Source organism: Megalobrama amblycephala, unplaced genomic scaffold (genome assembly GCF_018812025.1).
Source record: "Megalobrama amblycephala isolate DHTTF-2021 unplaced genomic scaffold, ASM1881202v1 scaffold306, whole genome shotgun sequence".
Classification (NCBI taxonomy): Eukaryota; Metazoa; Chordata; class Actinopteri; order Cypriniformes; family Xenocyprididae; genus Megalobrama; species Megalobrama amblycephala.
In genome coordinates, this window is record NW_025953342.1 from 342,786 (window position 1) to 414,874 (window position 72,089).

At 38.0% G+C, this 72,089-nt stretch overlaps 1 protein-coding gene across 2 annotated transcripts; it reads right to left on the bottom strand.

Annotated features, from left to right (window-relative positions):
• Positions 1–9,300: 9,300 nt before the first annotated feature.
• sugt1 (SGT1 homolog, MIS12 kinetochore complex assembly cochaperone) lies at positions 9,301–59,869 on the bottom strand. Of its 2 annotated transcripts, XM_048179665.1 has the most exons (9): positions 59,728–59,868; positions 58,810–58,863; positions 58,654–58,682; positions 58,400–58,422; positions 58,173–58,269; positions 26,586–26,693; positions 20,233–20,323; positions 19,949–20,121; positions 9,301–9,948 (listed from the first exon to the last, which is right to left on the bottom strand). In XM_048179665.1, the coding sequence occupies exons 5-9, from the start codon at positions 58,224–58,226 to the stop codon at positions 9,847–9,849; spliced, it is 528 nt and encodes a 175-aa protein (XP_048035622.1). In that variant the 5' UTR covers positions 58,227–58,269; positions 58,400–58,422; positions 58,654–58,682; positions 58,810–58,863; positions 59,728–59,868; the 3' UTR covers positions 9,301–9,846. The 2 variants fall into 2 exon arrangements, with proteins under 2 accessions (XP_048035622.1, XP_048035623.1); XM_048179666.1 differs by lacking the exon at positions 26,586–26,693 and having other exon boundaries at positions 59,728–59,869.
• Positions 59,870–72,089: the final 12,220 nt, after the last annotated feature.

Consider the following 72,089-nt stretch of genomic DNA (forward strand, 5'->3'; position numbering starts at 1 on the left):
GAGAGCTTTTCTGTATTATGTTTACATTATAGCTAATTGTATCTTATACTGTATGTCGTACACACATGGTAAATTATATAATACCTGTATAATGATTGTTTGAATTTCTTCTTTACGAGGGTATGCAATGCTATAGTTCTCAAATGAGCTTGCATTACAACAGCGTGGCATAGACTCTAACACAACTCTGTACTATAATATGTACACGCATTCTTTAACGTCATGCTGGGATGTTGAAAGAAATGATTTGTTAAACACTTTAAACAGAATTGGTTTTGTCAAAAGTTCAGTCATACATCTAAAAGATGCTTAAATGAATGGCCTGTGTTCATCACACATGTGATGAATTGCAAAAACATATTTAAATATATTTATATATTAAACATATTTAAACATATTTAACAGCAAAGATATTTTCAAGATATTTTCAAGCACCGAGTCTGATGTGGACGCGGTCATGTAGGGGATTTGGCCTGATCTTTGGTTTTTAAGCACAATTAAATATTCTCATGAGACCCACTGATCTTGATGGCTCTGAAAGACCTCAGATGTGTAGATTCACTCGATTCAAAAATGCTGTTTTGAAATTAACACAGTTGAAATAAATGACTACCAGTAGGGTGTTTAACACCCATGCAAAATTGTTGGGGGACAAAGGGGCATGTATCCTGCTAGTGTCATCTCCCCCCCCAAAGGATGCTCAAGGGGCAACAGACAGACTCAGCACAGAGAAGTGACTGATCTGTAAATGACCTCATCAGCCTATATCCTGAGGCCATCATTAATGATTGTTGAGGGTCCCTCTCTGAAAATGCATAGTGATTTTCTTAAAGTCAAGTCAAGTCAAATTTATTTATATAGCGCTTTTACAATTGGTAATTGTTTCAAAGCAGCTTTACATATTAGAAGCACAGAAAAAAGGGAAGTGGTTAAAAATAAGCTGTACAAACAAGCGTGGTAATATGTAACATATACAAGATGGTGCTACATTAAGCCAATGTCGGCTGACTCCCAGGGGTGGAAAAAACCCCCTAGGAGAAAAACCCAGCGTGTTAACACTGGGAAAAAAGTCCTAGGAGGGAAAAAACCCCTTGGAAGATATATATAATATATGTAAATGGATATGGAGATCAAAATCTGAATTATACATTTTTATTCTAGAGATTAAAAATAGATTATATATAAATATATGTAAGCGGATACGGGGATTAAAAATCTGAATTATAGATGCAGCCAGAACTGGATCTGTAGGCCCATTGTCTCCTGGGCTACGTTGTAGTCAGGTCCAGACACAGGTTCTCCATCTGATCTGGATACGGCCTGGATCCAGCACCCGGCAAACCTCAGGATAAGCAGAGAGACAGATATTAGCGTAGATGCCATTCTTATTCTGATGTACAGGTATATCTAGTGTTATAGGAAATGTTCTCGGTTCCGGCCGACCTAATTATTGCAGCGTAACAATCCTTTAACGGATTTGAAAAATGTTAATGTATTGATAATGTGTTATGTGTATGCAAGAGCAAAGAGATGTGTTTTTAGTCTAGATTTAAACTGACAGAGTGTGTCTGCTTCCCGAACAATGCTAGGAAGATTGTTCCAGAGTTTAGGTGCTAAATAGGAAAAGGATCTGCCGCCTTCAGTTGATTTTGATATTCTGGGTATTATCAACTGGCCTGAATTCTGAGATCGCAATAAACGTGAAGGACTATAATGCATTAAGAGCTCACTTAGGTACTGGGGAGCTAAACCATTTAGAGCTTTATAAGTAAGTAGCAAGATTTAAAAATCTATACGATGTTTAATAGGGAGCCAATGTAATGTTGACAGAACTGGACTAATATGGTCATACTTTCTGGTTCTAGTAAGAACTCTAGCTGCCGCATTTTGGACCAACTGTAGTCTGTTTAAAAGCCGAGCAGAACAACCACCCAGTAGAGCGGAGCAGCAGAGAATCTAGTCTTGAGGTCATGAATGCATGAACCAACTGTTCCGCATTTGTCATTGAGAGCATATGTCGTAATTTAGATATATTTTTTAGATGGAAGAAGGCGGTTTTACAGATACTAGAAACATGACTTTCAAATGAAAGATTGGTATCGAAGAGCACACCCAGGTTCCTAACTGAGGACGAAGGTTTAATGGAGCACCCGTCAAGTGTTAGAGAGTATTCAAGGTTTTTTCGTGAGGAAGTTTTTGGTCCAAAGATTAGGATATCAGTTTTTTCTGAATTTAATAATAAGAAATTTCTTGTCATCCAGTTTTTAATGTCAGCTATGCATTCTGTTAGTTTTGTGAATTTGTAGGTTTCGTCAGGGCGCGAGGAAATATAGAGCTGAGTATCGTCAGCGTAGCAGTGAAAACTAACACCATGCTTCCTAATTATCTCTCCTAAGGGCAGCATGTACAGAGTGAAAAGCAACGGTCCTAGTACTGAGCCTTGTGGTACTCCATATTGAACTTGTGATCGATACGACATCTCTTCATTAACTACTACAGACTGATAACGGTCAGATAAGTACGATTTGAACCATGCCAAAGCAATTCCACTAATGCCAATATAGTTTTTTATAGTTCAAGTCTTTTTAAAAGAATGTTGTGATCGATAGTGTCAAAAGCAGCACTGAGATCTAATAACACTAATAGAGAAATACAGCCACGATCGGATGATAAGAGTAGATCGTTTGTAACTCTAACGAGAGCAGTCTCAGTACTATGGTATGGTCTAAATCCTGACTGGAAATCCTCACAGATTCCATTTCTTTCTAAAAAGGAGCACAGTTGTGTTGAAACTGCCTTTTCTAGTATCTTTGACAGAAAAGGTAGATTCGAGATTGGCCTGTAATTTACTAAATCTCTCGGATCTAGTTGAGGTTTTTTAATAAGAGGTTTAATAATAGCCTGCTTAAAGGTTTTTGGCACGTATCCTAGTGTTAAGGATGAATTAATTATATCAAGAAGTGGACCTACGACCTCTGGAAGCATTTCTTTCAGTAGTTTAGTCGGCATTGGGTCTAACATACATGTCGTGGATTTTGATGATTTGATAAGTTTAGATAATTCTTCCTCTCCTATAGCGGCGAATGATTCTAGTTTTACCTCAGGGACACTACAGTGCACTGTCTGAAGCGAAACTGTGGACGGTTGCATGTTTTTAATTTTCTCTCTAATATTATCAATCTTGCAAGTAAAGAAGTTCATAAAGTCATTACTACTGTGCTGCTTTTTAATCAAAGCAAATTAAATATTTCTAGTTAACATAGTGTTTTTAACATGCTGTTTTCTCAAAAACTTAACCCTAACCCTTCTGCTTGAATCTTTGAGAAATAAGATCTAAGATGACTATGTACAGGTTTTTGAACAGATGTTGTTTAATAAAAAGTATACTTTAGGTTAAATTTAAGCAAAATCATTTCTACCATTGGCATCAGATGTTATCCTGATACTGTAGAAAAAGAATATTTGATTTTTTTTATTTATTTTTTTTATTAAATCTTTAAAGATTTAATTTAAACAATATTTTAATTTTAAAAGACTATTTTTAAACTTTTAAGATTGTGCTTTGAAATAAATTTAGCACATAAACATTCACTCTGGAATGAGTTAGCTGTCTTAACACACACTGTGACAGAGCCTCATCTGTCTGACTCCACCCTCCCATCTCTCATTCACACTGGAGTTTGTTCCTGGGAGGATCTGGGGCTGTTTAATGAATGATTTTATTTTATTAATGCTTTTTGTTTTATTTTTACTTTTTTGTCATTGCAAAATTAACTTCTTGTGAACTACTAAAAAGTGAACTACTTCTTCAGCTCTCTGAAAATGTAAGTTTTTTAAAAAATATATATTTATTTTTAATTTATATTTTCATTTAGCCTATATTTCAATTGTTTAAATCAGGGCTTAAAAACGAAAAAAAAATTCAATCGTTCCACTCCGAGCAGAATCGGTATTTTAACGTTTCTGTTCCAGCGTTCCTTCCTATTATAAACGTTCCGAAACCGGTTTGATAAGAAAAAATAACGGTTAATAACGTTATTTTTATTTATTTTATTTTTTTCTGCGTGTAGCCTACTTAATAATAATAATACGTACTGCATTTTATTTATTAAAAAACAAAGATAGTGTATTTGCCGTCGTAGGCCTACAATTATCTTTTATAACAAGATTCTGTCCAAATGTAAACCTATTAAACGAAAGGAAAAACAATGGTTTATAAATTAAAGTATTTTTTCAAGATGTTTTAATGTTTAAAATGTTGCTGGTTTAATGTTTAATGTTGCTGGTTATAAATACCGACGCTATTCCTGAGAGGAAAAAAGTTGCATAGGCCGCATTTTATTATATTACATTATTAGCCAACACCTTTGTTTATAATGTTTGTAAACATAAATTATGAACAAAACTGCCCTATATTATTTATGTAGCTACTCCACAACAAAACCTCTAAAATTAACAGTTGGACTATTCAGGCTAGGCTATATAAACGTCAAGCAAAAACAAATTAACAACAAAAAAATTATATTTACTTTTTTAACGCCATTCCAGCTTCTATTGCTATATTCAAGGCGAGAAACAGGTTTATTTATTGGAAATAAAACTAAATATGATGCAAAACGAATTAATTTAAAGTGAATGTAGCCTACCTTTCTCATTCGGCATGAATCCAACTGTTTTCATTTTCGAGACGAATGCTAAACTATTATTTATTAGATGAGCTTTGTACTTCACTCACATTATCGATGTAAAACATCATTCTTCACATATAACAGCACAGTCAGGCGGTGGTCACGGGTGCTAAACGGCAGATTATATTACAGAATTGAATTGAGCAGTGTAACGTTTGGTTGATTATTTTATTTTAATATTCAACAGCTGCGATATCAAGTAAGCAATGCAAAAATTAGTGTGCGCGCGCGAGGCGCCGGCGCGAGCACTGGATTTGTTTTCCTTCTATAAGACAGTAAACTGTAGGTCTACTGCGTAATTAATGGTCATACAGGTAAAAGCAAGACATAATTCATACATTTACAAAAGACACAAATAACGAAAACAAGCAGAATGTCTGTTTCCTTTTCTAGATCTTTGGAGTGCGCCACAAATAACCACTTTCGCTTTGTTAATCTGTAGACCTAATTATTTAAGTGAAATATTTCACGTAGCCTATAGGCTTAAATATTCCCTTTTATTTTATGTGTGTTATATAGGTAGGCCTATAGTTTTCTCCGTTCACAGAAGCGCTGCGGATCGTGATGTGACGTTGAAATTGTACTCGCTGGTACAACAAGCTGCATATTCCTTGACATTAATTTTTACTTAATGTAGGCCTAATACTTGACGGTTGGTGACATATATCATTGGAAAAACTAATGCCAGCATTGCCATTGTGACTTACCTAACCTATGATGACTTGACAGCTGAGCCTGAGCGCGTCAGCGCGGGTATCTCACTGTAGAGCATGAGCGCAGGCATTTCACACGTTTGCACAGGCTGTACTATTTGAATTCGTGATTGGTTGACTGCCAAATCAAAATATTAAACGGAACGATAAAATAACGTTATTAACCGGTTAATGGGCATTTCAAATTACCGTTTCTGTTCAGAACGATTACATTTGATTTCGTTTCCGTTTCTGGTTACGTTCCGGTCAAAATTTCGTTCGTTTCCGGTTTTCGTTTTCGTTCCTTAAACCGGTTCAGAGCCCTGGTTTAAATATTTTTAGCAGCAACATATTTGATATTATTTATATTTAGAATAATTTTAAAATAGAGACAAGTTCCTTTTATAGAACTAACCCCAGGCATCACAGGGTCTGAATGAAAACATTGTTTCTCTCTGAAAATGCTTGGTGATTTTCATATTGAATTATTGAAAATGTTACACAATGTGAGAGATGGCTTGTGAGACCCATACATTTTTACACATACACTGATAATAAAATGTCAAATGTTTGATTTATTAAGACTTCAAAAATATAATTTAAAAACTAAAAAGATTTAATTTGAACAATTGTTTCATTTTAAATGATGTAATTTAAACTTTTACATTTATGCTTTAAAAATAAAAGTTAGCTTGAACAAAATATTGTTTCATCTACCCCCACTGACCAGTGCTCTCCCCCCTCTGTCTCTGACACTATCATGCATTGTTGCAAGTCACTTGGAGAGACAATGAGAAAACCATTTAGTGTTAAGGACATCAAGAAGGAACACTTTACCCTACTCACTGAAAACTGTAAGATATTTTTATTTGAATTTATTTGAATTTTCATTTAATTTTATTTTATTATAAACTAAGTCTCAGTAAATTTAGTAAGTGTTTTTATTATTCAGTCTGCTAGAAACTTTTGGAGATACAAATGTTTTTCACTTTTGAGTCTTATGCAAGGCTCTGTGTGTCTGTGCGTGTGTGTGTGCGTGTGTGTGTCTGTGTGCGTGTGCGTGTGTGTGTGTGTGAGAGAGAGAGAGAGAGAGAGAGAGAGATTTCAGTATAAACTAAAAGCAATTTTTTTTCTTTTAGATTTTTTTAATTAACTACCAAAATGCACCCCCCATTTGCAAAACACCTTTTGAAATTATACTAAATGATATTTTTGAAAATATAAAGAAGAAAACGTTTACTACGGTACATGGGGACAGATTATACAGAAAACTAAAAAAGTCTATGTAAACCCTACATAAACCATGGAAACCCCAACATGTCTGGACATGTCTACACATAAAATTCCTTTTGCGATGGCGTTGTTAAAATGAATATACCTTTACTTATATGTCCACATTTTGGGTGTTTTATATTTCAAGCTAAAAGCAATTGTTAACCCATTCTGACATCTTTGAAGTTTTTATATAAATAATAATCAGTTTCAGTAAATTTAGTAAAAATAAATTTTGTTTTTTATTATTCGGCGTGTTATAATCTTTTGGAGATATGAATGTTTTTCACTTTTTGAAATGCGTGTATGTGTGTGTGTGTGTGTGTGTGTGTGTATTCTATTTTATAAAATGTACCATGTTTATTCTTTTGTTATTTTGATCTGGCTGTTTCTTCATTAAAATCTTATTTTTGTCACATACGCAGAGATGAGCCAGAATGCAGATATCTGCTCAATAAATCTGCTCAACACATGTGACCCTCAACCCCCGGAAATCATCCCTAAGGATGTACAATTTGCACGGTCAAAGTTCAAAAATTATCAATTTGTTCCACATCATTAATGACCTGCAGGTCAACATCTGAGGTATTTCAAAAATCCCGGGAATCAATGGACACATTCACAACCCATGTCAAAGGTCAACCTTGGAGGGAGGGGTAATATCCCGAGGGCTAATATCATAATTCATAAGGTCATAAGGTCAGATCATAGGTCACGTCAGAGGTCAGAGGTCACGATCCATCAAATATTTTGTCATTTGGTGTAGTATATTTACTACTGTCAGCTTCAGTGCAGTTTCAGCCTCTTTAGGGCTTTTTACACTTGAAATAGTTTACCCTGGGTCATTCTATACCCTGGGTAAATTGAATCCTGGGTTATCTTTTTTAATGTTTCACACTGCTGATAATTTTCCCAGGGTTAACAATTAATCCTGTGTATTCATAAGCTGATGTTTTGCATATTTGCGGTTTCAGTGTAATTGATTGGATAAACGCAGCATGCGACCTATTTACATAGCTCTAGCACTGCAGCATCCTTGTATTGACAACTGTACTATCACGTTTATACTGAATGGACATTTCAGACTATAAAAGGTAATAATTAAATGTCTCTTCACTCAAATGGTTATGTTTTCTGTCAGCATTTGACATTTTTCCTCTCAATCGCTGAATTTACTGTTTATGCGCAGTGTTTCTGTGACTGTCAAAAGCAGGCAAATGTGAGTATGTGATTGGTTGTCTGTTGCCAAACATCTAAAGGCATCTTTACACAGCCGATTTATGGCTGTTCTGAAGCGGGTCTGTACCTGCTCAGAATTCAGTGTAAAGACGCAATGCCGTGTTAAAGAAGATCTAAAATACGCCGGGTCTGACCCACCTCAGCCCCTAGTATCAAAGGCGAGTCTGATACTGTTCTGGTTCAGTGTAAATGAACGCGGAATATAGCCGCTCTAAACTACGTCATTGTCATGACAACCAAAAGCATTCCAGTCAGCTCAGGCGGCGCGAGATTCAAGAAGCAGGAGACGAAACATATAACTTAGGGCAAATAATAAAAATAATGTCTTCCAACAAGGGGCATTGAAGTAAAAGAGTCCTGTACTCACATCGTGAAGCAAACCACCAAAATAACAGCAGAGAATCGTCGTGTGTCATCAATTGGCTTTCGCCGTTTGTAATCTTCCTATTAAGAGACTGTCAGATCAACGATCAATGCTACATTTCTCTCAGATAAGGTAAATGCTTAACACAATCGGCATCACTTTGATTATGTACTGTTATATTATATTCCAAAAATCATCTCCTTGAGAGGACGATATTTCACCCACACACGACGGTCTGTCTGGTGATCTGCTGCTGCCTGATACTAGCATCATTTGTTGTTTCTGTCTCTTTGGAAAAAAAAAAAAAAAAATGTTCGACCTCTTTTAATCCTGTTGTGAACTACCCGGTGTAATAATTAATAATTTTTTGTTGCATCCTTCAATTTTTATTATGACAAACGTCAAAGCGTGAGATATAGCACGCAGTTTACTACTTTAAATGTTCGTATATTTTTTTTTTATTTCGAGTTATATTTCATTGTTTATTATTTTATTATTTTTAAATTAATTTTGTTAAAACTGTTAGTTTTGAAATACTTATGTTCAAAGCATTGTTTCCCGCGATTTTAATTCCTGTGTAAATGCATTTATGCCGCTTCAGAGGAGCATTAAACAGTCTGTGTAAATGCACATTTTTGTGATTTTATGCCGCTTCAGAGTTGGTTTCTGTGTTCAGAGTTCTTTTTCTGTGTAAAGATGCCTTAACTGTAACATTCTAACACTGCATCATTTCACACTGTACAAGTTTGGCACTGCAATGTGGGGTTAACACTGCAAAAGTGGTGCTAACCCTGCTCTGGAGCAGGGTTTCATAACCGCGGGTAAAAAGCGGTGCTAACCCCACTTCTAAGTTACAAGTGTGAAACGTTCCTTTACCCAGAGTTAAAAGTGGTGTTTAGAACGGCAGTAACCCGGGGTTAAGCGCAGTGTGAAAAGCTCTTTTGTGTAGACGGAAAATTAATTACATATTCAATTTCTTTAAAATATGCAAGAGTACATTTGAGGATGGACAAACATTGATATAGAAGAGACCAAGGGCACCTAATCAGAGAACAAAAAAATTTATTTACAGCATGTTGAAATCATATTTAGGAAACCATGAAATACATTAAAACAGAAATCAACATTAATTGAGGCACATATGTTTCACAGATGGAGACCTAACATAGCCTAAGATATTCAGTGTGGCTAAAGAGCTTTTTATTAAAGCTACTCAACGGTTGCTTTAAATGTGTGATTTTTAAAACATGCGTGATGCTTTAAAAATGTAATGGGCTAGTTTGGTTCCAGACTAAAGCTAATTTTTGACTGAGAAGTTTTATTTTAAAGAAGAATCATTTTAAATTACATTTTAGTCCAGGACTGCATTTCTCAAAAGCACTGTGAGCCAAGTTGATCGTAGAGACCATTGTTGGCAATGGTTCTATGATCTACTTAGACTTACAATGCTTTTGTAGCCCAGGACTATTCTGGGTCTGACAAAGGAGAAAGCAGTGTGAAAGTGTGAAAGCAAAAAGAACCAAATGAAAAAACAGCATAAGGACATTAGGACAACTGGTGATGTTAGTGTGCAAGATGTCATCCACTCCTTTTAATACTTCTTCCACTCTACATCATCAGGTGGGTTCATCTCTACTTTCCGTTTACCGACATCTATCCAATTGGTGCTGAGGACTGTGCCTCCTGATTCCATCTGTGGGAGAATATTGAAAATTTACAACTTTACTAAATGTGTCATGTTTGTTGCATGAAAGACAGCAGCTCAGATTCCAGTAGACTACCACTCTTTGAAGTGGTAGTCACAAAGAGTTATTAAACTGCAGAGCCACAGAGACTAAAAAGTGCTCGTCATTTTCTACGTTTATCAAATCTTAATTTGGTCTTTTTTTTTTTTTTTCTTTTCTTTACAGTTTACTATGGAAGCCCGTTTCCACCACAGTTGAGTAAAAAAAAATATAATTCTAAAAGTCATAATAATGAGAAACGTTCTCATAATTATGACTTCGTATCTCATTATATTGAGAAAGTTTCTCATAATAATGACTTAGTATGTCAGAATAATGAGAAACTTTCTCGTAATAATGACTTAACATCTTATAATAACGAGAAAGTTTCTCGTAATAATGAGAAACGTTCTCGTAATGAGAAACTTTCTCGTAATTATGACTTAGTATCTCATAATAATGAGAAACTTTCTCGTAATAATGAGAAACTTCTACGCATGCGCAGAGCAGCGGAGAAGTGACACGCTAGCGACATCCTCTGGTCAAATGCGAGAACTCCGCAACCATGGCACGTTCTGCAAAAGTGTAATCTATAAAATCATTAAATAAATAACATTATTGATAAATTATCAGTAGCCTATATGAGACGTGATATAGTCTTCATTTGTAACATTCGTTTGTATTTTTGTGTATGAACAAGCAGAAACACAGAGTGGTGATCCATGGATTTCAAACAGGCTAACAACACACACCTACATATCCAACTCTGTTAACGAACGCTTCACCTGGAAAGCTGTCTTTTGCATACATTCTAATAAGTTATAAACATCTTAAAAGGTGTTTTCTGTAGGAATATCACTGGAATGAAGGTTTATGACTGGCCAAGTGCTTTAGGACCCGGTTTATATTAGAAAAGCTTTCCAGCGCCTATGTCTAGGCAAACCAGCACATCAAATAGCCTAGATTCATCTGCAAAATACATGTTAAAGGTGCCATCGAACGTTTTTTTACAAGATGTAATATAAGTCTAAGGTGTCCCCTGAATGTGTCTGTTAAGTTTTAGCTCAAAATACCCCATAGATTTTTTTTTTATTAATTTTTTTAACTGCCTATTTTGGGGCATCAATAAATATGATCCGATTCATGCTGCGGCCCCTTTAAATCTGGCGCTCCCCCGCCCACGGAGCTCGCGCTTGCCTTTAACAGCATAAACAAAGTTCACACAGCTAATATAACCCTCAAAATGGATCTTTACAAAGTGTTCGTCATGCATGCTGCATGCATACATCGGATTATGTGAGTATTGTATTTATTTGGATGTTTACACGTGATTCTGAATGAGTTTGAGGCTATGCTCCGTGGCTAATGCTACTGTTGGAGAGATTTATAAGTTGTTTATGAATTATACAGACTGCAAGTGTTTAATAATGAAAATAACTACGGCTCTTGTCTCCGTGAATACAGTAAGAAACAATGGTAACTTGAACCACATTTAACAGTACATTAGCAACATGCTAACAAAACATTTAGAAAGACAGTTTACAAATATCACTAAAAATATCATGTTCCCTTTCGAAAGGGAACTCTACTCTGCGTTGAACAGAACGCATTGGGGAACCGTCACGTGACCCAGGTGTCGAAAGCACTATCCAACAACTCCAATTGCTATTGGCCGGCGACAGCCTATGACGTCATACGGCGCGACCCGGATGTATAAAGGGAGCGCCTGGAGAGACAGTCACTATCTTTTTCGTCTTTCGGGACTGTTTGTGTCGTTGCACTGTCGTTTTCTCCAAGGGAGTATTTCCTGTCTAGCTATGTCTGAGGACAAAGTGAAACGTTTTAGGAAGTGTGCGGATCCTTGCCTGACGTTTTTGACTCCGGAGGATCCTCACACCCTATGTGTTATCTGTTTGGGAGAGGAGCATGCACGGGCAGCGTTTGAGGACGCTGGCTGTGAGAATTGTGAACGTTTTCCTATGAAAACGCTCCGTTCCCGCCTGGCTCTCTTCTCGAGGGGAGAGACGTCAACACCTGTGCCCGGTGGATCTGGTCCCGCTCGCGCTGAGGCAGAGCGGCGACTGCATTCATGGAGCTCACAGGTGGAGCTCGCCGCCAAGTTTGAGAGAGGTGTTACGGTCTCTCAACCTCAGGCGGTGGCTGGTGGGGATGAGCTCCTGGATGACGATGATGTCCTTTCTTTGACATCATCGGATCCAGGAGCGAGTGCTCTTCTGGCTGAAAGCCCCTGAGAGCAGGAGGTGGCTATGGAAGAGGAAGAAGGGACTGAGGTCGCTTCTGTTTCGTCCAAGCCCCCCTGTCCAGCATATGTCGAATTACTGGAGGTTGTGGAGCGCGCCGCCGGCAGGCTGCAGCTGCCGTGTGAGCGCGTGAGGAGAGAGCCCGCTCGCGGCAGGCTGGACGAACGGTTTCTCTCCGATCACAACCCCGTAATTCCAGTGAGCCTTCCATTCCTTCCGGACATGCATTCTGAGGTTAAGGCGGCATGGAAGAACCCGTATTCGGCCAGGATTCATCTGCATCAGCGGGGGAATTTCGCTGATGTGGAGGGATTGGGCCAGTACGGGTATGTGTCGATGCCTCCCATTGACGAGACGTTCGCAAACTATCTCGCCACGGGCAGTGCACCGACACTTAACCCTCTGGAGTCTGAGGCTGATTTGGGGCCTGGAGAAGTTTTGACATGCCCTGACATTTGTGCTTTTTTCAGTTGTTCATAAACATATAAATGACAAAAGTGTCATTACACTGTATTCAGCACAAACTAGGCTACAATAATATGTGAGGAACATGTATGTACATGTTTGTGTTTTTGAAGGAATAATGTTTATGCGTGGTTACTGAAAAAACAAAAAACTTAAGTCACTGAAATAAGGCCAAAATAAGTATATTAAATCTGTGTTCACAAGACTTTTGGGTATTGGAGGTTGTAGACTAGAGTTTTTGCTTCAAAATTATGTAAAAATTATGCTGCCTACTCCTTCATATAAAACAATATATTGATTTAGTTTTTGTAAGACTTTTTGCCAAGAAACACAGTATGCATGGAGGCGTGAATCACCACTGAAAAATGGGCCATTCTCACCTGAGAAGACAAAAGAATTGGATAGTAATGAGCTGAAATGACTTGCATATTAATGAGGCATTTCAGTCAGGTAGGCTGTGAAAAAAACCTTCTGTGATGTCTCAAGCTCATCATGATATATGAAACATACAGAAAAATATTATTACAATATAAAGTAATGGTTTTATATTATACTTTAAAATATAATGTATTTCTGTGATGCAAAGAGTCTGAATATAGGCTTTTAGTTTAAAAGCATGCACATTTGGAGAAATATTGGAATCTCATATGCTTATGTCAATTTTCTATACAGAGAAGTTATATTTATTTAATATTCATTGTCATTACTATGAGCGCTGGTGTTTTCAATTCATCCTTGAAGTTGGAGGGCGCTCTCTGTGCATTTTTAGTCCACGAATTCATCTAAAAGAAGAAGAGGCTATTCCATGAATGGAGTTTCCAATTCATACTGCAGCCGGAGGGCGCTAAAGAAACAAAAACTCATCTAAAATTCATAAATAGAAGAAAAGAAAACAGGAACTAACTGCATGTCTTCTAGAGTTCCCTAACCATGACTTTTACATTCAGATAAACACTTTTCAAGACAATAAATACACGATTGAGACGATGAATGCACGTATTGCCTCTGAATTTGCGTCTGAATAGCGCTGGCTCCGTGGGCGTGGCCGCATTAGCAGATAATGAGCTGAATCTTCTGACATGGCTCTCTTTTCATACAGATTACATAAACACAGAAGGTTTGTTTTCGATTTGACTTACATGATTTAAAACCTGACATCTTAACGTTTTTTTAGACATAAGTTTAATTTTTCTGTGATTAGTATTCACTAAGTTACAGTTCATTTTCTGAGAACTATCAGATTGGACTTCGTTCAGAGGGAGAGGAGAAATCACGCATCATGTTAGTTTTCTTTATTTTACAAAAAGCACAACATTGTGTTTTTACTCTGAGTGTATACAAATAAAAGAACATATTCTATAGTTTCAATTGATATATTACTTATGTCTCTATGACAAAAAATGACGGAGTATTTTAAGTCTGTTTTGCTGCAATGTGAAAAAAAACCTGCAAAACGCGCCGGCACGTTTTTAGACCTCAGAGTGTTAAAGCTCCGGTTCTGCCGTCCAGACCCCTTAGAATGACATCTCGTCTGAACGGCAGAGCATATGCTGCTGCAGGTCAGGCTGGTGCTGCTTTACACACTATGGCGGTGTTACAAGCATACCAGGCTGACCTGCTGAAGGACCTGGATCAGGGGCAGGGTTTGTCCCCTGAAGCGGTGGCTGAGCTGCGCCACACCACAGATCTCGCTCCCCGGGCCACCAAGCAGACGGCCGCCTCGATTGGTAGATTGATGGCGGCTATGGTGGCCACGGAGAGGCATCTGTGGTTGAACATGGCGGACATCGGGGAGAGAGAAAAGGGCTCTCTCCTCGATGCCCCGGTCTCGCCATCTGAGCTTTTCGGTGGCTCCGTTGAGGCGGTAGTCGGAAAGTTCAGGGAAGCGAGGGTGCGCTCAGCAGCATTTAAGAAGTGCATTCTGCTCAGGTCCGATTTTGGGCCCAGAAAGCCGGGAGGCTCTGGCCCGCCTCGAGCCGAGGCTCAGAGTCAGGGTCAGAGATCCAGTGTCGCCGCTCGAGCGCCCCCTCCACCACGGAGTAAGTCGCAAAAGCAACGGGATGCGAAGAGAAGGAGAGGTGATCTGAGAGAGGTGATCAATCGCCGGCGCGATCAACGTCGCTGATCGATCCCCTTTCTTGGCGAGGGGAATTTTTTAGTTAAAATTTCCTTCGCCCCTTCTCTTTGTCCTCCCGGGATACATTTTTAACTGTGCACGTTCAGGATAACACCTTTGAACAGTCAGGCCAGTGGCTGGCCGATGATGAATTTTCTTTCTGAAGGCCCGCCTTCTGGCTTGATAGTGAAAAGGTTCGGTGATATACGGAACCAGGGATATCGTTCTTCCCCTTTGGTAAGGAATGAAAACGGATTCTTTGGTCTGCGAGCCACGGTAAGGTAAGACAGGGTCTGGTTTAAAATTTGACCTTGTTTTTATTCCTGTTTCATTTCCTGAATGTGTAACAGTAAATGTGTTAGGGGTTCTTTGGGCAGAACTGGAGTGTGAGATTGACTGAGCAAGCCACAAAATGGCTGCTGTTCAGTTTTTCTCTGTATGTTCAGCCGTTCGGCTATCTTCAGTATAGTTTGAGCTGGCACTCATCACTTCAGTTGATTTGGGCTAGGACTATGGTTGCGTATGGTGTATGTGAAGTTAAGTTCCCATATGTATTGTAGTTCTGGCCTCCTCCTGAGGGAGTGGCCTGTTTCTGTTTGCCCAAATTGTCCCCTTGCTAATAATATGTAGGTGCAATCATGAGTTTAACAGCTAGGTTGTAGACTGTTTTGTTAAAAAACCTGATGCTGTTTTCTCAGGTGGTAGGCCCTTATCTTCGAGCAGATAGTGTTGGCAATATATGTTTGCTAGGCCCCACTCTCTAGAACTTTCATGCTGTGAGAAAAAATGTTCTCTTCCAAGCTACTTGATTTCCTTGAGTTGACGATGCAATTAGCTCCGTCCTCTAGGCTTGGAACAGATTTGAGAATCTGTGGTTGGGATACGTTTTTCTCCTTTTCTTAACACTCTGAGGTCTGAAAACGCGCCGGCGCGTTTTGCATGTTTTTTTTCACATTGCAGCAAAACAAACTTAAAATACTCTGTCATTTTTTGTCATAGAGACATAAGTAATACATCAATTGAAACTATAGAATATCTCCTTTTATTTGTATACACTCAGAGTAAAAACAAAATGTTGTGCTTTTTGTAAAATAAAGAAAAATAACATGATGCGTGATCTCTCATCTCCCTCTGAACGAAGTCCAATCTGATAGTTCTCAGAAAATGAAGTGTAACTTAGTGAATACTAATCACAAAAAATTCATACTTATGTCTAACAAAACGTTGAAATGTCAGGTTTTAAATCGTGCAAGTCAAATCGAAAACAAACATTCTGTGTTTATGTAATCTGTATGAAAAGAGAGCCATGTCAGAAGTCCGTGATTCAGCTCATTACCCACTAATGCGGCCACACCCACGGAGCCAGCGCTATTCACAGGCAAATTCAGAGACAACACATGCATTCATCATTTCAATCGTGTATTTATTGCCTTGAAAAGTGTTTATCTGGATGAAAAAGCCATGGTTAGCGATCTCTGGAAGACATGCAGTAAATTCCTGTTTGTTTTCTTCTATTGATAAGTTTTAGGTGAGTTTTTGTTTCTTTAGCGCCCTCCGGCTGTAGTATGAATTGGTAAACACCATTCATGGAATATCGTCTTCTTCTTAGGTGAATTTGTGGACTAAAAATGCACAGAGCGCCCTCCGGCTGCAGTATGAATTGCAAACACCAGCGCTCATAGAGATAACAATGAATATTAAATAAAAAATAACTCCTCTGTATAGAAAATTGACATAAACATATGAGAATCCTATATTTCTCCAAATGTGCATGCTTTTAAACTAAAAGCCTATATTCAGACTCTTTGCATCACAGAAATACATTATATTTTAAAGTATAATATAAAACCATTATTTTATATTGTAATAAAATTCTGTATGTTTCATATACCATGATGAGCTTGAGACATCACAAGGTTTTTTTCACAGCCTACCTGACTGAAATGCCTCATTAATATGCAAGTCTTTTCAGGTCATTACTATTCAATTCTTTTGTCTTCACAGGTGAGAATGAGCCATTATTCATGGAGATTCACGCCTCCTCGCATACCGTGTTTCCTGGCAAAAAGTGTCTTACAAAAACTAAATCAATATATTGTTATAAATGAAAGAGTAGTCAGCATAAATTTTACATAATTTTGAAGCAAAAACTCTAGTCTACAACCTTCAATACCCAAAAGTCTTGTGAACACAGATACTATACTTTTATTGGCCTTATATCAGTGACTTAAGTTTTTTGTTTTTTCAGTAACCACGCATAAACGTTATTCCTTCAAAAACACAAACATGTACACACATGTTCCTCACATATTATGGTAGCCTAGTTTGTGCTGAATACAGTGTAATGACACTTGTGTCATTAATATGTTTATGAACAACTGAAAAAAGCACAAATGTCAGGGTATGTCAAAACTTCTCCAGGCCCCAAATCAGCCTCAGACTCCAGAGGGTTAAAGCATGCATATCAAAGTTCCTTTGAAGTTCTAGACATTTGCCCTACATTTGTATGTGAGCTTAATATGCTGCCACAGGTTGACACCTGCTTTTGTATAGTAGGCCCTTTTTGAGAAAAGCCTGGCCTCTATCTAAGTGTTTGGTGACCCCTTTAAGCCCCAGCTAGGAGAGTTTTTTGTTGTCACTGAGTGCTTCACCTGTTGGTTTGCACACTCAGGGTGGATAGATCACTTTCTGTTTAAAGTGTGTATCTGTCAGCTTCCTTTCAGTTATCCGTTTATCAGCTATATTGCATATACAGTGATTGTAGGCTAGATTGTTAAGCCTCTTTCTAGTTAGCAATAGTGTTGTATTGGCTGTTTCATGGATATCAGTGCTCACATACTGTTTTATACACTGCTTCAGGCCCTGCAGCATGTTTGTTTGAGGTGGTAGGCTTAATTAGCCTCCCTTAGACCATGTTGATTGTTTTGGTTCCCTTTTAGTCTCAGAACTTAGGGTACTTTGCCTGTTTGGAAAGTGTAGCCTAGTACAGGTTGTAGTTAGCTTCCCATAGCTAGTGGGTTAGAGCTGGTTCCCTGTAGCTTGGTCCCCTAGAAACTCACGAGCTGAAGCCATGTGTCATTGAATCGGTAGGCCTCTTCTGGCCTCCGTTTTAGTTTACATGTTGGCACAGTTTGTGTTTTCTGTGCGGCTCAGGATGAAATGTCAGTAGTGAAACCTTACTGAGGTTTGGTTTAACCTATTGTTGCCTCTTTGAGTCGATGATTCTAGTTGAGCCAAGAGCCACCTAGAGATTAGGTTGGACCTTGTGCTCCTGGAAACGGCCACGAGACTTTCGCCTTGTGTCCTGAGGGAGGCTAAGCCTACGGGCCGCCTTTTGGATACACTGGCGTTTGTTTAGGTGTATTTCTCTCTGAGAACTATTTCTTTACACCTTGTTGGCCAGGGGCCCAAGTGGTAGATTCAACCCCCTCTTTTGCGGGTTGTTTACCAGGCTTGGGACCTAAAACACTGCCACGAGCTGATGCCACGTGTTTGTTGAGGTTATAGGCCTTCCAGGCCTTCCTTAATACGTGTTGGCGTACGTTGTACTCCTCTTGCTTAAAGAGTAGAAGGTGCTTTTACTGAGTACACTGCTCGTCGGATTGTGTTGGGTATAGTCTACCTGTTAGGTGAGCTCTGCACTTCCCCTTGGGGTTTGTAATAGTGCTTAGCTCCCTAAGCTGATTATGATGGTTTGGCCTTGATCAGGCCCCGTCTTTAGGGTCAGCCCCAGGCTGGTTTGTGCTCCCCTTTTCAGGGCTTTCAGCGCACAGCCTCCTCAGTGCGTTAATTAAGCACTGGGTAGATCCTAGGTTGAGCGGATTACCTCCCCTCGATATGAGGGTTCATAGCACTCAGCTGAGTTCTGCTCTCCAGGATGCCCATCTCTACGCGTGGGGCTGAGCTGGTGTCTGCCTTTCTGCAGTCACTCTTACCTACTATCTTCCTGAAGAATGCGTTTTAGAGGCTCTGTATTCAGACAGGGTTGGCCGGAACTGAGTCTGTTCCCTGATAAGACCAGGTCGGCCTCCCTGGTGGCAATGAGGGTGACCTCGCTCCCCTCATGAGTGACTGGCCGAGGTTCCCTTTGGTTCCTTGGCCACATTCCCTTAAAGGAACCACTTTTCTCACAAGAAAATTGGGTTCTAGACACCTTAGCATTTCTCTAGGCTCTATTTGTTAAAAGAGAAAGGTAGAAGCCTGTGGGAAGGTCAGCTTGGGCTGTTGGCCAAAGGGAATGCTGTCACTGACAGCCTGGTGTGACCCGAGGGGGAGTTGCTGGGCAGTTTGAGAACTGCCTTGAGGCCTTTGCCTCAGCCATATTTTTTGGCAGGCACTCCCCTCCAGCATGGCGGCGTGGGTATATTGTTCCCCAATGCGTTCTGTTCAACGCAGAGTAGAGTTCCCTTTCGAAAGGGAACGTCTCAGGTTACGTATGTAACCATGGTTCCCTAAGAACAGGGAACGAGACTCTGCGTTCCTTTGCCATGCTTCAGGTTGCCTGCCTTCAGAACAGTCTCTCAAGACGATAAGATAGTGACCGTCTCTCCAGGCGCTCCCTTTATACATCCGGGTCGCGCCGTATGACGTCATAGGCTGTCGCCGGCCAATAGCAATTGGAGTTGTTGGATAGTGCTTTCGACACCTGGGTCACGTGACGGTTCCCCAATGCGTTCTGTTCAACGCAGAGTCTCGTTCCCTGTTCTCAGGGAAAAGCAGAATGTGCCATGTTTGCTGTTCTCGCATTTACGAGACTTTGACCAGCGGATGTCGCTAGCATGCCACGCCCTTCTGCTCTGCTGCCCTGCGCATGTGTAGAGGTTTCTTATTATTATGAGAAACTAAGTCATTATTACGAGAAAGTTTCTCATTATTATGAGATACTAAGTCATAATTACGAGAAAGTTTCTCATTATTATGAGATGTTAAGTCATTATTACGAGAATGTTTCTCATTATTATGACTTACAGAATTAGATTTTTTTACTCAACTGTGGCAGAAACGGGCTTCCATAGTTTACTGTACTGCACACAAATCATACCATTTAAAAAATGTGAACAGATGACGTGAGAACATCAAAAGAGAGATCAAAATTTATGCATACATGGGCAGCCTAGCAATACTTACAAAGGATTTGTTCATTGCCCGCTTGACATCGTCAGAGCCGTCTGAGTAGATCTGCTGGAACAGCTTATTGAGAGCAGCATCCCCCTCCAGGTTCTCGTTCTTTTCCTCCTCTTTTATTTCACCCACCAACTTGTCCCAGTTGCGTGTGTAGTGGGAGGATGATGGATACTGGTCTAATAAATATAGATGGAAATAACAGGGAAAATAACAATAACCTGGTTTAACCCACTTTGGCAAAATCAAAGGAAATGTTGGCTTTATTCTGTGTGCTTTTCAATACTAACTGGGAGTAAAGTGCTTCACGTTAGAAAGTGTGCCTTCTCCTTGCAGTTTCTCCCAATGTATGGCTGCAGTCTTCTTCATCTTAATCTCTATCTGAGGAAAGACAAGGGGAAGAAAATAGGAAGATCACAAAATTAGAGATCAAGTGCCTTTGCACAGAATGCATGCTTCAGAAGAGCAGCAGGAAATGCAAGATCCACGGCAATCAATTAGGGTTTGTTAAATGGAAATGACTAATCATAGCTTAATTACAAAACGTTTCTGGCTTCCTGATAAAGAGACAATACCAACAAGAGCTCACACAATACAAACAAAATGCTGACATTTGTAGGAATGTGACGGGCAAAAGAATGTAATGGTTTTTGCTCCTCGATTCCAGTTTTTGTGGATCTTCAATTAACAATTTAGTACTTGTAATAAACATTTGGAAAAAAAGAATTGCAATTTCATTACCAATAATTACTAATCAATTTATTTCATATATTTCAAAGAGCCTTATAGCTATGGCATTATTTTACTGACAAATGTAGAGAGCGCATTATTGTGACGCAAAAGCACATCCATGTAATGCATGAGCGTGAATCTCTCTGCTCATGCGCGATTTCCTTTGCTCCCGCACAAAACTGGACGCGCGCTCTCAAATATACAGTGCTCTCTTATGAACTGTCTTTCCTCTCGCTGAGATATTGTGTGTGCGCGATAAAACTGTTCCCTGTGCACTCGCAAATCTCTCCGTGCTCTTGCACTAGAAATTAATTCGCTTCTGGATTTAATGCTGTCAAAGGTTATCAACCAATCAGAATAGACAACTGATCGATGAAAATGCTACATGGAATCTTATTGGCTGAGAGTGAACTGCACCTGGAATTATTTCTACAAAGATGGATATTTAATTTCTTTACAATTTAATATTATTAATCAAATGTGACTTTAGAAATGACTCTGAATTGGGGTGCTTGGATGGTTTGTACATTTAAATAACCTAGTCTAACTGCATCACATTACAGGTCAAACCCCTCTAAGCAATTTATTTAAACAAACTACAAAAAAGGTTCTTAAAGTTAATGTGGTCATATATGTTGTGTACTTGTGTTGAAATACATATATATATATATATATATATATATATATATATATATATATATATATATATATATATATATATATATATACTAAGCTAATGTTAATAGATACAACTTGATTTTAATAATGTATTAGATGTTGAAATGTTGAATTTAAATGTTGAAATTAACATCAACAAAGATCAATAGGGTAAATGCTTTATATGTTGAAATTAACATTAACAAATATTAATAGGCTAAATGCTGTAGAAGTGCAGTTCATTATTGGTTAATGCTAACTAATGCAGTTAACAAATGTTAACTAATGAAACCTTGTTGTAAAGTGTTACCAAAAATATCTTCTGATTTAAGACAGAACTATTTAGATCAGGGTCAGATCATCATTCCCTAAATACTTAAAATGTGGAGATCAAATATACCACCAAGTGGATTTCTTTTGAGGAACTTTTGATGTTTGGAACCCAATAAGCCCATACAGGTATGCATGATTAATCATTAAGAGAATGTGATCTTACTCCTAAATGACAACGATTTGGCTATGTCTATTAAATCTTGTTTTATGATCATACCGGAATATTTAAACATGCTTTTGCACTGCCACTGAAACCAGTGATCATGTAAGCTATGTTTTAAACAACTTGACAAAGTGTTTTCAACAGCACACTATTGCTACTTCTGTGTTGCAAACATTAAATCAGAGGTCTTCAACCCTGCTCCTGGGGACCCACTGTCCTGCAGAGTTTAGCTCCATCCCTAATAAAACACACCTGATTTTCTGAAATGTGACACCACATTTCTAAATAGACCGACTTACAACATTAAATTAGTTGTTCAATCTTTTCTTTTAAATTAAAATTTAAATTAATGTTTTGGTCCATGATATTGTGTAATATGTTGGTTTTGGATAAATTGTTTAGAGTGGATTGACCTGCAATGTGATTCAGTTAGACATACAATTAACTTAATACATAAACCATCCAAGCGGCTCATTCTGAGCCATTTCTAAGATAGGCCTAGGCTACATTTGATTACAATTATAATATTTAATAATATTAAAGAAATTAAATATCCATCTTTGTCAAAATAATTCCACATGCAGTTCACTCTCAGCCAATAGTGGATTCCATGTAGCATTTTCATCTATCAGTCATCTATTCTGATTGGTTGATAAACTTTGAAAGCATTTAATCCAGAAGCGAATTAATTTCTAGTGCAAGAGCAACTAGAGATTCGCGAGTGCACAGGACACAGTTTGAGCGCGCACACATAATATCTAGCGAGAGGAGCGGCAGTTCATAACAGTACTGTATATTTGAGAGTGCGCGTCCAGTTTTGTGCGAGAACAAAGGAAATCACGTGCGAACGGAGAGATTTGTGCTCACGCATTACATGGATGTGCTCTTGCGTCACAATCACATGCTCTCGACATTTATCAGTAAAATAACACCATAATATCCAACTAAGCAAAAAGGACCAAACACCATAAAGACACTGACCATATGACAAACAATAGGATAAGAATGACAATTTTCATATATATATATATATATATATATATATATATATATATATATATATATATATATATATATATATATATATATACACACACACAGTAGGTACGGAAAGTATTCAGACCCCCTTAAATTTTTCACCCTTTGTTATATTACAGCCATTTGCTAAAATCATTTAAGTTCATTTTTTTCCTCATTAATGTACACACAGCACCCCATATTGACAGAAATTATTCTGACATTATTCTGACAATCCATATTGACATTTTTGCAGATTTATTAAAAAAGAAAAACTGAAATATCACATGGTCCTAAGTATTCAGACCCTTTGCTCAGTATTTAGTAGAAGCACCCTTTTGATCTAATACAGCCATGAGTCTTTTTGGGAAAAATGCAACAAGCTTTTCACACCTGGATTTGGGGATCCTCTGCCATTCCTCCTTGCAGATCCTCTCCAGTTCTGTCAGGTTGGATGGTAAACGTTGGTGGACAGCCATTTTTAGGTCTCTCCAGAGATGCTCAATTTGGTTTAAGTCAGGGCTCTGGCTTGGCCATTCAAGAACCGTCACAGAGTTGTTGTGAAGCCACTCCTTTGTTATTTTAGCTGTGTGCTTAGGATCATTGTCTTGTTGGAAGGTAAACCTTCGGCCCAGTCTGAGGTCCTGAGCACTCTGGGGAAGGTTTTCGTCCAGAATATCCCTGTACTTGGCCGCATTCATCTTTCCCTCAATTGCAACCAGTCGTCCTGTCCCTACAGCTGAAAAACACCCCCACAGCATGATGCTGCCACCACCATGCTTCACTGTTTGGACTGTATTGGACAGGTGATGAGCAGTGCATGGTTTTCTCCACACATACCACCTAGAATTAAGGCCAAAAAGTTCTATCTTGGTCTCATCAGACCAGAGAATCTTATTTCTCACCATCTTAGAGTCCTTCAGGTGTTTTTTAGCAAACTCCATGGGGGCTTTCATGTGTCTTGCACTGAGGAGAGGCTTCTGTCGGGCCACTCTGCCATAAAGCCCCAACTGGTGGAGGGCTGCAGTGATGGTTAACTTTCTACAACTTTCTCCCATCTCCCAACTGCATCTCTGGAGCTCAGCCACAGTGATCTTTGGGTTCTTCTTTACCTCTCTCACCAAGGCTCTTCTCCCCCGATAGCCCAGTTTGGCCGGACGGCCAGCTCTAGGAAGGGTTCTGGTCATCCCAAACGTCTTCAATTTAAGGATTATGGAGGCAACTGTGCTCTTAGGAACCTTAAGTGCAGCAGAATTTTTTTGTAACCTTGGCCAGATCTGTGCCTTGCCACAATTCTGTCTCTGAGCTCTTCAGGCAGTTCCTTTGACCTCATGATTCTCATTTGCTCTGACATGCACTGTGAGCTGTAAGGTCTTATAGACAGGTGTGTGGCTTTCCTAATCAAGTCCAATCAGTATAATCAAACACAGCTGGACTCAAATGAAGGTGTAGAACCATCTCAAGGATGATCAGAAGAAATGGACAGCACCTGAGTTAATATATGAGTGTCACAGCAAAGGGTCTGAATACTTAGGACCATGTGATATTTCAGTTTTTCTTTTTTTAATAAATCTGCAAAAATGTCAACAAGTCTGTGTTTTTCTGTCAATATGGGGTGCTGTGTGTACATTAATGAGAAAAAAATGAACTTAAATGATTTTAGCAAATGGCTAAAATGCAATAGGGATGCACCATTATCGGTATTGGGCCCGATATCAAGCTTGTGTACTTGTACTCGTAAAAATACCCCCGATACCAAAGACCAATACCTCGCGAGACGTAACTGACAGAATTTTCCATGCACAGAGACACCGGCAGCAGAAATAATGTCAGCCTCAGGGGTGTGGAAATACTTCAAAATTAATGATGACAACCAGGGGTGCCTGCAGGATTTTATCTCAGGGTATGCACAGAACACTTATTTTTGGCTATAGGCTATGCAAAATGCGATTAAATCAATTATTGCATTGTTGGGAACTATCTAATTCTCGGCTGATCGACTCTTTGATGCACGTAACATATTTCTCTCATATATATATATATATATATATATATATATATATATATATATATATATATATATATATATATATATATAGTCGTGCTCAAAATTATTCATACCCTTGGTAAATATGACCAAAGAAGGCTGTGAAAATAAATCTGCATCGTTAATACTTTTGATCTTTGGATCATAGTCCTGATGGAAGATCCAATCACAACCCATTATATGACTTCTAACAGGGACAGTCAGGTTTTATCTGTTGGCATTTGATAGAATCCATGATGCCATGTATCTGAACAAAATGTGCAGGACCTCCAGCAGAAAAATAAGCTCACAACATTAAAGATCCAGCAGTATATTTCATTGTACACATGGGGTACTTTTTACCCCTGTGTGCACCAAACCCATCTTAAGTGTTTGCTGCTAAAAAAAGCTAATTTTTTGCTTCATCTGACCATAGAACATTTGAAAAGTAACTGACACTACTGGAACTTCAAACAGGATGGTTTCTATGGTCAGATGAAACAAAAAATTAGCTTTTTTTAGCAGCAAACACTCAAGATGTTGTGGGCTTATTTTTCTGCTGGAGGTCCTGCACATCTTGTTCAGATACATGGCATCATGGATTCTATCAAAAACGAACATAAAAAAAATCAAAACCTGACTGTCCCTGTTAGAAGTCTTATAATGGGTCATGATTGGATGTTCCATCAGGACAATGATCCAAAACAAACATCAAAACCAACACAAAAATGGGTCACCGAGCACAAAATGAAGCTTCTGCCCTGGACATCCCAGTCCTCTGACCTGAACCCTAAAGAAAATGAGTGGAGTGAACTGAAGAGAAGCACCACCAACATGGAGCTGGAATCTGAAGGACCTGGAGAGATTCTGTATGAAGGAATGGTCTCTGATCTCTTGTCAGGTGTTCTCCAAACTCATCAGGCATTTTAGGTGAAGAGTCAGAGCTGTTATCTTGGGAAAAGGAGGTTGTAAAAAGTATTGAATAAAAAGGTATGAATAATTTTGAGCATGACTATATATATATATATATATATATATATATATATATATATATATATATATATATATATATATATATATATATACACACATACATATATATATACACACATACATATATATATATATATACACATACATATATATATACACATACATACATATATATATATATATATATATATATATATATATATATATATATATATAAAATCTTGGAAGCAAGTAGTTTAACTTTTTCACAATTACTAGAGAGAATTCGGTAATTCACACCTGCTTAATCTCTCTCCCTCAAAAAAAGGGTTATGGTTAGCACTTTGTCTATTGAGCTTTGCAATTAGCAACTGAGGCTTGGGATGTTTAGAAGAAACAAGTATAGAAAAGTAATTCTACACACAAAAATGTTTTAGGACAAATCTTCAAAAATGCTTAATAAAACACCTCAAAATATCTTTGTGTAGTAACCATGGAATAGGAAAAATAATTAACTCTAGACCATTGAATTACTGAAAAATAATGCTCACCAGAAGTGCATTACCACCACAGTGTTCATTATTTTTAAATCATTCAGTGGCCTGTAGTCAATTATTTCTTATGTCAATAACTTAACTTAGATCGGGCCACTATTAATGACATACAAATGAATAACAGTATGAAAAAAGTTAGTTTAAAAATAAAGAACCTTCAGCTAGACAAGCATATACATTAAGGCTAACCTTGGTTGAAAGGATCCTGTATGTACTCTGTTGTGTGACAACAGGATGCAGAAGATGGACCTTTAGGCTGTAATTTTCTCCTGATGGAAGCTTTATCACAGCTGTCAGCTATGACTCAGAAAAGAGAACAGACTCATTAGATTTTAATTTTGGTAGATAGAATTCAGGCTAGTTTGATATTTCATTATTTTTTGGAACAGAACTAGCATAAGGGCATGGGAGTAGCAGACTGAATGGAATGGCATAAGGTAACAGTCACAGCTACAATAAAGGATTGCATTTATGTAACTAGCCTTACTGTTACCACTCTAAACAGGATTCACACAAGCATTAAGTAACATACATCAACAGTCTCTAGCACACTAGAGCATGCCTCTAGTGCACCAGGGGAGTGAGGTTTATCTCCACAGCTCTTACCAGCTATTAGACTCACCCTCCTAAACTCCCATCTGGGTCATGGCTTTTACAACCCTCACAACTTTACTAATCAAGGTTTACATATACCGAGTTCTGTCATGAAACTCTAGATGGAGCAGGCTGATGGGCCCTTAATGCATCTTGACGATATTTACATCACTAACTACATGCCACAAGCTGATTGGATCATGTCGCATGTGCAGCCAATGAGTTTGTTTTTTAACATTTAAATAACTGGTCAGCATTCACTATAGCAGTTTGCTGCACGCTTTCAGAGTTCCCCTGAAATCCTCCACCTTCCCTAGGTGCATGTTATTGGCAGTAGCAAGTTCCTGTACTCACTCTGCAGCAGCAGCAATCTACAACAGCAGCAATAATCAACAGCAGCAGCGTAGCAGATCTATTCTGCCAAAACCAAAAACATTAACATTGTCATATCCATTACCATGCTAAAAATCAGAGAGTTGTCATGATAGAAATATATTTATCATTACTGTACATGGTCAAATAGAAGTAATCACTTAAGCCTGCCTCATAGAGAGGCAAGGCTCTCCTTCAGAAGATTTAAAATCTTTAAGTATAGCAAGTATCCACAATATTCATACATCTTAAGACAAGATGATAATTTTATCCTTCACACTCTCGATGGTTTGAAGGTGAAAATGTCTTATTTTAATATTTTCAAAATTGATGTAATGCATTTTTTGAGTTAGGAACAAAGTGTTTAAAGTTTCAATCATTAAATAACATTTCAAAGTGTTTAAATTATTATTATTATTATTATTTATTTTCACCTTTGTCAGGTGGTAAAACCAAATATTTGTAGATATATACTCCTAATTTTATTGTGAAATTGTGAAGTAACCCTTACAGTGTCTAACACATTATTCTGTGGTTGTGTACTTTATTCATATTAATTTATAATTATTGCATTCTGTTGGCCAGTTATGTAGTATCTTTAGCATCCGATTTTACTTAAAAAAAATAATCATACAACTATACCAGTAAATGCATTCAATACATTGATTACTCACAATCTAATATCCAGCCATTTGTTCACTTTAAGCTATTTGTTGTTTTAAATAAAGAATTTACATAGTTGCACCACCTAATGAACATCAGTTGTGCCACCTGAAAACATTATCAATGATAGGCAATATGCTGGAAACTATTTTTCCCCCCTTTCAATTACATATAAAAAATAAAATACAAATACAAGTGTTTTAGTCGACAGTCTTGAAGTAGTAAACTGATTAAAAACAAAATACTGCATGACCACATTTGGAATGTAGGAACTGGAAGAGTCTAAAGTGCAATAGATTGGTTAGATACACTGTAATCGATTGTGATTAAATAATAAACAAATGTTTTATATTGATATAAAAAGAATCATCAGTTTAAGTCTGTTGAGAAATTTAAATTAAAATATCAAAACCAAATTGGAAAGTGTATCAAAATATAAAAAATATGGAAAGTTTATCAACCTACCCATACTTGAAAGTAACTATTTTTATCAGTAATTGAGAGATCTACAAACTGATTCACTGCCACAACGATCACTTGGGGTCCTCTGGATGCTACATTAGCATGCTTAACTGTTATTACCTTGTCAATTCATACTAAAAGACTCATGCTTGCAGTTGTGCGACCCTGACATTTGAGAATTATACAAATTCACAGACAAAAGTTTTCAATAATCTCAACAGCTTTAAAACTACTGATATATTTATACAATGTGTTTATATCAAAGGTTTGAAACATAAAATTATGCCACAGTATTTTATTTAGAATTTCTTCTTATTAAAACCATTTTAAAAAGTTTTCTTAGTCTGTTCATTTGTGTGGACACTTGCCCCACCTGACATTTTGGGAGTTTAAGATACCAAAACAAAAAATAATATTCATTATTTGAATGTACTGAAAATGAATTCAAAATAAGTAGGTTTAGATTAAAGTGATTCATGTCATGAATTTATCAAATTATTTTAAAAGGAAATAATGCACTTGGACATACACACAAAAAAAAAAAAACTTTCTCCAAATAAACTAATGGTCCGCAAGATTTAACAAATGCATTAATTTAGCAGACACTTTTCAAAGTGACTTAAAATTGTAAAGTAGTGCAGCAATAAAACCTAAATTTTTTTCTTTAAATTGATGCTGTAAAAAAAAGAAAAAAAATTCATAAGACCCCCTTCAAAATTCTGTGGATAGCTCAGTTAATTAAATTTAGTTTGTACAGTAGATCAGATTGCATGTTTGTTTCGTAGGATAAGGAACAGTTGAGAAAAGGAGGTCTTGATAATGTACCCAAACACAAATTAACGCAAATATCTAACCAGCCAATCACATGGCAGCAACTCAATAGTGCTGTAAAGTCACAGTTCTTTTCAATGAAGCGGTAAAAAAAAAAAAAAAAAAAAAAAAAAAAAAAAAAAAAAAATATATATATATATATATATATATATATATATATATATATATATATATATATATATATATATATATATATATATATATATATATATAGCTGCGAGCAGCGATGACGGGCCAAAGCCCGGTGGCACCGCCACCCCGGTGGCTTCAGGGCAACTGTGCACGGCGGACAATGTTCTAACAGTTAAGCATAAAAGGACTATGTCAAATTCACACCACATTTACTGCACTATAAGGTGGCGCTCCCTGCCCATTTCTAAGGCTTTGCCCATGTCTACTGGCTAACAATCCTGATGTGTGTGTGGAGTTTTAAACAATTTGAAGCATGCTAAGAGTCTCAAAAGCATTCAAAACCAATATTAAAGTTTGATGCGTTGCCAAGGCAACTGTGTTTGAGATATCACGATTCTTTTCAAAGGTCTACATCTGCCATGTTTTGACATTATTTAAATGAAGTTTGAAGCAAATAGGGTAAAAATAAGATGGTGATCTCAAAGCATGCTGAAAGTAACATTTCCTGCTGCCAGTTGGTGGTGCTATAACTTTGACTCACAATAGTCACATCTATTTGATCAGCCTTGTACAACAAACACACAGCCGAAGATTCATCAAAATCAATTAATGTATGCAGAAGTTATATCACTTTGTTTCCCTTTTCTTGCTATAAATTCGTTGCCTCGCCACGGCCAAACCGTTTGAGATATCCAAAATCCGTTTGCAATTAAACAACTTCAGTGTGTTAGCACCAAGTTAAAAAATTTGGTGTAAATTGTATAAACCCTGTTGGAGTACTAGTATTAAATTCAAAGCCTGTTTTTTAAAAAAAATTAACATTCAAACCAAAATAGCTGACTTCCTGTTTGTCGGAGCTAATGAATGTAAATTAGAAAATTGTCCAGCTTGATGAGAACAATATGTGTACCGAGTTTGGTGACTGTAGGAAAAACTAACCCCCCACTTTTGTCAAAAGGTGGAGCTACTGAGCCCCTCCACCACGCCCATTTCTATGGCTTTGTCCATGTCTACTGGTTGACAATATTGATGTGTGTATCGAGTTTCATGCAATTTGAAGCGTGTTCAGAGCCTCAAAAACACTCAAGAATATTATTAAAGTTTGACGTGTTGCCATGGCAACAATATTTAAAATATCAAGAATCCTGTCACAGGTCTACATCTGCTGTGTATTGACATTACACTGATGAAGTTTGAAGCAAATCAGGTAAACATAACAGAGTGAACTCAATGCATTTTGAAAGTGAAACACTTCCTGCTGCCAGTTGGTGGCACTATAACTTTGACTCACAATAGTCACATCCATGTGATCGGACTACTACAACCAACACACTCGTGAAGTTTCATAAAGATCAATGAATGTATGCAGAAGTTATAACACACTTCCTGTTTCCCTTTTCTCGCCATAAATTCATTGCCTCGCCACGGCCAAACTGTTCGAGATATCAAAAATCTGCTGTCAATTTTATCATCATCAATGTCTTGACTTCATGCTGACCGAGTTTGGTGGCAATCGGATTAATTGCCTAGGAGTATATCAAATTCCGGAGCATGCATTTTTCAAACAACCCATAATAGCTGACTTCCTGTTGACGTGACGTATAACTTAGAGTACGAAAGTTGTTCGGCCCGATTAGGTCTATATGTGTACCGAGATTTGTATTTGTATGTGCAAGTGTGTTTGATATATAGACCATGTTTTCGGACCCCATTCAAGGGGGCGCTGTCGAGCCACGCTGCCACGCCCGGGTACCAGCTTCTGCCCGGCCCTGATGGCCGCGGGTTCCGATGTATGTGCAAAGTTTCATGAGTTTTCGAGCATGGTAAGGGCCCCAAAAATGCCCAAATAGTTGGAAAAAATAATTTAAAAAAAATTATAATAATAATAAATATAGCTGCAAGCAGCAATGCGGGGCCAAGCACCGAAGGCACCGCAAGCAGAGCAGCACACCAAGCAGACCAGAACATCAAGCAGAGCAGCACTGCAAACAGAACAGCACAGCAAAAAGAGCAGCTTTTAAAGCAGAGCAACACAGCAAGCATTTCAAGCACTCAAATGTCTGAGTTGTAGCGCAATGCGGAGCAAGAAGAGCAAAAACAGCAGAAATTGAATGTACATGAAAGACAGCTGGTTCAGAAGTAGAGGTAAGAATGAGCTCAATGTAACCATAAGCTGAGATGAAAATGAACACAGAATTAACAAAAATAGATTTATTTCTACTTAAAAGAAGAAAGACTAGTACAATACTTATTGGGATATTAAAGGAATTGAAATTACAACATTACAAACAATTTAAAGTTGCCCCACACGCAGGGTTCCCGCGGGGTCTTAAAAAGTCTTAAAAAGTCTAAAATTCTGAACTTTAAATTTAAGGCCTTAAAAAGTCTTAAAAACGGCCAGATTTTCATCCGAGGTCTTAAATTTAATGTAGTCAGGTCTACATTTTTTTTTTTTACCCATTTCCAGAAACGCTACCTGCTGAAAGTTATTACAAAGTAGCGAGTCGTAGTTCTTTCTGGGGTATATTGGTGTTGGTATACACAGTGATAAAACTAAAAATCCCGTGATAAATGCAATACCTGCCCGCGAAATACGTCTGCGTCTCCTCGGAGTTATTTTCAACGAGACATGGCTAATCACAGCGATTTCTGCTGTTGGTTACAAGCGGTACCCAGCTCCATGTACGAGTCTTACTGCAAACTTTGCAAAAAAAAATAAAAATAAAAAAATAAAAAAAAATCAATTAGGGACTCTGGGTGTGAAGGCGCTGGAGTCACACGCCAGAGCGGAGAAACACAAGTTAGCCACAAAATGCCTTCAGTGGACTCGGCCAATTAGCCTCACCACTGCCGTCGTCCTCAATGCCTGGTCCCTCCGGTCTCCAGCACAATATCATCACAGCTCCATCAAACAACCTTTGGGCCGGGGTACTTTTGGATCGACTGACACATCAAAAGCCGAGGTGCTTTGGATACTACACACGGTGACTAAACACCACTCATTTAATAGCAACAGTGACATTAGCGATCTCTTCCAAGTGATGTTCCTGAAAGAGGGAACTGATTCGTACTCTTACTGGGCTGTATGTCGTAATGTTCAATGAAATTAATATGCTGTTTTGTAATGTAAATAAATATGAGATGAAATCTATTCTATTTGAGGGCAAGTTTGTTTTAGCCTATTTTCATTTTGGGCCTAAGGTTTTGGGCATTTGGCACGTTGTTGTGTGTGGAAGGTTACTAATGTGATTGCTTTATCTGTAAATGAAATTAATGCTTTTTCGATGACTGAATTCATTGAAATAAAATGATTTTTTCAGAATTTCTTTGATTTGAATATTTTTTGGTAATGCGTCGTGTAGGTCTTAAATTTCAATCTTTATGGTCTTAAAATGTCTTAAAAAGGTCTTAAATTTGACTTACTAAAACCTGCATGAACCCTGCACACGGGACTCGAACCCACAGTCTCTGGATCATGTGTCTGTCACTCTACTCTTTGCGCCACTGGGCAGACAGTGTCGCACAGCTGTCGGAGTTCGGTAGTTCATGAGAATGAACTCACAATGAAGAATTTTTATAAAAATGCACCATAGGTTATATTTATTAATTTTAGTTTAGATCATTCTCAGAAACATTCAATATCTGGAACAGAAGCAATTTGTACAAAATAACCAATAAGCATGCTAAGCTAATTAGTATAAGACAACAAACACAAGCAAGGTCAAATTCAGAGACAAATATCTTGGGAACGGTAGCGAATATCCAAAATCTGTTCAGTCATTTCTATGCGGCTCGGTCCAGAGATCATCTTAGCCAATTTTGGACAAAATTGACCAAAATTTGTGGGAGGATTAGCGAATAACCTGTTTTTCATTTATTTCAATATGGCGGACAAGTACATTTAAGGAAAATGACAAATGACACATTGTTGGAATCAGTATAAGCCAGGGAATAAAATGACAAAGCATAAACATTTCGGAAAATGTTTTCAAAAGTTATAAGCATTTTTGCAATAATCATTACATCTGTGGAACAGTAGGTGGCGCTGTGTTGAAACTTCTCCGGTACCTTCAGGACATTCTGATGGTCAATTTTTGCAAAGATATGTCAGATTGTTTTAAAGATATTGCAATTTATGACAAAATTCAAAATGGCGGACATGCGTTTCATCCGATGTTGACAAAATCTATATCCACGGATTTGGAATGACCCAAGGAATCCAGAGACACCAAGATCTTGATTTTCTGACAAAGTGTTCAAAAGTTATTGGCCAAAATAGCCATTTTACAGATCCCATGACCTGTAGGTGGCGCTGTTCCGAAATTTGGCATGGACCCTCAGGTCATGGTTCCGATGAAGCATACCAATTTTTGTTTCGATTGCTCAAAGTTTGGCCGAGATACAGCCTGTATACCAATTTCGGGTCGACCTCGTTAACTTCATGACATCATAACGTTTATTTTACCAATAGGGAAAAAATTCTCTTCAGTCATTTCTATGTGGCTCGGTCCAAAGATCATCTGATCAAAGTTTGGCCAAAATTGGACAAAATTTGAAGGAGGAGCAGCAAAAAAACAATACTGTACTTTTCAAAATGGCTGCTACTGTAATGGGTGGAGTCTTAATGTAAGATGTTGCAAAGCATCAGCATGAAGAGTCAAACCAGATGTACTAAATTACATTTTTATAGAGCAAATGGTTCAAAAGTTATAACCATTAGAATAGTGAATTTTTGAACTGGTGGTGGCACTATAGAGTTGGACCTAGAGACTCCAAATTTGGTTCAATGACTTTTCATGAGCATCTCTACAGGTGTGCCAAATTTCTTCATTTTCTCATGTTCCGTTGATAGGGCTGCCATAGACTCCCATTCGGGAAAAATACAACAGGCTGTGGAAGAGAACTTTTAGTGTAAGAAAGAATTTACAAAAAAAAGCATTACTTAGCACGTTAACCATATTAGCATGCTAAGCTAACTTAATGCTAATTAAGCTCATGGTTAACTTGATAGCTGAAGAGCCACATTAAAAAGAATGACAACTGGTTAGCATGCTAAGCAATTAGCATGCTAAGCTAACTAGCATAAGTCAACAAACACAAGCAAGGTCACATTCAGAGACGAATATCTCGGGAACGGTAACGAATATCAAAAATCCGTTCAGTCATTTCTATGCGGCTCAGTCCAAAGATCATCTGAGCTGATTTTGAAAAAAAATTGACAAAATTTGTGGGAGGAGTAGCAAAAAAACTGTTTTTCGTTTATTTCAATATGGTGGAGAGGTACATTTAAGGAAAATGACAAATTACACATCGTTGGAATTGGCATTAGCCAGGGAATAAAATGACAAAGCATACACATTTTGGACAGTGTTTTCAAAAGTTATAAGCATTTTTGCAAAAAACATCATATCTGTGGAACAGTAGGTGGCGCTGTTTTGAAACTTCTCAGGTACCTTCAGGACCTTCTAAAGGTCATACGTACCTATTTTTGTGAAGATATGTCAAATTGTTTAAAAGATTTTGCAATTTATGACAAAATTCAAAATGGCGGACACGTGGTTCATCCAATGTTGACAAATTCGATATCCTCAGATTCGGCATGACCGAAGGAATCCAAAGACACTAAGAAAGTGTTCAAAAGTTATTGGCCAAAATAGCTATTTCTCAGATCTCATGACCTGTAGGTGGTGCTGTTCCCAAATTTGGCATGGAACCTCAGCTCATGCTCTTGATCAAGTGTACCAATTTTTGTTTCGATTGCTCAAAGATTGGCCGAGATACAGGCTCTATAGCAATTTTGGGACAACCTCGTTAACTTCATGACATCATAACTTTTGAACAAAGATGAATTAAAAAAAATCTGTTCAGTCATTTCTGTGCGGTTCAGTCCAAAGATCATCTGATCACAGATTGGACAAAATTGGACAAATTTTGAAGGAGGAGTAGCGAAAAAACGGAATACTGTACTTTTCAAAATGGCTGCTACTGTAATGGGTGGAGACTTAATGTAATATGTTGAACAGCATCAGCATGACGAGACAAATCAGATGTACTAAATTACATTTTTCTACAGCAAATAGTTCAAATGTTATAACCTTTAGAATGTTGAATTTTTGAACTGGTGGTGGCGCTAGAGTTGGTTCTAGAGACTCCAAAATTGGTCAAATTTCTAGACATTACCATCACTATAAGTGTGCCAAATTTCATCATTTTCTCATGTTCCGTTGATAGGGCTGCCATAGACTCCCATTCGGGAGGAAGAATAAATATAGCTGCAAGCAGCAATGCGGGGCCAAGCACCAAAGGCCATTGACAAAAAGGAATAAATAATAATGAGAAAAATTAAATAAGAAATAATTAGAAAAATGTTTGGGTTGTAGCGCAGTGCGGAGCAACAAGACCAAAAACAGCAGAAATTGTATGTACTTGAAATAAAAGGTGGTTCAGAAGTAGAGGTGAGAATGAACTCAAAATGAACAGAATAAGAAATAAGAGGAAAAAAGGAATCAAATTGACTCACCACACACAATTGTATAAAGTTGCACCACACAGGATTCAAACCCACAACCTCCAGGTCCAGTGTTTGTTTCTCATCTCATTGCACCACTGGGCAAGTGAATGTTTACACAACTGCCGAAGTTCACTAGTTTATGTGAAAATGGACTCAAAATGAAGATTTTTTTATAAAACTGCACTGAATGTTATATTTAAGAACTTTACTTTAGATAATTCTGCAGCTCATCATGCTGTAGCGCAATACGGAGCAGGAAGAGCAAAAACAGCAGAAAATTAACAAACATGAAACAGCTGGTTCAGAATTACAGGCGAGAATGAACTCAGAATGTACAGAAGCTTAGATGAAAATGAACACAGCATGAATAAAAAGCATTTATTTCTAATCCAAGAGGCAACAAAGGAATCAAAACACACAATTTCATAAAACCACTCCACCCGGGATTCGAACCCACTATATTTGGGTACAGCGCTCTTCAGGTATCTGGCTTTACACATTGAGCTACTTGAGGAAGCACGTTCAACAGGCTGTGGAAGAGAACTTTTAGTGTAAGATAGAATTTACAAAAAAAAGCATTACTTAACATGCTAACCATATTAGCATGCTAAGCTAACTTAATGCTAATGAAGCTCATGGTTAACTTGATAACTGAAGAGCCACATTAAAGAGAATGACAACAGGTTAGCATGCTAAGCAATTAGCATGCTAAGCTAACTAGCATAAGACAACAAACACAAGCAAGGTCACATTCAGAGACGAATATCTCGGGAACGGTAGCGAATATCAAAAATCCATTCAGTCATTTCTGTGCGGCTCGGTCCAAAGATCATCTGAGCTGATTTTGGACAAAATTGACCAAAATTTGTAAGAGGAGTAGCGAAAAAATTGTTTTTCATTTACTTCAATATGGCAGACAGGTATATTTAAGGAAAATGACAAATGATACATTTGTTGGAATCGGCATAAGCCAGAGAATAAAATGACAAAGCATACACATTTTGGAAAGTGTTTTAAAAAGTTATAAGCGTTTTTGCAATAATCATTACATCTGTGGAACAGTAGGTGGCGCTGTGCTGAAACTTCTCAGGTACCTTCAGGACCTTCTAAAGGTCATACGTACCAATTTTTGTGAAGATATGTCAAATTGTTTAAAAGATATTGCAATTTATGACAAAATTCTAAATAGCGGACACGTGATTCATCCAATATTGACAGAATCGGTATCGTCGGATTCGGCATGATTCGGCAAGGAATCCATAGACACCAAGACCTTGATTTTCTGACAAACTGTTCAAAAGTTATTGGCCAAAATAGCCATTTTTCATATCTCATGACCTGTAGGTGGCGCTGTTCCCAAGTTTGGCATAGACCCTCAGACCATGGTCCTGATGAAGCGTACCAATTTTTATTAGCCGATTAGCCGATACACAGCCTCTACAGGGAGTGCAGAATTATTAGGCAAGTTCCCTGAATCCCTGCGGATTGCAAAGGCTGATTCCAAATCATCAGTTCTCATTCTGCTCGATCTATCTGCTGCCTTTGACACGGTGAATCATAAGATCCTCCTGTCCACCCTCTCATCACTGGGCATCACAGGTACTCCGCTTCTCTGGTTTGAATCCTATCTCACAGGAAGGTCTTTCAGGGTTGCCTGGAGAGGGGAGGTATCCAAAGCTCATCAACTAACCACGGGTGTTCCTCAGGGTTCAGTTCTTGGACCCCTCCTCTTCTCCATTTACACTACATCACTTGGTCCCATCATTCAGGCACATGGTTTCTCCTACCATTGCTATGCTGATGACACACAACTCTTCCTTTCATTCCAACCAGATGATCCCACAGTAGCTGCACGAATCTCAAGCTGTCTGGCGGGCATCTCGGCATGGATGAAAGAACATCATCTACAGCTCAACCTGGCTAAGACTGAGCTTCTCGTCTTCCCTGCCAATCCGACTCTAAATCACGATTTCAGCATCCAGATAGGTACATCCTCAATTACCCCGTCAAATTCGGCCAGAAATCTTGGAGTAATCCTTGATGACCAACTGTCCTTCAAAGACCACATTGCAAAGACAGCTCGGTCATGCAGATTTGCACTATACAACATCAGGAAAATCAGGCCCTTTCTAACAGAACATGCAACACAACTTCTGGTCCAAGCCCTGGTCATTTCTAGGCTTGATTACTGCAATGCTCTTCTGGCTGGACTGCCATCATGCACAATCAAGCCTCTACAAATGATTCAGAACGCTGCAGCACGTCTCGTCTTCAACGAGCCCAAAAGAGCCCACGTCACGCCTCTCTTCATCTCTCTTCACTGGCTACCACTTGCTGCTCGCATCAAATTCAAGGCGTTGATGCTTGCTTACAGATCTGCCACAGGCTCAGCACCCTCCTACTTCCACTCACTCTTACGAGTCTACACTCCTACCAGAAACCTGCGCTCATTAAAGGAGCGAAGGCTTGTGGTACCATCACAGAGAGGCACAAAATCACTTTCCAGAACGTTCTCGTTCACTGTTCCTTGCTGGTGGAACGATCTTCCTGCCTCCATCCGGAATGCGGAATCCCTGGCAATATTCAAAAGACAGCTGAAAACCCATCTCTTTCGTGAGCACTTAACCTCATCTTAAAAAAAAAAAAAAAAAAAAAAAAAAAAACTTCTTACTCCTATCCTTTCACTTCCTCTAATCCCTCTCTATTGTAGCTTAGGATAATCTGAGCACTGCCTATAACTTGTATTATGAGCACTTCTTGTCTATTTGCCTCGTCATGACGACTCGCTTGTTGTATTCCTCACTTGTAAGTCGCTTTGGATAAAAGCGTCTGCCAAATGAATAAATGTAAATGTAAATGTAAGTTGATTTTCTGATCATATTTTTTTTCCAAGCACATTTTACCAATTCCAATCCACATCAATCTTAATAACTACTATTAATATTGTTTTTAATCATTTATAAGTGATATATAATTGTTCATGAAGGCTGGAAATGAAGAATGCCCTATATTCAGGTGTGCAGAATTATTAGGCAGGTTTTCTTTTACAGATAAAATGAGCCAAAAAAGAGATTTAACTCAGACTGAAAAGTCAAAAATTATTAAATACTCATGAGAAGGACGCAATACTAATGTAATACTAGAAATTGCAAAGTTAAAGCATGACCATTGGACAGTGAAATGCTCATTGGGTCAGCGGGGTCATACAAAAACAGCTGGAGAAGAAAAGACACGTTAACTGCAAAATAATTAAGAATTAAGGTGAAGAATTAAGTGTGAAACCATCAGGAACCCTTTAGTCTCCAGCGCCACCATTTCCCAGTACTGAAACCTACCTGGAGTCTTCAGAAGTGTGAGGTGTCAGGATCTCAGAGACTTAGGTTAGGTGAAGAATCCTAAAAAGCGACCCGCTCTTAATAAGAATCACAAGCTGAAGTGTTATAAAGTACATGAAGACTGGGTTTTTATAGGCCTTATAGACAGACAGCTTGAGAGTGACTCCTGAAGGACCAGCACCACATCCTCTTGTACCACTGTTTGAAGAATTTATCTTCCAGAATCTGGCAGTAAGTTTTGGAAGATCATTTAGTCCATCTCTGCAAGATGGACATTTCAGGATAAGAGATGGACTAAAAGTGAACTCCCACACCTTACTGCCAGATTCTGGAAGATAAATTCTTCAAACAGTGGTACAAGAGGATGTGGTGCTGGTCCTTCAGGAGTCACTCTCAAGCTGTCTGTCTATAAGGCCTATAAAAACCCAGTCTTCATGTACTTTATAACACTTCAGCTTGTGATTCTTATTAAGAGCAGGTCGCTTTTTAGGATTCTTCACCTAACCTAAGTCTCTGAGATCCTGACACCTCACACTTCTGAAGACTCCAGGTAGGTTTCAGTACTGGGAAATGGTGGCGCTGGAGACTAAAGGGTTCCTGATGGTTTCACACTTAATTCTTCACCTTAATTCTTAATTATGTAGGGCACCGCTCGACAGAACTTACAAATGGCTTCATCAGCCAGAGGCATGATTGAACAAAGCTTCATTTGGTCCAATAGATCCATTTCCTGAAGTGATGACGTGACTTCTTTTAACAAAGGACTCTGTCTAAAGGACTTATTAGCTCATCAGCAATAAACTAATCAGAACCCATCACGTGGATCTGATCACATTAAATCTATTGATTCTCTCACAAAACCCTCTTGTATTAGCGGACGGAACAGGAAAACACCCATCAACGGATTTGAAGACGAATCTGTCCTATCAATACCTCCCTTGTATTGAGCAATCCATCCTGACCCGGTCACTCGTGACTCCGGTCAAAGTTTAAACTATGCTTGAAAACTGTGCAATGAACTTCGAATGGACCATCATTAAGAAATCATTTTAAACTATATACAGAATAATACATGCCATGATGTAATTACTAACATGTCTATTCAATGTATTCAATATGTGGGTTTTCTTCAAATGCATTATTGTAATCATTGTTTTAATTAGGTCAGTCTCGTAATATGTGTGTGTAAGAAGTGTGTCATGTTTGAGCTCTAAATACAGAGTTTATAATTCTCTGTAATTCTGTGTGAATGAAACATTGAAATTCAGTATCAGGAAAATATTAAGAAACTTTATAAAGTTGTTAATCAAACAGGAGAATGTTCTGCAGATATCACGCGGTGTGATCAATGGACAATAGACGAGGCGTGTCTAATCTCCGTAGCAACGTCTCATTGGAGGATCGCATCTGAAGGATGGACCCAAATTGCTCCTTTAAAACTAAAAAACTTTCCCAATAGCCAGTTGTCAAAAGATATGTAAAAGATACGTCAAAGAATCGATACGCTGAAGAAGGGTTGAAGAACCCATCTAACTGCCGTGGCTGATTTCCATCTGACAGTCGCTGACTATCTTCATCCACGAGCCGCAACAGCCGTCACATCCCGAACCCTGAAACACTCCGTTAAACCTTTTGACCAAAGTCTCCAAAGAAGAGAGCCGCTCCAGCCAGACTCTCAGAACAGCGCGTTTCACCAGCCAATAACCTTCTTCAAAGCTTCCGCGCAGCCCAACGAAGGGCTTTCCCGAGAAGACGTCACCTGAAAGACAGCCAATCCAGAACGGGATTCCGCTGTACACGAGTCACGGAACAACCCGATTACCTCAGCTGTCACAGCAAACGCAGGTACAAGCAAACTTCTCTCTCTCTTGCTGGGAACTGGTGAAACTCCTTTAAACCTAAAGAATCAAGCCAAAGCTCTGCTTTTGTGATTTTCCTCAGGTTATGAGTTAAGTTAGCACTGAACTTGGGACTTGTCATAACTCATCAACTCCGCGAATGTGTGTACATGTATGTATGTGTGTGTGTGTGTGTTTAGCCTTAGTTTTCTGTAATCATTAGAAGTAGTCAATAAATCTTGTTTTGATTTTTCACATATACGAGTTTCTTGTGCTGTGTATCAAATTACTGCCTTAAACTTAAAAGATCCTAAAAGTTACCTCTTGCTTATAATATAATAATTACAATAATAACAATAATCATAATAAAATATTGTTACTGTTGGCCGCAGAATAATATTTTATCCAGAATTGGTAAAATACTCTAACCTCAATTTTCGCTGGACGAATAATTGATGAAGTGTTAAATATTAATTCTGAATCATTTACAGTGAATCATTTACAGTTGATTCAATTCTTATTCCCTGTAACAATTAAATTGAGCTAATAAATAGGCTAAGTCCTTACAATTATTTTGCAGTTAACGTGTCTTTTCTTCTCCAGCTGTTTTTGTATGACCCCGCTGACCCAATGAGCATTTCACTGTCCAATGGTCATGCTTTAACTTTGCAATTTCTAGTATTACATTAGTATTGCGTCCTTCTCATGAGTATTTAATAATTTTTGACTTTTCAGTCTGAGTTAAATCTCTTTTTTGGCTCATTTTATCTGTAAAAGAAAACCTGCCTAATAATTCTGCACACCTGAATATAGGGCATTCTTCATTTCCAGCCTTCATGAACAATTATATATCACTTATAAATGATTAAAAACAATATTAATAGTAGTTATTAAGATTGATGTGGATTGGAATTGGTAAAATGTGCTTGGAAAAAAAATATGATCAGAAAATCAACTTGCCTAATAATTCTGCACTCCCTGTATAGCAATTTCGGGTCCACCTCGTTAACTTCATGACATCATAACTTTTTTTTTTTTTACCAGTAGGTCAAAAAATTCTGTTCAGTCATTTCTGTGCAGCTCAGTCCAAAGATCATCTGATCAATGTTTGGACAAAATTGGACACATTTGAAGGAGGAGTAGCGAAAAAACTGAATACTGTACTTTTCAAAATGGCTGCTACTGTAATGGGCGGAGACTTAATGTAAAATGTTGAATAGCATCAGCATGACGAGACAAATCAGATGTACTAAATTACTTTTTTCTAGAGCAAATGGTTCAAATGTTATAACCTTTAGAATAGTGAATTTTTGAACTGGTGGTGGCGCTATAGAGTGGGTTCTACATACTCCAAATTTGGTCCAATCACTTTTCATGAGCATCTCTACAAGTCTGCCAAATTTCATAATTTTCTCATGTTCCGTTGATAGGGCTGCCATAGACTCCCATTGGGGAAGAAGAATAATAATGAATCTAACAGATACAATAGGGGCTATAGCACCTTCGGTGCTTGGCCCCTAATAAAACTAACAATTACAATAGGGGCTACAGCACCTAATAATCCTAAAGAAAACAATAGGGCCTTCAGCCCTTTGGGCTTTGGCCCTAATAATAATTAATCTTTCCTTACATTACGCTACGGAGCCCCGTACATGACATGCAGGGGGAAAAAAGTCAATTGTGCTCACGATTTACTAATTCAGGCTTTTCCCCATGTTTTAATAAAAATGTAGGACTATTTAATAAAAGTAGTCATAAGTAAATTTACAATGTTTTGTTTGTTATTAAAGAAAATGTACATTGTGCATCAGGCTCAATTAAGTCCTCTGTGATGCGTTTAGGTACAACTCGCTTTTCAGAACCCTCAGCAAACTTCCGCTTATGTGGTTCTTTTTGAGTCGGAGCTGACTTTCAACCCCGTCTTACTCTGACTGCCTACAACAAGTATCAAGTTAAACTGTGGCCTAAATATTCATAAAATGCATTTTTAAATAAAATTTAATAAATAAATAAATAAAAAGTTAGTCAGACAGGTTGTTTTCCTAAACGCAAACCTTCCCTAAAATCAGGACAAATGTTAATTCCCATAGTGTATTGTTTAAGTACCTTTTGTTTTTGCTGAACTGAACACCTAAATATTGCAATAAATCAAGTTCAACACAACAGTCTCTTAAAACGTCTACAAACACTCAAGTTCAGTTAAGCTCAAGTTCTCAAAAAGGGCATAAGTAAACCATTATCCTTCAAAAAGTTATCTTCAGTATAATGGATAAATAATATATTGTTAAAGTAAAATGAAAGTGTCAAAGCCTACTTGCACTGGCCATGCTGATTTTGGCTGAAGCCATGTCCTCATCTCATATGTGACCCTGGACCACAAAACCAGTCATAAGTCGCACGGGTATATTTGTAGCAATAGCCAACAATACATAGTATGGGTCAAAATTATTGATTTTTCTTTTATGCCAAAAATCATTAGGATATTAAGTAAAGGTTATGTTCCATGAAGATATTTTGTAAATTTCCTACCGAAAAAAAAACAACAATATATATATATATATATATATATATATATATATATATATATATATATATATATATATATATATATATATATATATATATATATAAAATTTTGTGAGTGGATTGCTAAGGACTTCATTTGGACAACTATAAATGCCATTTTCTCAATATTTCGATTTTTTTGCACCCTCAGATTCCAGATTTTCAAATTGTTGTACTTCGGCCAAATATTGTCCAATCCTAACAAACCATACATAAATGGAAAGTTTATATATTCTTTCATATGATGTATAAATCTCATTTTCAAAAAATTAACCTTTATGAAACACCTTCCATTCATCAACTACCCGCTAATGCACTCCCATTTGCGTATATTGTTGTTGACAAGTTTGGGTGAATAAGGGCAAAAAGTACAGTATTTAGTTCCTTCTATGCCCTGTTGATGGCTATATAAATGACTCCAACAAATATATTGGAGTAAAGAGTTCACATACAGGTGCATCTCAATAAATTAGAATGTCGTGGAAAAGTTAATTTATTTCAGTAATTCAACTCAAATTGCGGAACTCGTGTATTAAATAAATTCAATGCACACAGACTGAAGTACTTTAAAGGATTAGTTCACTTTCAAATAAAAATTTTCCTGATAATTTACTCACCCCCATGTCATCCAAGATGTTCATGTCTTTCTTTCTTCAGTCAAAAAGAAATTTAAGTTTTTATTAATTAAGGTTTTTGATGAAAACATTCCAGGATTTTTCTCCATACAGTGGACTTCAATGGAGCCCAAATGGTTGAAGGTCAAAATTACAGTTTCAGTGCAGCTTCAAAGTGTTCTACACGATCCCAGACGAGAAATAAGAGTCTTATCTAGAGAAACCATTGCTCATTTTCTAAAAAAAAAAATTAATAAATAAATAATAATTATATACATTTTAACAATAAATGCTCATCTTGAACTAGCTCTCTTCTTCTCTATTAGAATTCCAGCAGTGTAGACACTACTAAGTGTATTACTGCCCTCCACAGGACAAAGTTTGAAGCCCAAATCATCACTGACTGTGGAAACTTCACACTGGACTTCAAGCAACATGGTTTCTGTGCCTCTCCACTCTTCCTCCAGACTCTGGGACCATAATTTCCAAATTAAATGCAAAATTTACTTTCATCTGAAAAGAGGACTTTAGACCACTGAGCAGTCCAGGGGGCATATTACAGAAAATTTCTATCTTAGGTCTTATCTTAAGATATAACTTAATTTAGGATTTTTCACAAATCTGTATTACAGAAGCAAATCTTAACTTGATTTAGGATTCTTATCCTATCTTTCAAATCTCATCTTATCTGTAGTTAGGAAATCTTAAACCACTTCATTGAGTTCGGTAATCAACCGTCAGGTCTGTTACCAAGCAACCAACGACACGCAAACTGCTTCTGAGGTAAACCTTAAATCAAAATAGAGAAACAATGAAGTTAAAAGCACAATGGTGTGCTTTTAACTTCAGTGTGGCAGAGATTGAAAGTTCAGCTGAAAAGGTATCGTTAAAGCCTGTTTTATTCGGCAAGTTTTCACCTTCTCTCACTCACGAAGATAAGGAAATATTTTATCATCAAATTGCAGCACATCCTCTGGGTCCTCTAAAAGTCGCTGCTCTTTGTCTTGTATAATTAATAAATGTATCACCATTATCGAAAAAGTATTTTATACTGTGATTTTTACCGTTGGATTTCAAATAGGTTTGAAGTTAGGACACCAGTTGTCCTAAAGTTAAGACAACTTTTAGGATTTTTTGTCAAGTTAGGATGCTTCTGTAATACCAATTTCCTATCCATAGTTAAGATAAGATTATGCACTTAAGAAATGTCATTCTGTAATAGCTTTTGTCCTAAATGAGGTCCTAACTGAAATTGCCATGGTTACCAAACAGATAAGATAGGATTCTAAAGTTAAGATCTTTCTGTAATTCGCCCCCAGAACTTTTTCTCCTTAGCCCAGGCAAGACGCTTCTGATGTTGTCTTTGGTTCAGAACTGGCTTGGTACGTGGAATGTGACAGTTGTACCCCATTTCCTGATGACGTCTGTGTGCGGTGGCTCGATGTACTGACTCCAGCTTCAGTCCACTCCTTTTGAAGCTCTCCTAAGTTCTTAAATCGGCTTCGCCTGACAATCTTCTCAAGCCTGCAGTCATTCCTTTCACTTGTACACCTTTTCCTACCACACTTTTTCCTTCCAGTCAACTTTCCATGTACATGCTTTGGCACAGCACTCTGCGGACAGCCAGCTCTTTCAGCAATGACCCTCTGTGGCTTACCCTCATTGTAGAGGGTCTTGATGATCGTCTTCTGGGCAACTGTCAAGTCAGCAGACTTCCCCCATGACTGCTGTTGGGATTACTGACCTAAACCCAGTATTTATACCCTGAGAATGGTAATTTAATAGCCTGGATGCCAGCCGAACTTAGCCCCGCCCACAACATTTTTAGGTCGGGAAGTTCGGTCTGGACTCGATCCGTAGAGGAGTAATTATGCCCGAACAGAAACTGTTCAGACCAATCACATTGTCAGGGCGATGATTGATAGATTATCACCAGAAACGTAATCAGCCACGTCATCAAAGAGCGCTTGGGTTGAATTAGTTTACAACAATGATGGCTGTTGTTGAAGAACTGAGATTTGTAGATTCCGCCATCGCGTCCATTATAGAAGATATCGACAGCGCATTAATTTTAAAAGAGGAACAGAGGACCGCGATCAAGGCATTTGTCGATGGGAAAGATGTCTTTGCCGTCCTTCCTACGGGATTCGGCAAAAGTTTGATTTATCAGCTGGCCCCAATGGTCGCTAAGAAGATGGGGCGCAATAAAAACCTTGTGGTCATTGTGGTTTCTCCTTTGGTCACACTCATGGAGAACCAAGTGAAAGAAGCAACCGAAATGGGCATCACGGCGATGCAACTCGGCGTGCACGACGAGGTAGACATAACCAGCGTGTTGGCAAGTACTCCGTGTATACTTCAATTCTTTTTACAACACCGGCAAAGATTGTTTACGCTCATCTTCTACTAGTTCCAGCATGTGTGCAGTTGAGTTCTGTTGACAACTATGCGTCGCTCAACATACGTCACTTACTCTGTAGCTCTGATTGGTTGTAGGTCTATCCAATTGAGGTCTTTCCTGGATCGGTTGAAATACGCCCCCATAATCAAAGCCCAATGGAGCAGTATCAGACTCATATTCTGACTAGAATTGAGTATGACCACGTCAGGCTAGTCATTTAATAGAACTTGAAATTAAATATTCTAATAATTTGATTTTGATGAGCAGCAAGCTGTAATCATCAAAATGAAAACAGTGCAGCTTCAAAGTGTTCTACACGATCCCAGACGAGAAATAAGGGTCTTATCTAGAGAAACCATCGCTCATTTTCTAAAAAATGAATAAATAAATAATAATTATATACATTTTAACAATAAATGCTCATCTTGAACTAGCTCTCTCCTTCTATATTAGAATTCCAGCAGTGTAGACACTACTAAGTGTATTACTGCCCTCCACAGGACAAAGTTTGAACTAATTGTTATACAATATGCTAGTGCAAGTATATATGACAATTTAGTCCAAACTTTGACCTGTGGAGGACAGTAATACACTTAGCAGCCCAGTAAACCCAGTATTTATACCCTGAGAAATGTAATTTGCCAAACGACCGTGATTTTCTTTAAATCTGCCAGTTACGGAGACTTCCGGGTAAGCTGATCTACGGCAGCTTTTGTGGCTTCGCGCTTTCGTTATGGAGCGTCATCACTGTCCCGCGTTCTCATTAGTTTGCTGGTCTACGCCGATTTACATGGGAAAGATAAGCTGTGATCGAATCGCTCGCCCAAGATGAAAAATGAGCTGCTGGCAGATCTCGATCAACAAAAATCACATTTTATTTTGATACAAAACTAACTAGACTAAACCAAATGGGAAAAAATCATAACTTACACTATTTTCATAGTATTTAATGTTCTCCATAGGGAAATTAGCCTAATTTTTGTGTGAAAACTGAAAACAAAATAAATTAAGACAGTCCTACTGTAGCTATCAGAGGATGATAATCAATAGTCTGTGCGTTTGTTAAAGTCATCAGTTTGCATCATTTCAACTTTTTAAAATTCAAATTTCAAATTTTTTAAAGAATACTGATTTTTTTTAGCCTACCTATTTTATTATAATTACATTCTACTTTTTATTTATAATATATTGCTAATACTAATTATATTATAGGCCTACTTATTTTTAATTATTAATTTAAAAAAGTACTTCTTTAAAAATTTACGCCATGGTGTTTTTTATTTGTTGTCTGATTTAGATCTGTGTCCTAAACTGATACGATTAAAGGTGAAGAATGTTGTTTGTGTGACACTAGCGGCTCCTAGCGGATTACAAAAATACAGCATATTTTGCAAACGCACCTTTCGTATGTTGCGCCTCCGTCGACTCAAACATCACAGAAGCTCTTACAGGTGCTTGTTAAGGCACGTCTCCACAAGTAAATGTAGGCCACTCTCAATAAAACATTAGAAGTACTTTTCTCTGTGTTACATGTGTCACTGAGTGTTACATGTGTCACTGAGTGTTACATGTGTCACTGAGTAAACTAACACTGTCTAGAGCAGGGGTGTTAAACTCATTTTAGGTTGATGGCCGGATTAGAAAAAAATTAATGTGCGGCAGAATGACCATTTTTTCTTTTTAAACTTATTGCGCTTATAGTTGTATTAATATTAACCATATAAGCAACAAATTAATTTGTGAGAGAACTAGTACACGCTCTTTAAAACTGCATTTGTTTTTACAGCAAAGATTTATTAGATTTATTTCAATAATGCTTTATTTAATATTTGTATTAGCATCAATTTTTATTTTTTATGGCCAATTCCAATTTTTAGATATTTTTTTTTTAAAGCAAATGTATTTGTTGTTAATGTTTTCACAGGCCAAACTGGCCTTATAACAAAAATGTGTAGCCCTTTGATATTAGAGGCAAACACTGCATTTTCATCACAATCCCAACAAAGATGTTATGCACATAATCAGTTGTTTTTTATTTAAATTACTGTATAATTTCAAGATTAACAGCAAGAACAGCATGGTCTAATTTTAGCTTTGTGAAATTATGCTTCATAAGACACCTGCACAATCAGCAGACGGACTGAATGAAAATACAAATTTAATTTCTGAGAGTAGGTGGCGCTTTTGGAACAGCAGTAATATAGCGTTTCCTTGGTTACTGCTATACACAAAGCTACTTCATCTCTCTTTTTTTTTTTTTAAATTATAGTTCAAATCACCTGAGATTGGACAGCTTTACGGGCCGTATGTTTGACACCCCTGGTCTAGAGAGAACGTTTAACTATAAACCTACTCAGCGTAACTGCATCGGCCACATTTTTTACATGACGCACCACCCAGCATACCCGGTTAAAGTCACCGCTCGCCACGATCATCACCACGGAAAGTATTGATCATCACGGTCTAGAATATTAAATATATATATATATATATATATATATATATATATATATATATATATATATATATATATATATATATATATATTTTTTTTTTTTTAGTGGGTACGGAAAGTATTCAGACCCCCTTAAATTTTTCACTCTTTGTTATATTGCAGCCATTTGCTAAAATCATTTAAGTTAATTTTTTTATTAATGTCATTAATGTACACACAGCACCCCATATTGACAGAAAAATACAGAATTGTTGACATTTTAACAGATTTATTAAAAAAGAAAAACTGAATACTTAGGACCATGTGATATTTCAGACCCTTTGCTGTGACACTCATATACTTAACTCAGGTGCTGTCCATTTCTTCTGATCATCCTTGAGATGGTTCTACACCTTCATTTGAGTCCAGCTGTGTTTGATTATACTGATTGGACTTGATTAGGAAAGCCACACACCTGTCTATATAAGACCTTACAGCTCACACTGCATGTCAGAGCAAATGAGAATCATGAGGTCAAAGGAACTGCCTGAAGAGCTCAGAGACAGAATTGTGGCAAGGCACAGATCTGGCCAAGGTTACAAAAAAACTCTGCTGTACTTAAGGTTCCTAAGAGCGCAGTGGCCTCCATAATCCTCAAATGGAAGACGTTTGGGACGATTAGAACCCTTCCTAGAGCTGGCCGACCGGCCAAACTGAGCTATCGGGGGAGAAGAGCCTTGGTGAGAGAGGTAAAGAAGAACCCAAAGATCACTGTGGCTGAGCTCCAGAGATGCAGTCGGGAGATGGGAGAAAGTTGTAGCAAGTCAACCATCACTGCAGCCCTCCACCAGTCGGGGCTTTATGGCAGAGTGGCCCGACGGAAGCCTCTCCTCAGTGCAAGACACATGAAAGCCAAGTTTGCCAAGATGGTGAGAAATAAGATTCTCTGGTCTGATGAGACCAAGATAGAACATTTTGGCCTTAATTCTAAGCGGTATGTGTGGAGAAAACCAGGCACTGCTCATCACCTGTCCAATACAGTCCCAACAGTGAAGCATGGTGGTGGCAGCATCATGCTGTGGGGGTGTTTTTCAGCTGCAGGGACAGAACGACTGGTTGCAATCGAGGGAAAGATGAATGCGGCCAAGTACAGGGATATCCTGGATGAAAACCTTCTCCAGAGTGCTCAGGACCTCAGACTGGGCCGAAGGTTTACCTTCCAACAAGACAATGACCCTAAGCACACAGCTAAAATAACGAAGGAGTGGCTTCACAACAACACCGTAACTGTTCTTGAATGACCCAGCCAGAGCCCTGACTTAAACCCAATTGAACATCTCTGGAGAGACCTAAAAATGGCTGTCCACCAACGTTTACCATCCAACCTGACAGAACTGGAGAGGATCTGCAAGGAGGAATGGCAGAGGATCCCCAAATCCAGGTGTGAAAAACTTGTTGCATCTTTCCCAAAAAGACTCATGGCTGTATTAGATCAAAAGGGTGCTTCTACTAAATACTGAGCAAAGGGTCTGAATACTTAGGACCATGTGATATTTCAGTTTTTCTTTTTTAATAAATCTGCAAAAATGTCAACAATTCTGTGTTTTTCTGTCAATATGGGGTGCTGTGTGTACATTAATGAGGAAAAAAAATGAACTTAAATGATTTTAGCAAATGGCTGCAATATAACAAAGAGTGAAAAATTTAAGGGGGTCTGAACACTTTCCGTACCCACTATATATATATATATAAAAATTCTAGACAGTGATGGGAATAACAGCGTAACTGGCAAAACAAATGCCACGTTACTATAATTGAGCTCACTGAAGCGGTTTTCATCCGAGTAGGCTGTCTCTCAGCCATATAGGACCTGCAAAGATTTTTATCTGGTGTGTGCTGCGGTTAGTCATACACAAATATAATTTTAAACTGATAATAATGAACGATGCTCTGTGTGTATGTCTGTGCAGTGTGTGTCTGTGAGCTTGCGAGCTGAGCACAAGGTCAAACCAGAATACCCTTTGTGACATGCTGGATCGAATATGTGAAATAAGTTTTTCTAGTCGACTAGTAGTTATTAATTTAAGCCATTAGTTGACTAATCACATTTATATTCATTTAATTTCTTAAATACTGGAGAGAATAAACCATAATAATGAGCGTTTATGTATAATATAGGCTAGCCTATATAGCACTCAAGCGCAAGCGTAAAGTTTGCCATAAAGAACTGGCAAAAGTAATAATTATGAATGCGACCAAAACAGCAAGGAGACATTTTAATTGTTTATTAATAAAGTAATGTTTTCTGAATCAGTGTCGGCTGCGAAGATGAAGTTGACATTGCTGACTCTCATCATCTCTACATAGGCTACTGGACGCGCCTCGAGAGAGAATGCACATTTCATTCAGATTAGGCTACATAATCAGAGTAGCCTATTTCTTTTCGTTTTTAGATATTTCAAGTTTTCTGTAGATATATTTCTCATGTCTGCGAGGCAAGCGGCCGCTGAGTTTCGGTTCATTTAGCCTATAAGTCGCGCTCCAGTTCACGCGCCAGTGATCGCGCCCACGCCTGCCATGATTATATTGTCTGCTATATTTGCTTCTTATTTATTAAATCCAGGCAATTGGTTGATGAAACATTGACTAAAATTAAGATACAATTTTTACAAAACAAAATTCACTTTAAAGAAAGGCTTTCTACAAAACAAAACTTAATGAAGTGGTCAAAATCATGTCTGACCCACTCCATGCGTCCCGATATATTGCGCATCTTATGATGCATCTTACTCACGTTGTTCACTTTTCATAATCAAGTAAATGAATTTAAAACATAACATTGGACTATTTAAACATTATTATGAAAGTACATTTTCTTTAATGTCTACCAACACGTATTGTACAATACAGAGAAATTTAATTTCACGAAATTTCGAGCGGATCATGAGTCACAAGTCGGATCAAGAATAATTTATTCTTAGACTTTTATTTAATATTGGGGGCATTCAAGTTATTTGACTTTTTTTTTTAAAAGTAATGCAATGGTTACTTTCCCTGGTAATTAGTTAGTTTTATAATGATGTAACTCAGTTACTAACTCCGTTACTATTTGTGAGAACTAACTAGTAACTATAACTAATTACTTTTTTAAAGTAACGTGCCCAACACTGATTCTAGATACTTTATTATTAGGACTGGGACAATAAATCATTGAGTCGTGAATCGAGAAATGATTCTGGATCGATTCTGAGATTTTCCAAATGTAACGCAATTAGAGATTACTCTCTAATCGATTCTGAGCTTAGATTTTAACAGCAGATGGCACTGTGTGCTTTAGAAGCAGCCGTGTTCTGCTTGCTTCCAATTCCTTATACACACACCACTTGATCCTTCTCTAAAATAATCATTCATAAATTTTGAAAAGGTTGAAGCAAATTTCAGAATCGATTCAAGAGAGAATCACAATGCATTCGGAAAATATCAGAATCAATCCACAAATCTAGATTAATCAATTTATTGTCCCAGCCCTACTTATTATTCTACACTGTGAACATTCTACATTCTACATTTGAAAGCACATTAGCTCAATCCACCAGTTAACATTTACAATGCTGCGTGAAAATATGGGTTGATCTTCGTATTGGTCTGAAGAAAAACAGGAGACGAGCTGAATGAAAATGTAGCTTCAATCTCTGACAGTAGATGGCGCTTATGGAACAGCAGAAATACACTATATTGCCAAAAGTATTGGTGCACCCAACCAAAACATTTAATTCAGGTGTACCAGTCACTTCCATGGCCACAAGTGTATAAAAACAAGCACCTAGGCATGCAGACTGCTTCTACAAACATTTTTGAAAGAATGGGTCGCTCTCAGGAGCTCAGTGAATTCAAGCATTGTACAGTGATAGGTTGCCACCTGCGCAATAAGTCCATTCGTGAAATTTCCTCACTACTAAATATTCCACAGTAAACTGTTAGTGGTATCATAAAGTGGAAGCAATTGGGAACAACAGCAACTCAGCCATGAAGTGGTAGGCCACATAAACTCACAGAGCGGGGTCAGCACATGCTGAGGCACACAGTGCGTAAAAGTCGCCAAATTTCTGCAGCGTCAATAGCTACAGACCTCCAAACTTTGTGTGGCCTTCAGATTAGCTCAAGAACAATGCATAGAGAGCTTCATGCTATGCTTTTCCATGGTCGAGCAGCTGCATCCAAGCCTTACATCACCAAGTGCAATGCAAAGCGTTGGATGCAGTGGTGTAAAGCATGCCACCACTGAACTCTAGGGCAGTGGAGACATGTTCTCTGGAGTGAGGAATCATGCTTCTCTGTCTGGCAATCCAGTGTATGAATCTGGGCTTGGCGGTTGCCAGGAGAACGGTACTTGCCTGGCTGCATTGTGCCAAGTGTAAAGTTTGGTGGAGGGGGGATTATGGTGTGGGGTTATTTTTCAGGGGTTGGTTGGGCTTGGCCCTTAGTTCCAATGAAAGGAACTCTTAATGCTTCAGCATACCAAGACATTTTGGACAATTTCATGCTCCCAACTTTGTGGGAACAGTTTGGGGATGGTCCCTTCCTGTTCCAGCATGACTGCGCACCAGTGCACAAAGCAAGGTCCATAAAGACATGGATGAGTGAGTTTGGTGTGGAGGAACTTGACTGGCCTGCACAGAGTCCTGACGTCAACCCAATAGAACACCTTTGGGATGAATTAGAGTGGAGACTGCAAGCCAGGCCTTCTCCCCAACATCACTGCCTGACCTCACAAATGCGCTTCTAGAAGAATGGTCAAAAATTCCCATAAACACACTCCTAAACCTTGTGAAAAGCCTTCTGAGAAGAATTGAGGCTGTTATAGCTGCAAAGGGTGGGCCAACTCCATGTTAAACCCTACGTATTAAGAATGGGATGTCATTAAAGTTCATGTGCATGTTAAGGACCCAAAACCTTTGGCAATATAGTGTATATTGTTTTCCTCAGTTACCTCTGTAAATAAAGCAGTGCAGCGCTTATAAATGTTACTTTATTAGGCAGGTATTTGTTGGAACTTTGATTAACCATTTTTTAAATGTAGCTCAATACTGAGCCAAGCATCACTGAATTTGCACTTCCCTGGCACTAGGGCAGTTGTGTCCTAATGGTTAGAGTCAGACTTGTAATACCGGCAGGAAAATCTAGGTGGAAACTAGTGAATGAACAGCACTCTCTTCCACTCCTGAGGTGCCCTTGAGCAAGGCACCAATCACTCCCCGGGCATCACAGCAAATGGCAGCCCACTGCTCCGGGTGTGTCTCTACGGTTTGTAGTGTGTGTATGTGTTACTACTCACTAGAAGTGAGTGGCAGTTCTGGGTGAAAATGCCTTGTTGATGCCAGAGGTCAGAGGATAATGGCCAGACTGGTTCGAGCTGATAGAAAGGCAACAGTAAATATAAATAACCACTCTTTACAACCGAGGTATGCAGAACAGTATCTCTGAATGCACAACACAACAAACCTTGAAGCAGTTGGGCTACAGCAGCTGAAAACCACACTAGTGCCACTCTTGAACAGCAAACTGAGGCTACAATTCGCACAAGCTCAACAACATTTTTGACAACAGAAGTTTGGAAAAACGTTGCCTGGTCTGATGGGTGTCAATTTCTGCTGCAATATTCAGATGGTAGGGTTAGAATTTGGCATAAAGAACATGAAAACATCCATCCTGCCTTGTATCAACGATTCAGGCTGCTGGTGGTGGTGTAATGGTGTGGGGGATATTTTCTTGGCACACTTTGGGCCCCTTACCAATTGAGTATTGTTTAAACGCTACAGCCTACTTAAGTATGGTTACTAACATGTTCATTTCTTAATGACTATGATTACATGTGCACCAATAATGTGATTATTTCTAATAATCAGAGTAAGGACTTAAATCGCAGGACTTAAATCGCATGTTTACAACTCTTCACTCCAGTTACATGCAATTTTCATTATTTTGATAAGTAATGAAATAAGTATGGTTATACCACACTAAGTATACAGTATGCATGTTACCAGCTATTGTTTTAATCTACTCCCATCAAATTCAAAACACATTTATGGACATACTGGATATTATTCGGCGGTGTGATGAAAATTGCAATGTCAGGTTTGCCTAAGTTGCCGTTGCGTTCTTTGCACCTGGATGAGGATACGGAGCAGAGACTTCTCAGCGAGATGTGTTGACAGAGTTTAGTGGTTTGGAGAAGAGAAATTTTCAGAAAAATGTCACAGAGTTCATTCATGAAGTTGTGTGAAAAATACACAGCATCAGTGTAGAACCAAGCACATGCAATGCACACTTGGTCAGAGAGGTAAAAATATGATTAAAATTATTAAAACTGGCGTGCGCCACATAGTTTAATGCGAATATGGTTAATATGATTATGAGCTTAATTGCATTCGTTTGATTGAAGTATTGCGTTTACATGAAGTAAAGTTTAATCACAATATTGGCAAAATCCTATTATAAATCGCATTATGAGGGTGCATGTAAACACACTCAATGACCACAGTGTACCCATCTTCTGATGGCTACTTCCAGCAGGATAACAATGAGTTCACTATACTCAAACGGCTTCAACAGTCAACAGATCTTAATAGAATAGAGCACCTTTGTGATGTGGTGGAATGGGAGATTTGCATCATGGATGTGCAGCCAATAAATTAGCAGCAACTGCGTGATGCTATTATGTCAGTATGGACCAAAATCTCTGAGGAATGTTTCCAGCACCTTGTTGAATCTATTCCACAAAGAATTAAGGAAGTTCTGAAGAATTAAAGAAGTTCCAACCCATTACTAGCAAGGTGTACCTAATAAAGTGGCCGGTGAGTAAGCCACTTTAAACAAAGAGGAGACAATTTGGTTTTCCTCTATTATCTAAAAGAGAGGAATAAGATGGATGTAATTACTGATGATTAACCCTCAGGGGTCTGAGGATTTTTGGGGCCCTGGAGAAGTTTTGACATGCCCTGACATTTGTGCTTTTTTCAGTTGTTCATAAACATATTAATGGAAAAAGTGTCATTACACTGTATTCAGCACAAACTAGGCTACCATAATATGTGAGGAACATGTATGTACATGTTTGTGTTTTTGAAGGAATAACGTTTATGCGTGGTTATTGAAAAAACAAAAAACTTAAGTCACTGAAATAAGGCCAAAAAAAGTATATTAAATCTGTGTTCATAAGACTTCTAGGTATTGGAGGTTGTAGACTAGAGTTTTTGCTTCAGAATGAAGTAAAAATTATCCTTCCTACTCCTTCATATAAAACAATAGAGAGATTTAAATTTTCTAAGACACTTTTGGTCAAGAAACACAGTATGCGAGGAGGCGGGAATCCTCATGTATAATGGGTGATTCTCACCTGAGAAGACAAAAGAATTGAATAATAATGACCTGAAATGACTTGCATATTAATGAGGCCTTTCAGTCAGGTAGGCTGTGAAAAAACCCTCTGTGATCATGCTAATAACAGGATTAAAGTCCACTCAGTACAAAAAAAAACATGATTTTTGTGATCTCATGCATGCACGTATTATTGCACATGATATGAAGAAAATTTTGTATAGGCCTATGTTAAATTACACTACCAGTCAAAAGATTGAACACATTATAATGCCATTATAATGTTTTTAAAAGAAGTCTCAAGTCTCTAACCAAATAATGGTTTTCTATTTTAATATACTTTCAAATATAATGTATTTCTGTGATGCAAAGCGTCTGAACATTCCTACCTCTAGAGCATTTCATATAGGCTACTATATTTGTTATATTATAGAGCCTAAATGTTGATGTGCAGTTGACAAACTATACATCATTAAAAAGATCTAAGACTCAAGCTTCACATTTTGACTCTTAAAATCTTATATTGACCATAATTTCTTAATATGCTTAAAAGCATACACATTTGGAGAAATATTGATGGATTCTCATATGTTTATATCAATTTTCTATACAGAGATAATATTTATTATTCTATATTTATTGTCATTACTATGAGTGCTGGATACTGTGTTTTTATCATTCATACTTGCAGCCGGAGGGCGCTCTGCCCCTTTTGTCCACAAATGCCTCAGTAAAAGAAGAGGAATATCATGTGACAATCAAGGAACTAACAGAGGCAAGAGATCGCTAAATATGGCTATTCAAAACACTTTTGAAGACAATAAATACACGATTGAGACGATGAATGCATGTATTGCCTCTGAATTTGCGTCTGAATAACGCTCGCTCCGTGGGCGTGGGCGCATTAGCGGATAATGAGCTGAATCACAGACTTCTGACATGGCTCTCTTTTCATACAGATTACATAAACACAGAAGGTTTGTTTTCGATTTGACTTACATGTTTTAAAACCTGACATCTTAACGTTTTTTTTAGACATAAGTGTAATTTTTTTGTCATTAGTATTCACTAAGTTACAGTTCATTTTCTAAGAACTATCAGATTGGACTTCGTTCAGAGGGAGAGGAGAGATCACGCATCATGTTAGTTTTCTTTATTTTACAAAGAGCACAACATTTTGTTTTTACTCTGAGTGTACACAAATGAAAGAAGATATTCCACAGATTAAAATGGTGTATAACTCTTAATTGTATGTGCAACATTGACAGAGTATTTTGACTCTCTTTCACACTGATAAGAAAAAAACACGGTGGTATCGCCGGCGATACCTTCAGACCTCAGAGTGTTAATGGATAATTGATGTCATTTTCTTGCTCTCATTCCATTAATTTGGAATGTGGACTTGTACTTGTATGCTACTGTGCTGAAAACATCAAGTGTCGTTGAGCATGTAATGCCCATTTGTCTTTCTTCAGTAAGTTCCTGCAAGCCAACTGGCAACTTAATTGAAGTTTAAATGTTTTATTCATATACATTTTATTTGTTGGTATCTTTTCAACATTTAGAACTTTAAAAGTAGACTCATCTCTGTCAGTGCTATTAACATGATGAATACATTAGTGACATGAAGAAAAGCATGAACATTACCTCTCTCTCACCAAAGCAGACAGTTACATCCTCCTTCTTGGCGTTTTTTACCATGATGATCACTGCAACATGAGACTCTGTCTGGTACCAGTCATGTCTGAAGTAGAGTTGGTACTCAAATGTCACACGATTTTTGAGTATCTTAATGTATTGAATCATAATTTGTGTAACAACTAAAAGATGAAAAGTGGGTGTAAAATAAAACAGTGAGAATCATTACTACTTACTTGACAGAAAGGGTTGTAGTTTGCTGTTGTTTAAACAGTCAATTGTTTGTGCAATCCAGTGGAAACCAAGGAGAAAAAGACAAATACATCACCAAACACAGTTTACTGACTTCTCATCTCTCATGTTTCTAAGGACTCCATTTTATGAAATACAACAAACCAATATAAAAACCAAGCAAGAAAAAGGCAGTTATAGCAAATTATTCTTTAATAAGAGCTCACTTAAATACAGGGAAAGACAAAAACATGCATACCAAATCTGAAGTATTGTCTGGAACGTGTGCTGAAAATTCAGAGAACAAGAGGGTATAAGTTGAAGCAAAAAACACACAAAAATTACACTTCATATTGACTAATGTAGAAAATGCATGTGACACATGGATGGAAAGGCCTGGTGAAGTTATACATACTCGCTATTTTGTTCTCACAGTGCTGGATCCATGTTTGAAATCCTTCAACAGAGCCTTTGTAAGACAAATACATATCAAAATGCAGTATTTTACATGCAAAACGAATGAAAATCACTGTGAAATGGCTCAACTACAATTCAACAATATCTGATTAAAGGCATCAATAAACTCACTGTCATGGAGTCTATAAATGGACAGCAATCTTACATCTCACATTTAATGCACTTCTACATGTTGCAAAACCTCTCATGAAATTAGAATGAAATTAATAGATTTGTTCCAATTACACTTCAACTGCATTATTCCTATTTAGACCTGGTATCTTTTTTTTTTCCCCCACAGAATCATACACAAATTTTTCAGTTTAAGGCGACGTCACACTAGATGATTTTACAGCCAATTTCCAGTCAAAAGCCTTGTTTAGATAATCACCACAGATGCAAAAGGATCTGCGGTGATCGGTCTCCTGTCCAAAGACTGTTCTCGCAGAACCCAACCCCCTATATTTTTAAAAACTCATCGGATCTAGGGAAAAAAAAAAAAAAAAAAAAAAAAAAAAAAAAAAAAAAAATCACAAGAATGACCTTTTTGGATCCAATACTGCAAATCTCTCCGAATGGTGAAATGTCCAAAATGAAATGAGTCCAAAATAAAGTTTGTTTTAGGAGTTAGAAACAGCTTGCCAAAGCAAACTTTACAGAAAGTGTTTGTTGTTTATCTTGTCATAGGGAGGATGGCGCACAGCACATATTTACATAAAATATGTTGTGCTAAATATTTAGATATAAATAGAAAATATATCGCCCAGCCATACCACCTAGTCTTACCCATAATCACAATAGAGTAATTTTGAATCATAATGCTACGCCACCTTTAAAATGTATACTTAAGCACAGACATGAACTCATTGGCACTCACAATCAAGCTCTTTTCCAGCTGTGAGGGCCTGAAGAGCAGCAGTGAAGTTATGTAGATGATATTCTGCAATTCTTCAAAAAGAATAACACATCAGGCATTAAACACATTAGGCCTGTTATTTATAGTCATTTGGAATGGCATGCAGCAAACATCCTGACAGATATCACACACCTCTCTCTTTTTCTAAAATCCTAAACAGCTTTAAAATTAGATATTCATGTTTATACTAGGGGTTGAAAGACTTCAGATTTTTTAAATTCGACATTTGTGTGATTGAGTCAACATCGACTAGTCGCTGATGTCGTCATTAATGAAGGAAGGCTATTGCTCCAACAAAACAGCTTATTTTTATCAGTTCTTTTGTCTTTGGGTCATTATATTTCTCAAAGATTTTTGCTCGTTGTAAATCAGATATACATAAAGTAGCACAGTAAAAATTTAATTTACAGTTGCATGAAAAATATGGGAACCACTTGCAAAATATGTGAAAATGTGAATCATTTTAACAAAATAAGAGATCATACAACATGCATGTTATTTTTTATTTAGTACTGTCCTGAGTAAGATATTTTACATAAAAGATGTTTACATATAGTACATAGAAAATGCTACATTTATTAAAATAACCCTGTTCAAAAATTTGGGAACCATTTGTTGTTTTTTTGTTTTGTGATGGTTGTTCACGAGTCCCTTGTATGTTCTGAGCAGTTAAACTTAGCTCTGTTCTTCAGAAAAATCCTCCAGGTCCTGCAAATTCTTCGGTTTTCCAGCATCTTTTGAATATTTGAACCCTTTCCAGCAGTGACTGTATGATTTTGAGATCCATCTTTTCACACTGAGGACAACTGAGGGACTCAAACACAACTATTAAAAAAGGTTCAAACAATCACTGATCCAGAAGGGGTGAAAACGTTTTGAATTTGAAGATCAAGGTAAATTGTACTTTTAAAAAAAACTTATTTAAAACCTCCTCAGTGTGAAAAGATGGATTTCAATATCATACAGTCACTGCTGGAAAGAGTTCAAATATGCAAAAAAATCTTTGAAAATCTGCAGTTGTAGATCATCCAGGTAACCACACACAGTATTAAGAACCAATGGTTCCTAAACTTTTGAACGGGGTTATTTTAATAAATTCAGCATTTTTTTTGTCTTGTGAACTATATATAAACATCTTGTGTGTAAAATATCTTACTCAGGACAGTACTAAATAAAAAATAACATGCATTAGGTATGATCTCTCTTATTTTGTTAAAATTATTCACATTTTCACAGATTCTGGAAGTGGTTCCTATACTTTTTCATGCAACTGTATATGAATGCATTAGTGAGCGCAATTGCGTGTGAATTAATTCTACCTGGCAGTGTCTCTCTACTAATAGTGAAGTTTACTTTAGTTACTAAGAAATGCGTGCTTACGACAAAACTTAGTTCACAGAAACAAGGTGCAGGACAAAAACATTCAGTCAGACAACAGAGTTATATATAATATTACAGACAAAGCAATTTAGACATAGTACACATTTCATACTATATTATTCTATGTAGTGATAAAAAAATACACTGTTGAGGTAAAGATGTAAAGTTACAGCAATTAAAAAAAAAAAAAAAAAAAAAAAAACATTAATTGTAAAACAAAACAAAACTGGTATATTATTGGCTTAATAAAGTGTAGTAGTGTGTATTGCATAGTAAAGTGTAGGCGTGCAGAAGGAGATGATTAGTGGCTGTTGTGTAGCCTGAAGGCTTGAAGGTAAAAACTTTTCTTTAATCCAATAGACCCCTTAAAAGTTTGTAAACATTGCAACATTTCCTGGTGGGCGGGGCTTAGCTGGAGGCAAAAAGAGACGTTGGACTCAATGTTGACAAGCATAAGCTAGCATGTTTTAGGAGGGATTTATTAAACATAGATGCAGAAGAAGGTTCAGAACTGTCCGAATATGTACAGTCACTGACTCTGCGGGACCGTGACAGCTATTTTTGTAAATTAACTTAAGTTTTGGATATTTCCTAGACAACATATGAATTTCTTTCAGGTGGTCCGGGGAATTTTGTCAAGGCTTACTGTCTAATGTAACCTAACGCTGGGTTAACTATGATTATGGCTAGAAATGTGGATTATTTTAAGAGACCATTCAAAGGATGGCACACACATCTATCGCTGTATGTTTGTTTAACATTTAAGCTAGCTAGTGCACTGAATGTTGGCGACTTTTCACCTATAAAACAGAAACTTGCTGATTTGTACTAGATAAAACCAACACACCATTACATATGCATCGATTATTTTACCTGATATGAAGTGTGCACTGCAAAAACGACTATTATTTATGATCGTCTCCGTCCAGTCTGTACGCCGTATTGCATTCAACCACAATTATCTTTTTGATTTCTGTGAAGGAATGTCTGGCGGGATCTGGTAAAACTTTAGTTTTGAACCAAAGTGCTGTTCCTTCTATTCTGGCAGCCAAAAACACAACAAGACGACATTTTAAAGTCAAAACCTCAAACTTTTAGCGCGCCTGCTATGAGTTTTTATTTATGTTTTGCCTCCAGCTAGAGCGGTAACGTCACAGTGACGTAGGCGATTAAGGGGTCTATAGTTTGTCTGAACCTCAGCAATAACTAGATGAAAAAAGTTCGTCGAGACAAACTTTAAGTTGGCTTGAAAAAGCCGGTCCAGAAAGTTTGAAGTAATTTTAAAAGTTTAAAGTTTGAGAGTTTTCAGTTTGAAAGTTTAAGTTTTAGTTTAGTAGTTTTGATCGATAGATAGATAGATAGATAGATCTTTGTTCTGCGGTTGCTAGGGTACTTGGGGTGGTTGCTAAGGCATTGCTATGCGGTTGCTAGGGTAAACAGAGTGCTTGCTAAGGTGTTGCTATGCGGTTGCTAGGGTATCTGGGGTGGTTGCTAAGATGTTGCTATGCGGTTGATAGGGTACTCGGAGTGGTTGCTAAGATGTTGCTATGTGGTTGCTAGGGTACTCTGGATGGTTGCTAAGGTGTTGCTCTGCGGTTGCTGGGGTACCAGGGGTGGTTGCTAAGATGTTGCTATGCGGTTGCTAGGGTACTCGGAGTGGTTGCTAAGGTGTTGATATGTGGTTGCTAAGGTATTCTGGGTGGTTGCTAGGGTACTCAGGGTGGTTGCTAAGGTGTTGCTATGCAGTTGCTAAGGTATTTTGTGTGGTTGCTATGGTGTTGCTAGGGTACTCTGGTTGGTTGCTAAGGTGTTGCTATGCGGTTGCTAGGGTACTCAGGGTGGTTGCTAAGGCATTGCTATGCGGTTGCTAGGGTACTCGGTTTGGTTGCTAAGGCGTTGCTATGCGGTTGCTAGGGTACCCAGGGTGGTTGCTAAGGTGTTGCCATGTGGTTGCTAAGGTATTCTGGGTGGTTGCTAGGGTGTTGCTATGCAGTTGCTAGGATACCCGGGGTGGTTGCTAAGGTGTTGCTACGCGATTGCTAGTGTACCCGGGCTGGTTGCTAGGATGATGTCAGGGTGATTTGTGTGGTTACTATGCGGTTGCCATGGTGTTCTGGGTGGTTGCTATGTGGTTGCTAGGTTGTTCTGGGTGGTTTCTATGAGAGTTGATGATAGATAGATAGATACATAGATAGATACATAGATAGATAGATATTAGTTAGATACTTATTAGATAGATATAGATGAGTTTATGAGTTTGAATGAGTTTAGATAGATAGATAGATAGATATTAGTTAGATAGTTAGACAGATAGATAGATAGTTATTAGTTAGATAGTTATTAGATAGATAGATAGATAGATAGATAGATGAGTTTGAGTTTGAATGAGTTTAGATAGATAGATATTAGTAAGATAGTTATTAGATAGATAGATAGATAGATAGTTATTAGTTAGATAGTTATTAGATAGATGGATAGATATGAGTTTATGAGTTTGAATGAGTTTAGATAGATAGATAGATATTAGATAGTTATTAGATAGATAGATAGATAGATAGATAGATAGATAGATTCATGAGTTAATGAGTTTGAATGAGTTTGAATGGCTCAGTAATAGTACATAGAATGGAAGCTTCATTGAGTTTAATGGGCTTCAGTTAGTTTAGATTTGAATTTTGACAGTTGGAGTTTCACGGAATGTTCAGATCAGCCAAGAGAGTTCAATGAAAGTTAATGTGATTTTTCCAAGTTTTAATCAGCATTTTTAGGAAAACCGTAAGTCCGATCAGTTAGAAAAGATATAGCACACTAAGTCAGAACAGTCTGAAGGTCTAGTCAGAGTTTGGAGTTTGTAGAGTTAAAGTTCTAGGAGGAGATAGAGTTGGAAATTTATGGTAAGAAGAAGAATAATAACTAGATAAAAAAGTTTGAAGACAAACTTTAAGTTGGCTTGAAAAAGCCGGTCCAGAAAGTTTGAAGTAGTTTTAAAATTTTGAAGTTTGAAAGTTTAAGTTTTATTAGATAGATTTAGTTCAATAGATAGACTTAGTTTGATAGATTTAGTTTGATAGATAGATAGATAGATAGATAGATAGATTCAGGGTACTTAAGGCGGTTGCTAGGGTGTTAAGTGGTTGCTAGGGTACTCAGGGTGGTTGCAAGGGTGTTGCTATGCGGTTGCTAAGGAACTCGGGTGGTTGCTAAGGTGTTGCTATGGGGTTGCTAGGGTATTGGGGTGGTTGCTAGGGTGCTCAGGGTGGTTGTTATGGTGTTGCTATGCGGTTGCTAGGGTACTCAGGGTGGTTGCTAGGGTGTTGCTATGAGGTTGCTATGGTACTCAGGGTGGTTGCTAGGGTGGTGCTATGCGGTTGCTAAGGTGTTCTGAGTGGTTGCTATGGTGTTGCTATGTGGTTGCTAGGGTACTTGGGGTGGTTGCTAAGATGTTGCTATGCGGTTGCTAGGCTACTCGGGGTGGTTGTTATGGTGTTGCTATGCGGTTGCTAGGGTACTCAGGGTGGTTGCTAGGGTGTTGCTATGAGGTTGCTATGGTACTCAGGGTGGTTGCTAGGGTGTTGCTATGCGGTTGCTAAGGTGTTCTGAGTGGTTGCTAGGGTACTTGGGGTGGTTGCTAGGGTGTTGCTATGCGGCTGCTAGGGTACTCGGGGTGGTTGCTAAGATGTTGCTATGCGGTTGCTAGGCTACTCGGGGTGGTTGCTATGGTGTTGCTATGCGGTTGCTAGGGTACTTGGGGTGGTTGCTAGGGTGTTGCTATGCGGTTGCTAGGGTACTCGGGGTGGTTGCTAAGATGTTGCTATGCGGTTGCTAGGGTACTTGGGGTGGTTGCTAGGGTGTTGCTATGCAGTTTCTAGGGTACTCTGGGTGGTTGCTAGGCAGTTGCTATGGTAACCTGGGTGGTTGCTAAGGTGTTGCTAGGCAGTTGCTAGGGTGTTCTGGGTGGTTGCTGGGTGGTTGCTAGGCGGTTGCTATGGTAACCTGGGTGGTTGCTATGATGTTGCTAAGTGGTTAGTAGTTGTCACAGATGGTTACTATCAAGTTTTTATAGAGTTGTTAGCATGTTCTTAGCCCAGTTTAACACTTAGCTAATCACTATTAGCATGTAGCTATTCACTGCTAGCATGTGTTGCATGTTGGAAGTCCAGATTGCTAGCATGAGTCAAAAGAGCCAACCGCCATCTCTCTACGATGTTCTAATGCAGAGATATAGATTTTGCAAAACGGTTGCTAGGGTACTCTGTTTGGTTGCTAGGGAGTGGCTTGGCAGCTACCAGTGATGATACTCCAAAGGTTGCTTGACAATATAAACCAACCCCCATGTCTGTACAATGTTCTGATGCAGAGATATAGATTTTCCAAAATGGTTGCTAGGGTACTCTGTTGGTTGCTAGGGAGTGGCTTGGCAGCTACCAATGATGATACTCCAAAGGCTGCTTGACAATACAAACGAACCCCCATGTCTGTACGATGTTCTGATGCAGAGATATAGATTTTGCAATACGGTTGCTAGGGTACTCTGTTTGTTGCTAGGGAGTGGCTTGGCAGCTACCAATGATGATACTCCAAAGGCTGCTGAACAAAATAAACCAACCCCCATGTCTGTACGATGTTCTGATGCAGAGATATAGATTTTGCAAAACGGTTGCTAGGGTACTCTGTTTGGTTGCTAGGGAGTGGCTTGGGAGCTACCAATGATGATACTCCAAAGGCTGCTTGACAATATAAACAAACCCCCATGCCTCTATGATATTCAGATTTGAAGCTATCCCTCTATGCTTTGGGTTGCTAGGGTATTGCTATGAGGTTGCTAGGATATTCTATATATGATAGATAGATAGATAGATAGATAGATAGACAGATAGAGAAATAGATTTAGTTTGATAGATAGATAGATAGATAGATAGATAGATAGATAGAGGAGTTTATGAGGATAGATAGATAGATAGATAGAGAAATAGATTTAGTTTGATAGATAGATAGATAGATAGATAGATAGATAGATGAGTTTATGAGGATAGATAGATAGATAGATAGATAGATTTAGTTTGACAGATAGATAGATAGATAGATAGATAGATAGAGTTTATGAGGATAGATAGATAGATAGATAGATTTAGTTTGACTGATTGATAGATTGATAGATAGATAGATAGATAGATAGATAGATAGATTTAGTTTGACAGATAGATAGATAGATAGATAGATAGATAGATAGATAGATGAGTTTATGAGTATAGATAGATAGATAGATAGATAGATAGATTTAGTTTGATAGATAGATAGATAGATTCAGTTTGATAGATAGATAGATAGATAGATAGATAGATAGATAGATAGAGTTTGAATGAGTTTGAATGGATTAGAAATAGTACATAGAATGGCAGTTGAGTCTAATTGAGTTTGAGAGTCTAATGGGCTTCCGTAGTTTAAATTTGAATTTTGACAGTTGGAGTTTGAACGTCTTGGCTCATTTGAACATTCCGTCAATGAAAGTCAATGGGATTTTTCCGAGCTTTAACAGTCATTTTTAGGAAAACCGTAAGTCTGATCAGTCTGAAAAGATATAGCACACTAAGTCAGAACAGTTTGAAGGTCTGACCCGAGTTTGGAGTTTGTAGAGTTAAAGCTCTAGGAGGAGTAGCTCTTGCAAATTTTACCGTAAGAAGAATAATAATAATAATAATAAGTTTAAATAGGATTACAGTAAGTTGGCTTTTTTCAAGCCAACTTAACTAGATAAAAAAGTTTGAGGACAAACTTTAAGTTGGCTTGAAAAAGCCGGTCCAGAAAGTTTGAAGTAGTTTTAAAAGTGTGAAGTTTGAGAGTTTTCAGTTTAAAAGTTTAAGTTTTAGTTTAGTAGTTAGATTTAACATTAGGTTAATCACTATTAGCATGTAGCTATTCACTGCTAGCATGTGTAGCATGTTGGAAGTCCAGATTGCTAGCATGAGTCAAAAGAGCCAACCGCCATGTCGCTATGATGTTCTTATGCAGAGATATAGATCTTGCAAAACGGTTGCTAGGGTTCTCTGTTTGGTTGCTAGGGAGTGGCTTGGCAGCTACCAGTGATGATACTCCAAAGGCTGCTTGACAATATAAACCAACCCCCATGTCGCTACGATGTTCTTATGCAGAGATATAGATTTTGCAAAACGGTTGCTAGGGTACTCTGTTTGGTTGCTAGGGAGTGGCTTTGCAGCTACCAATGATGATACTCCAAAGGCTGCTTGACAATAAAAACCAACCCCCATGTCTGGACGATGTTCTGATGCAGAGTTATAGATTTTGCAAAACAGTTGCTAGGGTACTCTGTCTGGTTGCTAGGGAGTGGATTTGCAGCTACCAATGATGATACTCCAAAGGCTGCTTGACAATATAAACCAACCCCCATGTCTGTACGATGTTCTGATGCAGAGATATAGATTTTGCAAAACGGTTGCTAGGGTACTCTGTTTGGTTGCTAGGGAGTGGCTTTGCAGCTACAAATGATGATACTCCAAAGGCTGCTTGACAATATAAACCAACCCGCATGTCTGTACAATGTTCTGATGCAGAGATATAGATTTTGCAAAACGGTTGCTAGGATACTCTGTTTGGTTGCTAGGGAGTGGTTTTGCAGCTACCAATGATGATAATCCAAAGACTGCTTGACAATATAAAACAACCCCCATGTCTGGACGATGTTCTGATGCAGAGTTATAGATTTTGCAAAACAGTTGCTAGGGTACTCTGTCTGGTTGCTAGGGAGTGGCTTTGCAGCTACAAATGATGATACTCCAAAGGCTGCTTGACAATATAAACCAACCCCCATGTCTGTACGATGTTCTGATGCAGAGATATAGATTTTGCAAAAAGGTCGCTAGGGTACTCTGTTTGGTTGCTAGGGAGTGGCTTTGCAGCTACAAATGATGATACTCCAAAGGCTGCTTGACAATATAAACCAACCCGCATGTCTGTACAATGTTCTGATGCAGAGATATAGATTTTGCAAAACGGTTGCTAGGATACTCTGTTTGGTTGCTAGGGAGTGGTTTTGCAGCTACCAATGATGATAATCCAAAGGCTGCTTGACATTATAAACCAACCCCCATGTCTCTATGATGTTCTGATGCAGAGATATAGATTTTCCAAAATGGTTGCTAGGGTACTCTGTTTGGTTGCTAGGGAGTGGCTTGGCAGCTTGGCAGATAGATAGATAGATAGATAGATAGATAGATAGATAGATAGATAGATGAGTTTGAATGAGATAGATAGATAGATAGATAGATAGATAGATAGATAGATAGATAGATAGATAGATAGATAAAGTTTGAATGAGATAGATAGATAGATAGATAGATAGATAGATAGATAGATAGATATATAGATGAGTTTGAATGAGATAGATAGATAGATGAGTTTGAATGAGATAGATAGATAAGATAGATAGATAGATAGATAGATAGATAGATAAAGTTTGAATGAGATAGATAGATAGATAGATAGATAGATAGATAGATAGATATATAGATGAGTTTGAATGAGATAGATAGATAGATGAGTTTGAATGAGATAGATAGATAGATAGATGGATAGATAGATAGATAGATAGATAGATAGATAGATGAGTTTGGATGAGTTAGATAGATAGATAGATGAGTTTGAATGAGTTAGATAGATAGATAGATAGATAGATAGATAGATAGATAGATAGATGAGTTTGAATGAGATAGATAGATAGATAGATAGATAGATAGATAGATAGATAGATGAGTTTGAATGAGATAGATAGATAGATAGATAGATAGATAGATAGATAGATAGATAGATGAGTTTGGATGAGTTAGATAGATAGATGAGTTTGAATGAGTAGATAGATAGATAGATAGATAGATAGATAGATAGATGAGTTTGAATGAGTTAGATAGATAGATAGATAGATAGATAGATAGATGAGTTTGAATGAGTTAGATAGATAGATAGATAGATAGATGAGTTTGAATGAGTTAGATAGATAGATAGATAGATGAGTTTGGATGAGTTAGATAGATAGATGAGTTTGAATGAGTTAGATAGATAGATAGATAGATAGATAGATAGATACATAGATAGATAGATGAGTTTGAATGAGTTAGATAGATAGATAGATAGATAGATAGATAGATAGATAGATGAGTTTGAATGAGTTAGATAGATAGATAGATAGATAGAGTTTAATGAGTTAGATAGATAGATGAGTTTGAATGAGTTAGATAGATAGATAGATAGATAGATAGATAGATGAGTTTGAATGAGTTAGATAGATAGATAGATAGATAGATAGATGAGTTTGAATGAGTTAGATAGATAGATAGATAGATAGATAGATGAGTTTGAATGAGATAAATAGATAGATAGATAGATAGATAGATAGATAGATAGATGAGTTTGAATGAGTTAGATAGATAGATAGATAGATACATAGATAGATAGATGAGTTTGAATGAGTTAGATAGATAGATAGATAGATAGATAGATAGATGAGTTTGAATGAGATAGATAGATAGATAGATAGATAGATAGATAGATGAGTTTGGATGAGTTAGATAGATAGATGAGTTAGATAGATAGATAGATAGATAGATAGATAGATAGATAGATAGATAGATAGATAGATAGATGAGTTTGAATGAGTTAGATAGATAGATAGATAGATAGATAGATACATAGATAGATAGATGAGTTTGAATGAGTTAGATAGATAGATAGATAGATGAGTTTGAATGAGTAGATAGATAGATAGATAGATAGATAGATAGAGTTTAATGAGTTTCAATGGATTAGAAATAGTACATAGAATGGCAGTTGAGTCTAATTGAGTTTTTGAGTCTAATGGGCTTCCATAGTTTGAATTTGAATTTTGACAGTTGGAATTTGAAAGTCTTGGCTCATTTGAACATTCCGTCAATGAAAGTCAATGGGATTTTTCCGAGCTTTAATAGTCATTTTTAGGAAAACCGTAAGTCGGATCAGTTAGAAAAGATATAGCACACTAAGTCAGAACAGTTTGAAGGTCTAGTCTGAGTTTGGAGTTTGTGGAGTTAAAGCTCTAGGAGGAGTTAGTCTTGGAAATTCAAGTAAGAAGAAGAACTAGAATGTACATTTCCTGAAGAAAATGTGAATGGTGCTTGCAGTGGCAAAATTCGGTACCCGGCTGCTAGGGTGCTGTAATTGGTTGCTAGGGCGTGGCTATGAAGTCACTACTTAATGGCTGCTTGATAGGCCGAGTCAAAAGAGCCCAGCCCCAAGTCTCTATGACCTTCTAAACCAAAGATATGATCTCACAGATTTGGTCCCCATGTTAAGTCTATGGGAGTTTTTTCAGCCGTTTTTTTGTACGCCGTGCGAACATCGTACACCCGATCGCTTAGAAAAGTCAAAGCACACCTCTCCTCAATAAGCCGGTCGATTTGACACCTTATTCGTGGGTCTACGACAAACGGTGCGGTACGAGTTACGCGCCAAAGTTTTGTTCAGGTGAATAGTAATTACAATACTAGAATGTACATTTCCTGAAGAAAATGTGAATGGTGCTTGCAGTGGCAAAATTCGGCACCGGTTGCTAGGGTGCTGTAATTGGTTGCTAGGGCGTGGCTATGAAGTTGCTGTGCCACTACTTATTGGCTGGCCGAATCAAAAGAGCCCAGCCCCAAGTCTCTATGACCTTCTGATCCAAAGATATGATCTCACAGATTTTGACACAATGTTAAGTCTATGGGAGTTTTTTCAGCCAATTTTTTCGTATGCTGTGCGAACATCGTACACCCGATCGCTTAGAAAAGTCATAGCACACCTCTTCTCAATAAGCCGGTCTATTTGACACCTCATTCGTGGGTCTACGACAAACGGTGCGGGACGAGTTACGCGCCAAAGTTTTGTCTAGGTGAATAGTAATTACAATACTAGAATGTACATTTCCTGAAGAAAATGTGAATGGTGCTTGCAGTGGCAAAATTTGGCACCGGTTGCTAGGGTGTTCCTAGGCAGTTTCTAAGGTGTTCTGAGCGGTTGCTAGGGTATTGCTAGGCAGTTGTTAGGGTGTTCTGGATGGTTGCTAGGATGTTGCTAAGCAGTTGCTAAGGTGTTCTAAGCGGTTGCTATGGTAACCGGGGTGGTTGCTAGGGTGTTGCTAGGCAGTTTCTAAGGTACTTGGGGTGGTTGCTAAGGTGTTGCTAGGTGGTTGCTAGGGTGCTAGGTGGTTGCTATGGTAACCATGGTGGTTGCTAGGGTGTTGCTAGGCAGTTGCTAAGGTACTTGGAGTGGTTGCTAAGGTGTTGCTGGGCGGTTGCTAGGGTGTTCTGGGTGGTTGCTAGGCGGTTGCTATGGTAACCTGGGTGGTTGCTAAGGTGTTGCTAGGCAGTTTCTAAGGTACCTGGGGTGGTCACTATGGTGTTGCTAGGCGGTTGCTAGGGTGTTCTGGGTGGTTGCTAGGCGGTTGCTATGGTAACCTGAGTGGTTGCTAGGGTGTTGCTAGGCAGTTGCTAAGGTACTTGGAGTGGTTGCTAAGGTGTTGCTAGGCGGTTGCCAAGGTGTTCTGGGTGGTTGCTAGGCGGTTGCTATGGTAACCTGGGTGGTTGCTAGGGTGTTGGTAGGCAGTTGCGAAGGTACCTGGAGTGGTCACTACGGTGTTGCTAGGTGGTTGCTAGGGTGTTCTGGGTGGTTGCTAGGCGGTTGCTATGGTAACCAGGGTGGTTGCTATGGTGTTACTAGGTGGTTGGTAGTTGTCACAGATAGTTACTATAGAGTTTCTATAGAGTTCCTGGCGTGTTCTCAGCCCACTTTAGCACTTAGCTAATCAGTATTAGCATGTAGCTATTCACTGCTAGCATGTGTAGCATGTTGGAAGTCCAGTTTGCTAGCATGAGTCAAAAGAGCCAACCCCCATGTCTCTATGATGCTCTGATGCAGAG

Bases quoted from the DNA above. Each gene is read 5' to 3' on its own strand.
- sugt1 (XM_048179665.1), bottom strand. From the start codon at position 58,226: ATGGTAAAAAACGCCAAGAAGGAGGATGTAACTGTCTGCTTTGGTGAG. The intron at 26,694-58,172 runs GTAATGTTCATG...TCTGAGTCATAG, and splicing joins TCTGCTTTGGTGAGAGAGAG to CTGACAGCTGTGATAAAGCT. The intron at 9,949-19,948 runs GTAAGTATTGCT...ATTCTCCCACAG, and splicing joins GGGCAATGAACAAATCCTTT to ATGGAATCAGGAGGCACAGT.